The sequence below is a fragment of the Pinus tabuliformis genome, chromosome 8 (genome assembly GCF_031772625.1).
Source record: "Pinus tabuliformis cultivar Carrire ecotype Pingquan chromosome 8, CPIR1, whole genome shotgun sequence".
Classification (NCBI taxonomy): Eukaryota; Viridiplantae; Streptophyta; class Pinopsida; order Pinales; family Pinaceae; genus Pinus; species Pinus tabuliformis.
The window spans coordinates 1,350,736,965-1,350,809,053 of record NC_142294.1 but is presented as its reverse complement, the minus strand read 5'-3'; the positions used below and the strand labels follow the sequence as shown (position 1 = coordinate 1,350,809,053).

The 72,089-nt window shown below is 39.0% G+C and overlaps 3 pseudogenes; all 3 read right to left on the bottom strand.

The window, feature by feature from the left end:
• LOC149240505 (FACT complex subunit SPT16-like) overlaps nt 1–3,561 on the bottom strand; it is a 15,438-nt pseudogene extending 11,877 nt beyond the window's left edge.
• Nucleotides 3,562–44,638: 41,077 nt separating this feature from the next.
• Nucleotides 44,639–45,724, bottom strand: LOC149240504 (FACT complex subunit SPT16-like; annotated as a pseudogene).
• Nucleotides 45,725–45,732: 8 nt separating this feature from the next.
• Nucleotides 45,733–46,315, bottom strand: LOC149240503 (FACT complex subunit SPT16-like; annotated as a pseudogene).
• Nucleotides 46,316–72,089: the final 25,774 nt, after the last annotated feature.

Below are 72,089 nucleotides of genomic sequence, written 5' to 3'. Positions count from 1 at the left end.
GGGGCGGATGGCTTTCGCTCCCCCCAGGGATCGATTACTGCGGCAGTGGTTGAGGCCCTGAGCTATGGTGTATTCGTGACGGCTATTGCCGTATTTTGCTCATCTGCTGGCTTCGGCCAAAAATTCTGCTCATATGTAAATTGTATCTGCAGGCTTCGGCCATATGTTGATTTTCCCTCTGAAAAAAATTACTTTAGATTTATCTTGACTTAGGATCTATAAGTGTGGATGAGGATTAAATATTTTATCGAACTTTGCACTAAAAAAATCAAGTCATCTTTAATTTTATTTATCAAATTGATGTACATAACATAACAGAATATAATAAAACATTACAACATATTTTCCATACTAGACTGAAAATAACCTCTCAATACAACAACTTAAAAGCTGAGAGAGACATTAATCTGTTCAAGATATCTTCCATACTAGACTAAAAGTAGTATTTCAACGCATCAACTTAAAAACTGAGAGAGGCATTGATAGCTTCAAGAACAGTGACAATGTGCAAGTGAGGAGCAACTTGTAGAATGTTATTACAACCATATATTTATCCAGGAATTTTAGAATCACTCTCAATTACGTGTGGGTTTTTGGTTACAATATATTGGGCATCCCCATTGTCGCAGGAGTGTTTTTTCCACAGGATTTCGGTTCCCTCCCTGGGTTGTTGGGATTGCCATGGTCACTTCTTTTTTCCAGTTTCGTCTGTTCTTCTCTTCTGTTGAGGTATCATGGGCTTAAATTTGCATGTTATAATTAACGTAAAAATTGCAAGAGAATAAGAGAACGAGTTGGTAATCTGGCACTTGCTCTTTATTTTGAAAGAATATTGTGACTTCCATTTGACTGGACGATGACGTTAGTGTTCCTTATTCTCCTTTATGCTTTGGAAAATCTTCGTACTTGTGCATGTAAAATCATAATCAAAAGTGTATGAATCTTTCGTACTCGTGCATGTAAAATCATACCAGAAGGGAATGAATCTGTCTAAATTAATAAATAATTATTTGAAAGCACTCAAATCCTAGGGAGAAATGCATTTCGTTAAACATGCATTTTAAAGGTCGTATAAGCCTGCCCAAATTTGAAGTCAAATCAAATAAAGTTGGGAATATATACAATACATAAAAGATAATGTTTTTAATATCGAAATTTTTAGGGATTTGAACTTCGATAAGAGTTTTTACGGGGTGGATTCAACGTAAATGGAAGCCAAAGGCCACATCAAACCAGAATTAGATGTTAAGAGTTTCTCACAAACATTTTTGCAAGTTTGGAAGACAAATTGTGCATCTTTGAAAACAATCCTTATTTTTTCAGTTCACTTGTATTGAAATTTTGGAGTGATGAAATTATCATAGATAAGGAAGACTTTAAAGCTACTCCAATCTAGATGCAGATGTACTTGTTGCCAAGGGATTTGTAGGAGGAAGAGACCCTAGAGGCCATTGGTAATGTTTTAGGCAATTTTGTCAAAATATCTAAAGCCACCAACTAAGTGAGGTACATCTATTATGCTAGAATATGTGCTTATATGAGTATAGTTGAACCTTTACCAGAATCAATTAACATATATTATCATGACACCCTTTAGAAGTAATCTTAGATTATGTGCACATTCCTTTTCAATGTGGAAGATGCCATCGGTATAGGCACTTGCACATAAGTTTCCCTCCTTTAGCCAAGATGACCACCCAAATCCAGTAGGAGAACAAAGACCTAGAGGTTTGTAACACTCCCTCTCACCTACTTGTTCTATGTCAAGTTGGAGGAGGTGTTACTTGTTTGCTTTAACCTGACCTCCAAGGTCTGTTATGGAGATGGGGTTACAAAAACCCATTTTTCTCAAAGTCTTCAAATCTCAAAATAGATACCACCATCGTGTTCAATTCATCGAGAGATTTCTGGTGATATAATTTTTACCTCAATCCAACTCTTGAATTGAAAGCTACACCCATTAGAAGTTTAACCAACTACATCAAGCCATGTCAACATTAAACTACCATGTGACATCCACATTCTCCCTGCCTAGCCCACATGGAACTGCCATGATAACGTAGTAGAGGGTCATGTCATCAATGGATTTCCACGTGGTCCTTATTAGGCCTCTATGGAACTGCCATGCCAAATTAGCATGGGGCCATTAAGTCTTGCCACCATGGCGAAGTTCATTCCCTCATTGTTACAACCAACCAATGCTCATCTAGCCTTTCAACCTTGTGTTACTACTCCACACCCTCGGATGGCTAGATCATTAGATCGCAACGAGCTACGAAGTTAATCTGGCCAACGCCCATATGGGCCTTTCAATGTATTGTTGACCCTCTCCACCATCAAATCCCTAAATCCACATGAGTGTAAGGCTAAACCGACATATGGTCCACCATCTACGATATAACATCTATGTGTTGGGTCTTTTGGCATTTCCATGTCAACATAAAGTGGGGTCCACTAACCCTTCCCCACTCTATGGATTTCGATATTTGCTATTATATATGATCTGCAACTTAACTGACCTATCAGTATTGTATCACCTCATCAGCCCCGTATAGCTAGATCTAATCCTTGTTGAGGGAAAATCCAACCCAGATCTATTCAGGCCATCACACATGTTCATGACCTCGTCCCACCTGAATTCCCTAGATCCCGGATGTGGAAGTCATAGGAAAAAAGGCATCCAATCTCGAATGAAACCCGGGCCACTACAAAGGGAATGACTCCTAGCCAACCTCAGACTTCTGGAATACGAGATGCATGTGGCATTTAAGAATGGAAATCTAGCCTATGGAATATCCAACTTCCAATTTGTGTGCACCCCTTTGCCACCTCTAGATGCATGGATCATCATATTTCTACATATGTGTTAAAAAGAAGGGACATAAGGAAAACAATAGAGATTTGAAGACTTTCTTAAGGCAAGTGGCAACAAATCGAACACTATTTTTCTGAAGATGAAGGCCAAAGCCTAAACAAGGGCTATTAGTGGCACTGTGTGATTCAAAAAGAAGATAAAGGGGGCACCAGTAAGGCTTAAAATCACTCCAGATTCATAATAAGATAAAAGACATGACTATAATGGCCAATTACCCAAGATTCATGTTGGCTTGATGGGGCCTGACCCAGTTTCGGAGTTAATTAGCCAAACAAATCCCTATGCTACTGGCCCTTTCGGAAACAGCCCATGGAGCACAGACTGAGGTCTTACTCGAAGGGTGAGAACCTCAAACGATTCTTCCAACATTTTGGTGTAGTTCTTCACTGCACTGCTGATCTCTTCGATGCTCGTTGTGATGGTGCTGATGCATTGTTTCCTTACCTTTGGAGGAGTTGAAGGTTGCACCTTCAACCGCAGCTCTGCTATCTGGAGGTTCAGCTCCAGCTGAACCTTGGCCATTTCTTCTTACACACCCCTGCTGCTAACCTCTGGATGTGCGTCTCTGCTAGTGCTTCTGCTCGGATGGACAGCTCAGGGACCATCTGGCAGGATTCTTCAATTACCTGTACCATCTGCCTATTCTGAGACATGACCTTGTCATGCTGCAAGCTCAACTGCTCCATGTTGATCCTTTGTTCACTCAACACCTACAGCGCCCGGCTCTCCCTAGCCTGCAGTTCTGTAGTGATCCCATCCTGCAGAACATAGAGTGTCTCTTGAGGGAGCGCATCCATGTTGATCCCTATTCCTTTCAATGCACTGATCGTAGGCTTTTCGACCTCATTTTCTATAACCAGTGCCCACTCTGGTAGCACTATTGTGTTGGTCGTACGAGTGCGCAGCATTTCCTCAGCTGCGGTTGTTCCTACTGCAAGGTTGGTCGAGAGAGTACCAGCCTGAGGAGTGCGCACCTGCAACTCTTGAATCTGTGCTCGAAGGGCCCCCAACACAATCTGATTCTCCTCCGCAAAGTTCTAGAGGGCCTCTATGGTGACGTTGCGCACCGTCTCTCCTATATCGTGCAAATCCCCCTCGGTAAGGGTGATCAGGTCGATAGACATCTTAGACGCTTTTACCTTCTTGCGTGACCCCACCTGCTCTCTCGGGCGCTGGTGCTTCAATTGTGTCGACGTTGTCTGTGGGTCCACGTCGCCCTCCTCTATCTTTGTTTCCATCTCTTGCTCCTGCTCAAGGGAAGGCGACTTCAGGCCCTTGTGCTCCTTTTCTACTGCCTTCTATGCTTTTTCTATGGCCTTTTGTTGTATGTTGTTGTCTACATAGCGTCCCGTGCCTCCTGCGCCTTTGTTGATGCTGCCTCTTTTCTTCTCTTTTCCGCCAACTGTGCCATGCGCAGTTTTTCCTCCTCCTTCTTTTTCTGCGCAACGGACTTCTCTGCTTCTATCGCAGAGATGTCTGGAGCGCGCCATTCTGGCAGCCACGTCTCAAGTACGTCGAAAATCACATCATTTGTGGCCATATATGGTAGTTCGTTCCACTTCTTTGTGTAGAAATTCTCATTGTAGATTAAACTCATTATTTAATGTACTAAAGCAAAATACTTAATCTACTTCTACAATAAAACTTAAGGAAGTTTAATCGATTTGGCAAGATCAAACAGAACACATATAATAGAGAAGAAGAATCAATCACACATGAAACATAGAATAATACTCTGGGAAAGCCTCAGTTAAAAACCCTGCTATCTATATTATCATACAAGTGGAAATATCTCAAGATTACACAAAGCTTTAGCTCTCAAGCTATCCATCTCTCAGTACAATCCCTCACTGCTACTCATAGACATAATAGACAACACATATGCCTTTTCCTCTTTCCTCCAAGCCTCCTACTTCCTTGCGTAGTTTTCCTGGGTGCTCCAGCTATTACCTAGTGTGGCACTGATCACACACACTGCTCTCACCTGTTGTAGAAACTGTGCAATCCTCATGCATGAGTTATTGATGAGAGAATATTCAGTTATCTGGAGAACACTAGTTGCATGCATGCATGCATTAACTGATTGAACTCACAATCATTTCCACAAACTGTTTGGAACTAATCTAATTGGACTTAACTAAGTTAACAGAGCTAACTAATTACAACTCAAATACAACTCATCCTATCTCCTTAATTAAGGGATAACTTCCTCAATCAAAGGGATAACTATTGCATGACTTTACAAAGACTTCATGTTTGAATTTCTCCAACTAATTAACTCAAGATGAATTAATTAATTATTTTTCAAACAGCTAGTGAGACTAAATTCGAATTTTAATTCTCAATTTTAATTCAAGAACAAATTAAAATTGGAATATCTTGAAATGCTATCTTTAGTAATGTTATTTTTAGCATTTCTTGTTTCTATTTTCAACACTCCCTCTCAACAAGAAAGGGATTATCTGCCACCCTGATCCTGTCTCTATGGAACTCGAATTTACAATTTGACAATGCCTTAGTCAAAATGTCAGCATCTTGCTCCTCGGTCGAAATATACTGCAACAACATGATCTTCCTCGCCACAAAGTATTTGAGATGATGATACCGAATGTCGATGTGCTTGGACTTGTAATGAAATACTGGATTCTCAAAGATTTTCATACAACTCTAATTATCACAATAGATCACATTGGATCCATCCTCTGATCAAACAAACCAACTAGAATTTTCCACATCAAAATGACCTCACATGCTGCTGACTTGTAGCCATGTATTCAGCCTCTGCTGAGCTGAGTGCAACTGACCTCTGTTTCCTACTGTACCAAGAAACTGCAGCTGAACCAAGGTTGAAAATTCCTCCTGATGTGCTCTTCCTATCTGATGGACTCCTTGCCCAATCTGCATATGTGAAGCCCTGTAGCTTCACTCCCCCTAATTTTCTATACCATAATCCATATTGAGATGTGCCTCTGAGGTATCTCAAAACATGCTTAGTTGCCTTCCAAAACAACGTGGTAGGCTGAACCATAGCATGACTTAGCTAGTTCACCGTATAGCACAAATCTAGATGTGTGTTCACTAAGTACATTAGTGAACCCACAAGTTGTCGATACACAGTAGCTTCTACTACTTCTCTTGAAGTAACATCTTCCTTCCTCCAGTTACCTGCTAGAGGAGTCTGCATGGGCTTGGACTTCTCCATGTGGAATCTCCTGAGTATCTCATTGGCATACTTTCCTTGGGACACAAACACTTCCCCATCCTTCTGCCAGACTTCCATGACTAGAAAGTAGTGCATGAGACCCATGTCTTTCATCTCAAACTCTCTTGCAAGGTCCTCCTTGCAAGACATGATCAACTAATCATCACCTGTCAATATTAGATCATCAACATAAAGAACAATGATCAACTGCTTACCTTCCACCATGATGTGGTAAAAGTTTGCATCCGCTTCACTCTTTGTGAAGCCCAACCCAGTGAAGTAGTTGTCGATCCTGGTGTACCAAGCATGAGGTGCTTGCTTCAGCCTGTACAAATCTCTCTTGAGTTGGCACACATGCAACTCACGATCGAAGGTCTCAAATCCTTCCGACTTCTCTATCTACACCTCTTCGTCAATCTTGCCATTGAGGAATGAAATCTTCACATCCATCTGATGGATCTTCCAACCCATCTGTGCTGATAGTGCCAACATTGATCTGATAGATGAGTACCTTGCTACAGGAGAAAAAGCTTCATCATAGTTGATCCCCTTGACCTATGAGAAACCACGGGAAACAAACCTTACCTTATGTTTCTCCACACTACCATCAGCAGCTTGTTTTACCTTGTAAAGCCAACAGGAACTCACAATTGACTTGTTCTCCAGTCTTGGAACCACATCCATACTCCTCCACCATAGCATCAACCCATATTAGTTGTTGCACTGCTTCCTCAAAGGAAGATGGTTCAGTCTCAACACATTCCCTAACAAGGGCCATGTATCCAGTGTACCTATTAGGTAACCTCCTCTGTCTGCGCTGAGAAGATGGTTCTCCCACATTCTCTCTCGCATCCGATAATAGTCTGTCAACTTCTCTCGTGCGCTTTCGCCCATCTCTGGAAGACTCTGCTTGAGTGGATGTCTCCACTCCTGGAACCTCTGCATGCGGTTGCTCCGCATCAGTCTGAGGCTCCTCCTCCTTAGGAACCAAAAGTTCCTCCACAACTTGTAGTTGGAGCTCCCTCTCAAGGGAAACTCACATGGCCTTCTGCTCATCAAACTTAAGATCTCTACAAACCATTGTCCTCCGACTGGTAGGAAAATATACCCAATAGTTGTGGGGTGTATCAGTGTATCCCACAAGTATCCCCAACTCTGTTGTCGGCTCAAGTTTCTTCTGGGCATCCTTGGTCACATGGCAATATATCGATGAGCCAAAGATCCTGAAGTGACCCACATCTAGTCTCTTCCCGGGGAAAGCTTCCTCTAGTGTCTTCATCCCAAGTATGCGATGCAGGCTTCTATTATGCAAATAGACTGTTGTGTTGCATGCCTCAGCCCAAAAATGAAGTGGTAGACCTTGGTCATGCAGCATCGCCCGAGCTGCTCCCACAATCGTTCTATTCTTCCTCTCAGCCACCCCATTCTGCTATGGGTTATGAGGTGTCGTCAAATCCTGTTTAATTCCTTCTACAACACAGAAGTCCTTAAACTCTTGAGAGGCATACTCTCCGCCATTGTCGCTTATTAAGGCCCTGATCTTCTTTCATGATTCTTTCTCAACCAAAACTTTGAACTCACAAAACTTTGAGAATGTTTGATCCTTCTTTTGCATGAAATAGATCTAGAATTTATGAGAAAAATCATCAATGAAAATCACATAATACCTTTGTTTCGTGGTAGAGGATGTCAAGAATGGTCCACACACATCTGTATGAACTCGCTCCAAGATTGCTTCAGCTCGACTGTCTCGATCATGAAAGGAAGACTTGGCATACTTCCCCAAGGTACAACTTTTGCATGTGTCTACTTGCTTAAGTTTACCTCTGGGAAGTCCAGTAGAAATCTGCTGCATTATCTTCAAGACCCCATGATGCAAGTGGCCCAACCGCCTATGCCATAACTTGCCAATGTCTTGGCTTTGCACAAATTCTGCTTTGGAACTCAATGCATCATAGTCATCTACCTCCAGCTTGTAGAGATTCTTCACTTGAATCCCAATCCTCTTGGTCTGACCCATGGCTACGTGTCTCAGGAATGCCTTTCCTTTACCGAAGACTACATCATAGCCTTTGTCTTCCAACGTTGCAACCAATACCAAGTTCTTCTTCAGTCTAGGCACATACTTTACATCAGTCAGGGTGAGAGGAGCTCCATGCTCCCTCTAAAACACAACTGTACCTTCACCTGAAACATGGTACTTTCCATCATTGCCCATCTCTATGTGCATCTTGAGGTCTTTCTCCTCCAAGGTACTGAATAAACTCTTATCGCCGGTCATGTGGAATGAGGCTCCACTGTCCAGGTACCAAACACAACCCACCATCGATGAAACCATGCATGCGATGAGGATAAAATCCAATTCGAACTAAGAGGCCAGTACCTCACCTTCTGATCCTTTGGAGGATCCCTTCTTGGATTTATTCAATGGAAAATTAGTTTCATAATAGCCCACCTCATGACAATTAAAGCATCTTACTTTAGATTTGTCAATCTTATTCCCTCCATGGGAAGAACTCAATTTGGAATGGGAAGCCTTCCCTTTCCCTTTCCTTGCCTTACTGGCTAAGGCTAGATTTTCTTCATCATAATGCTTAGATGAAGAACCATCTCTGGTGCTTCTCTTGATTTCCTCCTGCATCAGATCCGACCACAGTCGTTCCCAATCTAACAGTTTCTCTCTTCCATTCATTGAGTCCTGGTAGCTATTCTAGCTCTTTGGAAGACCGAGGAGAGAAAGGATCACCATATCCTTATCGGTTGTCGTTATTCCTACACTACCAAGCTCATCTCTGCAGGTGGTGAGCTTGTTCAGATATGTAGAAATTGTGTCACCCTTTTCACACTTGATTTTCTGAAGTTTGTCCTTGAGCGCCAACTTCCTTTGGTCATTGTTGTTCTGATATAGGTCCTTCAATGTCTTCCACATTGAAAACGAAGTCTCCTTCCCATGGAGACTCAAGACAATATGGTCTCGAACTCCCTTTAGAAGAATCCTCCTTGCTTTCGCCACACACTTCTTCCATTCAGCCAATTCTTGGGCATTACCTGCTGTTGGCTTGGGGATTTCTTGATCAATGAAATCCTTCAAACCATTGTCTTCCAATACTGCTTCCATGTTATCCTTCCATGCTATGTAATTCGAGCTGCCATATAGGGCATACTCAAGTCTCAAGCCATTGAACACCATTGATGAATTTTGAGGTGTGAGAAGAAATCGATTTTGCACCTACAATCAAGAACTTCAAACTTCAAACTTTTCCCTTCTTAGTATGCTGTTCACAACTCTGATCACCTATGCTCCGATACCATGTAGAAATTCTCATTGTAGATTAAACTGATTATGTGATGTACTAAAGCAAAATACTTAATCTACTTCTACAATCAAACTTGCGGAAGCTTAATTGATATGAGCAAGATCAAATAGAACACATATAACAGAGAAGAAGAATCAATCACACATGAAGCATAGAAGAATACTCTGGGGAAAGCCTTAGCTAAAAACTCTACTATCTATATTATCATACAAATGGAAATATCTCAAGATTACACAAACCTTTAGCTCTCAAGCTATCCAGCTCTCAGTACAATCCCTCACTGTTGCTCATAGACAGAATAGACAACATATATGCCTTTCCCTCTGTCCTCCAAGCCTCCTATTTCCTTGCGTAGTTTTCCTGGGTGCTCTAGCTGTTACCTAGTGTGACACTGATCACACACACTACTCTCACCTACTGTAGAAACTCCAGAATCCTCAAGGAATGAATTCCTTCTGCATGCAAGAGATTTTCTCATAGGAAAATCCTAGAAACTGGTAGTACATTGTCCTTACCTTTAATCTCAATTGGATCTTTGTCTGAACTGACATGCATGAGTTATTTATGAGAGAATATTCAGTTATCTGGAGAACACTAGTTGCATGCATGCATGTATTAACTGACTGAACTCACAATCAGTTCCACAAATTGTTTGGAACTAATCTAACTGGACTTAACTCAGTTAACTAAGCTAACTAATTACAACTCAAATACAACTCATCCTTATCTCCTTAATTAAGGGATAACTTCATCAATCAAAGGGATAACTGTTGCATGACTTCACAAAGACTTCATGTTTGAATTTCTCCAACTAATTAATTCAAGATGAATTAATTAATTATTTTTCAAACAGCCGGTGAGACTAAATTCGAATTTTAATTTTCAATTTTAATTCAAGGACAAATTAAAATTGGAATATCCTAAAATGTTATCTTTAGAAATGTTATTTTTAGAATTTCTTGTTGCTATTTTCAACACTTTGCAGGGTCCTTGCGTGCCCTGAGGTAGATGTGATGAAAGTTCGCTTTAAACTCTACGGAACTTTGTAGGCTATTGTAGATAGTGGGTGATAACTATGGCTTGCGGTTAATCCCCATCCTGATGTTCATCTCCATGAACACCCAGAATATTTTACTGTCGTGGATGTGGTGCGCGTCTTTAGTAGCCCAAAACGAAGCGTACTTTGCGGCCTCCGAAAGATCCCTCACAATTGTGGGGAATTGGCTGTCCTCAGGCAATTCTCCAGCTACCAGCACTATGGACAGCATGAGCCATGCATAGTGGAAGGTTTTCCCTATTCTTGTGCCTCGCAAAAATTCTCCAAGAACTCCTCGCACAGATATTCGGACCAATTAAATTGAACCCCCTTAGCGCACTACCTGGCAAGTGCAACTACCAGTGTGAGCACCTCATCCGCGTGACACTTCCGCATGACCTTACCCACCAGTATCTGAGTCGCAACTCTGACTGCCTTGTTGTTGATACTGGATATCGCGTAACCCCTCTTTTTCTTCTCCAGCTTATATTTCTTTTTCATGGCCTCCGCGATGGAAAAATCGCTGCTTTTACCCTCTGAAATGTTTGCGGGGTCTTCTTCTTTACATGGGAGTTGGGTAATTCGATGGATCAGGTGGTCCGTGATGGGGACGGGCTCCTCCAGCCACAAACACCCATCATGCACCAGGCAGAGCAACTGCCTGATGATGAAGATAGTCACTGGGGTGCGATGGTAATGCGGCACCCAGAGCAGGTCCAACAACCCTGCCTTTTTGACCCCACGCAACCATTTACACAGCTCCAACTCTATGACTCCCATCATGGTGTGTTTCTTTGGCTTCATGAGTTGCGCAGTCGCCAAGTGAGGGAATTTCTCGTGGTCAGTGAGATCCCAGTCTTCAAACTTTAAGCTCGAGACCCTTCCCAAGTGCGCTCCTTCGAAAATGATATCATCAAGTAACAACAGATTCTGTAGAGGGCTTTTATTATCGTCCAGGTCCTTGGGCGCCTTTGCCTTCCCCTTCTGCAGAGGGACATATGTGGGCAGCTTGGTTAGAAGGACCGCGCCCTCGATTTCTACCTCCACACACTCGTGCTCATCCTCTTCTATTATGATATCCTCAAGGTTTCATTCCTCCTCATCGGTTTCCAGGTTAACCTCTTTCCCTTTTTCCTCCATTGTTAATTTAGTTCGTAGTGGGTTTCGAGGGAACACACGCACCAGAATCATGGGTTGTTTATCTTTCTTCGGTTTTGGCGTGCGCAATGATTTATGGATTTCCGCAACAATTACAGTGCTCTCAGGGGCATCTTCTATGGTCATGGCTTGCGTGGCTTCTTCGGTGGTCATTTATTCAATTTCCCTAGCTTTTTCAAACGCTGCCATCTTGTTCGTCTAGAAATCTCTCAACTGTTCAATTGGGTGCTCAAATAATGCTCTCCATAAGGCAAATAGGTCTCGGTTCAGAATACTCGGGGCGTGCAATAGCTCAGTTCTCAAATGACCAAGTGTTGTGTGTTGGGCAGTCCTTTGTAATTTATAACACCTTTTGAATTCGAATTCTACCACTTCCCCCAAATCTGGTCCATTAATGCTCCCTTGGCGGCAGATTTTCCCAAATCTTTCCCATAAAACTCGCCTTAAATGCCTACCGGCCGCTCCATTTGGTCTCAAACCAAGTATCACATCATGAATAGTGACTATAATGGTCACTTTCCTGCTGACCCACGTGGCAGCGCAACCCTTGCGCTGTCGCAGACCCTGTGACACTTCGCTCCCGCACACAGCCCTTACAACACGTAGATTTCGGGCAAAGTAGTTTATAGTCCCACGCCTCCTTCCAACTATGTGGAGAGCCAAGACTATGCTTCCTCCAACTATTCAGGTGGCCACGCCACCTGTATAGGGTTTTGCGTGATCATCAACTACTTTTTCTGGGCAAAGTTCGCCTTTTGACTCTACTACCTGCATTGCACACTTTACCATTTGCATCATGTCACCATCTGTGATCTTCTTAGTAACATACGGCCAAATCCATGGTACCAAACTGATCAGTTCGCGGCGGTAGTCTCCAAATTTGTCACCGTAGTTGTGCATATCCCGTTTTATCCCCACCATCCTTTTATCAAGAAAATCCCTTTTCATTCCTTCCTCCAGCTTCTTGACTTCCTCTTCTACCCTGGTGCTTTTCTCTCTCAACCGGACTCTTTCATTCATGAGATCTCAAAGCCTAAGATCACCTTGCTGAATCTCTTCATCAGGTCCCAAGCACTCTTCTGCAATCTCTTCTAACTGCATGATCCCTTCTTCCAAGGCTCCGTGATCCTTTACGTCTGTAGGTGCAACTATGCATGGACTAGGCCTTCGATACTCCATCGAAAGTACAACGTTTATTCCACAAACCAGCCTAGAAGGCGTCTGTTCCGTCAGTTTCTTGCACGTCGTCCTATAGGCCCATAGGACTGCGGGTACGCGCAGGTCCCAATCATTTCGCGACGTACCACATACCTTATTCAGTGCCATGCATACTTCATTATAGGATTTCGCATGGATACCCTTTTGCACGGTCGTTCTTTTCATACGCTATCATTCCATCTGGAGGAGCCTTTTGCATCCCCCCCAACACATGCTTATAGACCGTATCTCCCGTCGCAAACCTCATGTGTATCCGCACAGGTTGTTTACCATACGCATGTACCCATCTGCATAGGTGCGTACACGGACCATCTTGTCCATCGTATTTATCTGTGAATTGTACTTGAGGCTTTCCAAACCGTGTGCACATCATCCTTCTACATGTGCACCAATCATCAAAGTTTCCTTTGTGTGTATCCCACTGTCTCACGGGCGTAGCACGTAGTACCCAATTCAAGGCTTCGAAACATTGTTTCTCTAGCACCTCTCTCTCAAATCTGTCCAAGAAAGCATCTACCTCACCTAATCCATCATAAGTAGGTAAATCTCTCATTTCTGTTGAAATGCAGCATAGCAACCTTGTCATTATGTTACAGTTCAGCATGGTTACCTCATGTAACCTATTCTGCCATTGCTCTATCTCCTCATCTGAGTCTGAAGTACAGGAGCTTTCGTGCTCCCATGAAATTTGCCCATCTGCAGTGGGATTTACCTAGTCTTGCTCTCACGTAGTTATCTTGTAGATGCAGTCTAAGTCGTCGTCGCTTTCATAGTCGCACACTAGCTCAGTGTAGCGTGATCCCTCAGCAGGGTCCAAAGGTATCACTACACGTAGAGACTTCTTCTCAAAAATCATCTTGCACTTTTTTAGGTTAATCACCCCATTCATGTCAGTGGCCCAATCAATTCCTAAGAGCGCGGGGTAGGGATTGTTGTCATTGAAAATCTCTATCACCTCAAAGTCGGCTAGAGCACTCTCTCCTTCAATGTCCATTATGATACCCTATAATCGCCCCAAGGGTATTATATTTTGTTGGTTCGCCATGCATAGCTGAATAGGAGACCACTGTAGTGTAGGCCTCCCCATGTGCTACCATGTCTGCTTTGGCAGAACGTTCGCGTCCGATTCTAGATCTAGAATTACTTGGTCCATCTCATATTCACCAATCTGCACAGTTAGCCTCATTTTTCTTCCAGTCCTTGCCTTGTGTTTTCCAATATTCTAGACCACGTGCAGTTCTCCTGGCGTGGTCCCAACACATCTGTTAATGAGTTCCTATAATCCCTTTACTACCTTACTATTACACAGTAACTTCATACACGTTTCCAGGAACATCGTGATCATCGATGGGTCCATTTCTGGCTCTGATCTGTCTTTGCTTCCTGAAGTGGAGGCATCAATGAAGCTCTTCTTAGCTTCCATAAAAGTTTCTCGGGTGCACTCCAAATCAAATTCTGCTTCCTTCGCTAAAGCTTTGCGAACCCAAGTGCTTTCTTCGGGCTGTTTGCCTTTATCATCTCCCATCGTAATTCCACTTCTGAGCACAATATTTACATTAGGTTCTTCCTTACGTGGCTCAAACCTCATCATTTGCAAGTTCTGAGTTGGGGGAGGTTGTAACCCTCCGTCTCATGATCAAATAAGGTACAATACAAACACGATGGACGCGTCAGATTCATACAATCACAGACATAATGCCCTGGCCCTCTGCAATTGTGGCATATTAGCTGTCCGCGACCTCTCCCAGGTCCTCCTCCACCTCGGCCTCGTCTACGCCCCTGGAATCCAGCCCGCGCCATCCCTGCACCTTGGTCTAGGGGTTGCGTTTCGGCTTGAACCCTGTAGGTAGGAGTTCTATCCATCATTAGCTCATAACTTCTATAGGTGCACTCATCATGTCCCACTGATCTACAAAAATTACAGAACAATTGTTGTGAATTCTGCGTGTACTTCTGCAACAGATGACAGTTGTTCGTAACATGCTTTCCTCCTATTTGACAAATCACGCACCAAAAAGTAGGCGCTACGCTCAATCCTGCTTGCGCTTCTAGCCTTACTGACATTGGTCCTCCTCCTGCGAGATAATTCGTGAATATTGGGCAGTGGTCCTTGTCATGTCCCTGAGCCTTACATTTTATGCACCACACTTCTTCACGCACTTCTAGTCGAACTGTCCTGTCCTGTTTCAGACTCTGCATCTCAAGGCATAAGTTCTTCAAATGCACATGGATCTATTGAACTCCTAGGTTAGGATCCTATATGGGGGTCTCATGTAGCCTCATCGCAGTCTCTAAGGCTTTGGCCTGAGTTGTCAACCTTTGCTGCGACAACACGTTCCTCAAATGCGGCGATAGTGATGCTACAAACCATTCGTGGTGTTGTCCATCTGTTAGGGTCATATTAGCTTCGTGAATCATGCACTTTAGCCTTTGATCCAACTCCTAAGGAGTCTCACCTGGTAGCATTGTAATTTCTTTGAACCCAATGATTGGCTGCGATTCTGACTTCGGTCTATTAAACTCCCTTATTAGCTCAACTTGGATAGCCGCGATTCCCGCATTCGGGTTATCACTAGAGTGCTTAATGTGCCAGGTTAGCATGCAATCCTATAGAGTTCTAACCAACGTTGCTTTCTTGATATTATCATCCGTCACTCCCTGTGCTTCTCATAAAACTTTTACCATGAACCAAAACTAGTCCGGATCTTCATTTCCCACTCCTTTGAATGCAAGCAACTCTATTGAGCTCACCATATTAAAATGTGGGGGTGGCAGAGGTGGTACGGGTGAAGATGGAGGTGATGTTGGTGAAATGGGCGGTGGCGTGGGTGGAGGTGGTATGTGTGGAATCCTTTGTCTTATCAAATGGATTGCACTTCGTGAGCTCTTCCTCGTCCCCTCGCGGAGGTGAAATCAAGGGGGCTAGTTTCTAGTTCTGCACTACCTTCATTTCCATAAATTTTCCCAGTTTGCGTAGCCCCGAACATCAATGTATTTGCATAATCTTCTTTTCACCCAATAGCATTTTAATCTGAGTGTTCAAAGACTTAACGTACTTAACTCGTGGTCCTTTGAGAAAGTGTCACTCGGCCTCACTGTAGCTTACTATAGTGTCTACCGCGAACTCAGTAATGAATCCTCCTATAATCTGATCGAGCTAGTGATCAACAAAGCGCGCGATCTTACCCCCCGAAGCTTCCAATCTGCGCACTAATTCGGGGGTCCACTGAGCCAGGTGGATATTGGTGGCCACCTGCCAAGTCCACTTGGACCCCCACCATTGTTTCTTTCATCTTTTTAGTTTCCTTAATTGTAGCACAATTTACTATTTTTAGCAATTTTTCGGGTCCTGAACTTCCGGAGCCGTTTTGAGGCCCTAAACGACTTTTTTTGGGAAAAATGGGAGCAACATGGGTCCATGGATTGATGGTTCTCTTCTCAAAGTTGTATTTCTCGGATAGATCTTTCTAATGAGATATTGTGTGCATCAAACTGAGATCGTATGCCAAAGTTACGGCCTTGGGAAGTTCATGTAACAATTTACCTAAAAGGGCCCACAGTTTGGCGTTTCATCTTCTAGGGTTAGGTTTTCGAATGTTTAGGGTTTTCCATTGTTTATCAACAATAAATAAGCCTTTGAGCCTCATTGTAACACAATTCAGAGGCATGTAGCCGCCACATCTCGTCTCAGAGATAAGCTATCATCGCCTTAGCTAATTTATTTCCATTTCTGTTTGTAAGCACATTTCATTATTTTACAGTAATGAAATGAAGTATTATTTTTGCTGCATCTCTATATGTATGGTTATATCTATATTTTGTTGCGTTCTTGTTTAAATCCGAATTAGTGGTAGCAGAGTGGTCTGCTATTTCTCTATATTTCTTTACATGTCCCCAACGAGGTCGGGATATAAGGAGTTAGGGTTTCAACTGGTCGAACCTTTGCAAGACCAGCCTCGCAAATCCCGACAGCCTCCCATGGTAGATGACAAGAAAGACAAGGGGATAGGAGATCTTATCACAATCTTGCTCGAAGAGGCCCTTGAGTGACAAAGGAACACAATGATTGACAACTTTGTCCAGATCCTTCAGCGGCTACCCAGGGGCGACACATCTACTTCCAGTAGCTACTCTAGAAGCGCCACACCCTTTAAGGTACAAGTTAACTTTTACATTCCCATATTTGAGGGTTAGATAGATGCAGACATCGTAGATAAATGGTTAAATCTGCAAGAAGGGTATTTTTCTGTTCATGATTTTTCTAGCTGGGAAAAGATTACTTTCGCTCTTCTTAAAGCCGCCCCCCACGTCAAGGACTGGTGGGAAACCTACTGCAAGAAGAAGGATGAAAGTATGGACTCACGATTTTTAGCCATCAAGGAGCAGTACTACCTTGTCGAAAGCTATGAGGATCAATACATAAAGTGGACCATGCTGCGGCAGGGAAGGGACTAGGATGTGCCGGAGTTTACTGATATTTTCCATACCCTTCACACAAAGTTGGGTATCAAGGATTTAGAGCAACATTTGGTACTCAAATACTGCAGCTGCCTACACAAGTACATCCAGGAAGAAATAGAATTCTTGAACATCTCCTCGCTCGGCATGACATACTGATATGCCGTCAAGATCGAGCAAAAGTTTAAACAGAAGAAGCGAGACTTTGGATCTGTGAATCTGAAGCAAGGGAAAGGTTCCCCCAAACCACAGAACAAAAGACAAAGCCAAGATGGGGCGGCCCAAGGCAACCCGCCAAAGCTGAAAGCAAAGAAAAACGCCGTGAAGCCGAAAAAGGACACAAGAAAGTGGTGTAAGTTCCATAAGAGCTCCACTCACAACACAAGTGAGTGTCAAGCCAAGCAGTCGCTGTTGACCGAGCTAAAGGTTTCAGAATCAGATGCATGTTCTAACTCTGAGTCAGAACCCGACAAGAGGAATGAAAAATGGAAGCAGATTATCGATGCAGAGCCCAACACCACTTTTGCCACCACAAAGATCTAGAAGGAAGAACCCCAAGATCCAAAGGAGGAGGAGCATCTCTTCCACTCCCAGATGTGGGTAAAGGGCTCCCCGCTATAGTTCATTGTTGACAACAGGAGCCAAAAAAACCTCATTTCAATAGAGGTCGTGAAGCGGCTGGGCTTATCGACCACAACACATCCACAACTGTACACCATCGGGTGGCTTCACCAAGGACGAGATCTTCGCATGAGCCAGTAGTGTCGCCTTCCATACAACATCAAGCCCTTCACGGATGAGGTATTGTGCGATGTTGCTCCCCTTGATGTTTGTGATGTATTATTAGGACAACCATACTTGTGGAAGCGACATGCTGTGTATGAATCAAGGCCACGTGCTGTTATTGTTACTTTGGGAAATAGGTTGTACAGGATAGCGGAGGTAACACCACCTACCGCCTTCTCTTTGGTTACTGCAAAACAATGCAGTAAGCTCATTTCCAAAACTGGGAAATTTGCTTTCCTGATGATACGCCCTCAAGGAAAGATGAATACAATGGCCACGACCTCCAGACAGGGCCCCTCTACATGACAACTATAGATGGACAAGGCCGTGGAGGAGTACGAGGACATCTTCACCTCCCCCACAGGGGTTTCTATGCACTGTCAAGTCAAGCACTCCATCGATCTGACCCTAGGTGCGCCACTGCCCAATGGACCAATCTATCTACGCTCCATTCTGGAGAACGATGAAATCAAGAGGAAAATTCAGGAGCTGCTGTAGAAATGTCACATATTTCCAAGTTCATCGCCCTGTGGGAGCCCGATTGTGTTGATACAGAAGAAGGATGGGACTTGGAGACTCTGTATTGACTAACGGGCGCTGAACAAGATCATTGTCAGTAATAGGTACCCAATCCCATGGATTGATGACCTCTTGGACCAACTGAAGGGGGAAAAATATTTCAGCAAGATCGATTTGAAGTCAGGATATCACCAAGTACCAATCGAACCCTTCGATGTGTGGAACACTGCCTTCAAAGCCAAGGAGGGCCTTTTCAAATGTATGGTTATGCCTTTCGGATTGACGAATGCTCATACAACCTTCATGAGGCTAATGGATGACATCTTGTGGCCATTCACCAACTCATTTGTAGTGGTATACTTGGATGACATCCTGATCTTCATCCAGAGTTGGGAAGAGCACCTCCACCACATCTGACAGGTTCTCCAAACACTGCGGCAACACAAGTTATGTGCCAATTTGGAGAAATGCACTTTTGGCATGACCCAGGTTCAGTATCTGGGATACATTATTGATGAACAGGGGTGCATGTGGATCTTGCCAAGATCCAAGTCATTCAGGATTAGCCATCTACAACCACTCTGATAGAGCTCTGCAACTTTCTAGGTCTTGCCAACTTCTACCGCAGGTTCGTGTTGGGATTTTCTCATATCACTTGGCCCTTGAGTCAAGTCACCAAGGGAGGAGCGAAAACAAATTTTTTTTGGTCTGAATCTCAATAGAAGGCATTCACAGAGTTGAAAGGTCGCCTCTGCTCGGCACTAGTGCTCGCATTACCAGACTTGCAACAACCATTTGAGGTCGAGACAGATGCCTCTGACCATGCTATTGGGGCAGTCCTTACTCAACACAGACATCCAATGGCATATCATAGTGAGACACTTTTAGACACAGTCCAGAAGTATCCCACTTATGACAAAGAGATGTATTCCATTGTGCAGGCCTGCCGACAATGGAAGCATTACCTTTTGGGGAAGGAAGCGGTCATCCACAGAGACCATCGACCCCTACAGTTCATACAGACCCAAGGGAAATTTCAGAATGATCGCCATCAGAAGTGGTCCATATACCTGCAACAATTCCATTTGAATATCAAGTATAAGAAGGGCAGCACCAATAATGTTGCGGATTGTCTCAGTCGACCACCAATCATGGCGTTAACCACTATGTTCAACTCTTATAGGCACGAGACTTCTAATCGGCCACTTCTCTACAAAAGCAACCCAGAATTCAGCCACACATACCAAAAACTCTTGGAGGGTCAGCATGTTCCAGATTTTCACCTCTAGGATGCCCTGTTATGCCACTTGGGTCACCTTTGTGTTCCTTCCAGTGAGTGTACCAAGATGATTTCGGAAGCACACTACAGTCGAGCTGTTGGGTATTTCGGGGTCGAGAAAATGGTGGCAGTACTGCAGAAGTATTTCTATTGGCCGAATCTTCGACCATACGTCGGGAAGTACATCAGATCATGCACTGCCTGTGCCATTGCCAAACCGACCATTTAGAAGCAAGGTCTCTATACCCCACTGCCTACCCCTAGTCGACCTTGGGAATCCTTCTCCATGGATTACATGTTGGGCCTTCCTTCTACTAAGCATGGAAATGACTGTGTTTTTGTGGTCGTCGACAGGTTCTCGAAGATGGGCATTATGGTGGCCTGCAAGAAGAATATCACAGCAGAAGCCACTACTAAACTCTTCTTTGAATGAGTGTGGGTACACTTTTGGATCCCACAGTCTATCATCTCAGATCGGAACAACAAGTTCCTCAATACATTTTGGTCTAGTTTCTGGTCGATGCTGGACACCAAACTCACTAAGTCCACAACCTTCCATCCTCAAACTGATGGCTAGACAGAGGTTGTCAACAGGATGATCATACACATTCTGTGCATGTACAACTCAAAGCATCCATGCACATGGGATGAGAGCCTCCCCTATGTTCAGCACAGCTACAACCAGGCTCTCCACAGCTCGACTGGCCACAACCCTTTTCAGGTGGGCTTGGGATTCCAGCCAGTATGTCCCATTGATGTGGCCATGCCACTTACAGCTACTCGCGTAGACTCGGCTCATGTCCAGTCCGAAACAAATAAGGCAAAAAAATTCATTGAGCACATCTATTCTCCAGTAGGTCCACGACTTTCTGGAGAAATCAAATGCCAAATACAAGCAACGACATGATCAACATTGGGTGCCACACAAGTTTTAGGTGGGCAACAAAGTCTGGTTGCATTTGCAAAATGAACGCCTTACCGAAGCCTATCAGAAACTCAAACCACTCCGATATGGCCTTACATCATTACCAAGGCCGTGGGAGACGATGCATTTGAGCTCAGCATTCCCCCATTCCTTGGCCTGCACCCAATGTTCAATGTGGACCGCTTGTGGCCATACATTGCATTATTACTAGACACATCCGACATTGCAGAACAACTAACACCCACAGAGTTAAACCCATATTGCATGGAACAAAATGCAACCGATCGGATCATGGACACACCGATCAAGAACACTCACCAAAAAAATAACCAACTATATCGAGTTGTCAAAGCATGCCAACTCCTTCACCAGGGCAGGTGGCTCACCAGGGACCAAGTTCAGTAGAAGTTTCCTCATGTCATGAAGGAACTCAATGCAATGGGGACCATTGCTTCCTAAGGGGGGAGGAATGATCTAGGTGGATATTGGTGGCCACCCACCAAGAACACTTGGACCCCCACCATTGTTTCTTTTAGCTTTTCAGTTTCCTTAATTGTAGCACAATTTACTATTTTTAGCAGTTTTTCGGGTCCTGAACTTCCGGAGCTGTTTTGAGGCCCTAAACGACATTTTTTGGGAAAACTGGGAGCAATATGAGTCCATGGACAAATGTTGCTCTTCCCAAAGTTGTAGTTTTTGGATAGAGCTTTCTAACGAGATATTGTGCACATCAAATGGAGATGGTATGCAAAAGTTATGACTCCGTGAAGTTGATGTACCAATTTACCCAAACAGGGCCCACAATTTGGCGTTTCATTTTCTAGGGTTATGTTTTTGGATGTTTAGGGTTTTCCATTGTTTCTCAACAATAAATAGGCCTTCGAACCTCATTGTAACACAGTTCAGAGGCATGTAACTGCCACATCTCTTCTCAGAGATAAGCTACCATTGCCCTAGCTAGTTTATTTCCATTTCTGTTTATAAGCACATTTCAGTGTTTTACAGTAATGAAATGAAGTATTATTTCTGTTGCATCTCTATATGTATGGTTATATCTGTAATTTGTTGTGTTCTTGTTTAAATCTGAATCATCCACACAATAAGACTGTCGAGCTTGCACCTTCCTTGGCTATCTGCTAGCTTCACGATCCACTTGCACAACTCAGTAGGCAAGGATGTGAAGAAAATTTCATGGGTCTCTGCGTACAGGTAGCAATCTAACCACTCTTCTTTTGTTAGTCATGAATTCTTGTTCTCCTGCGCCGCGAATTCGTGAATTCTCCTATCAATCCAGCCTTCGATTTCCCTTTTAGTTGGATTCTAGTGATGGGACATTAAACATCTCTATGCAGATTCCGGTCCTGACAACGAAACCATTTGTTGGCTTGATGGGACCTAACCTAAGTTTAGAGTTAATTAGCCAAACAAATCCCTGTACTATTGGCCCTTTCGGCAACAGCCCGCAGAGCACGGACTGAGGTCTCACCCGAAGCAGTATGGGGGGATGCTAGAACCAAGTTTCCACACCCTTGAGATGTCTGAGGTGTTACTTTAGTCCAACTGTGTACCAGCTTCACGCAAGTCACTTCGCACACTCTTCTGACCTGTGATGCTTTCGTGATTTGTTATAATTATCTTCGCGCAACCCTACTCAGGGACTGCGGTGCTTTCATGCTGCTAAGGCAACGATCTGTGCTAATTTCCCAAGTTACACCGCAGATCTTACTTGTCTTCCTTATAAGAGTTAGTTAACTTCGCATAAACAGATACTTATCTTATGTTCACTTATTCAACACATTCATATAAGTTCGCGCAACATATAAACAATGAACTTGCAATTCATACCCAATATACAAATAGGAAAAATATACACAGAATGATAAGAAACTTCTCTTTATTAACTTTCCAATGGTTACAGACTCGATTCGCCCTGTGCACTCTGCTACAGGGGTCCACGCAATCAGCTGCGAACTACTAGGCCTCTGCGCACTCAGCTGCAGAGCCTTCTCCTACTCTATGACCCAACGACTCACCCTATACTTAGATCACACTCAATTCATTGTTATTCATTCCATTCCATTGATCTCCCTTTACAACTTAGAGCCTCGCTCTATTTATATAATCCCATGGTCCGTGGACCAGGGGTAGATCTCTCAAGCTGACATTACATTACAAAAATGAGGGTGGACAACCCTCTAACTCATTTACAATCTTTGCGCTCCGTACCCACACATCACAGAGTCTTTACATTAGACTTAGTCAAAACTTGGGCTCTATTCCCCAAAACTTGCCTTGGGGAATCCTGTGCCCAACAATTCAACACTGTACCGAGTGATCTATGCACAAAAATCCAACTCTATTGTCTATTGTAGATTAGTTAACTCTTCAATGGGAGAGAATTTCTTCATTCACCTTCAAGGAGACATATATATTTGTGTGACAATTCAAAAGGGCCACATACCATGTATTAAATAGTGAATCTCAAGATGTTAAAATTGTTTACAGATCTTAGTCACATTAGAAATATGAGCATGCAAAATCCCATGACTTTATCACATCTTTCTTACATTAATTAATCATCAGTAGCTACCAAATATTCATTTAACACACATCCAACATTTAATATAACTAAAAACCTACAGGCTAACTGATTAATATTGAGTGAACTTTAGTTAGTCAGTCATAACATATATGATAATCTACACTTCATGAAATGGAAGTAACCACATAGTTGAAATAATTTGATATCATCATATATATACAAGGTAGTTGGTCAACCATGAATAGATAGTGAACCAAAAATTCATTCATTAATGACACAAGACCATACATCAGTCAATAACTTAATCAACACTGTCATATTCCATAATCCAACTATGCATAAACCATTATACTTATCTTAGTGTGTTAGAATAGCTAGAAACTAAAGAAGGAACTTCCACTCTCTACCGAGCCATGGGCCAATTACATTGTAATCTCATTTGCAGTTGACCATCCCCAATTCGGATTGAAATTCTAAGGAATGTTTGCACATGGGAAATTGACACCAAATGTTGGGTAAACCCTCAAGAGATGGATTCCATTGTCCAGGTGGTCTCAAAACATAGTTCACAGAGGGATATCACGTAAAATTTATCAAGGATGTAACTCAATGTCAAGTCCGTAGGGTATTGGTATGTAGCTTTTGATTTCACAAGATTTGTGTGCAACTCATATATCACCTCAAATTTTGTTGTCAATGTTGCACAATTCCAAGTGCTCCATAATTAGTCTTGATTGTCTTACGTTCTCCAGAGGATGATAATGCTCAAGCACTAGAACCAACAGGAAAGAGCACGACTAGTGGTCAATCAATGAGAGACAAACAATGAGTTGTTAATCAAACAAAGCCTACCCAAGAAAAATATGAAACCTTGAGTGAGCCTACCCTTCATCTTCATCCATTGTGCATATCTCTTTCACATTTCTTTGTCCCCTGTGTGTTCTAGAGGGCACAATATTGGCTCTCCTAAATCCATGAGGGGAAAGGGGAATGGGCATCACCTGTACTCTCACCACCCTTATATAATCTCTTAATGATCAGTAGCAAACTTAGTTCTTCCCTAATTGCATCATAATAAAATATGTCAAGAAATGGGTTTTTCCAATTTGCAAGTGGCTTGTAACACCTTCATCCCACATCTACCCAAGTAACCGACCAACAGGGGTAAATATGCGACGAGAGGCTACTATAATGGGATTCAACCTCTTAGATGACCTAAGAAAGTGGAATCGTCGGAAACATATCGCGCAGACCTTCCACATTAACAACAAAACTCCCAGGAGATAAGCTAACCCCTCAGGTAACCAGCACCTGAGACCAACTGAAATTTTAAACCATTAAACCCCTGGATGCTCCATTGATATGGACATGCATGCGTCCAAGAGGTTTTGGACGCTCCCACAACTCTCACAACATGGGTATGCATGCATCCATGGACTTTTCTACCCAATGTTGTGCCTGAATCTCTGGGATTTGAGCCACTTTTTTAGGCCTAGAGCACAGGGTACAACCCAAAACTCAATGACACTTCCAAAAATGAATTTACACAACATAACAATGTTGCATTTGCAAAAACAAGGATAAGGTCCATACTGGATCCCTACTAGCCATGACAAACATTTTGTCAAACATGTCACATATATGAAAGCTACAGGTGCAAACAACAAATTTGAACATAGGAGTCTCATACTTATCTGAGAATTACTAAGAAGCATTGTTCCCTTATATCATTAGTTGCATTATCATCTATTAGGCTATAGATACATTGTTAATTCATTTACAAATCAAAACATGAGGAGAGCCATACATCATCAATGTCATAAAACATGCTTATAACCAACATAATAACAACATAAATATGAAGGATATATCAGCCTTATAATACACATATAAACCAGTACATTTACACATAGGATGTTAAGGAGAGGACCTCTTATTAATAAATGCAAAATCCAACCCGAGATGGGACTACCATGTTCCACCCAACCATAGAATAGTTGAGCCAATTCTCTCTTCAACCATTCACCCCCGTGCCATATTCCAAGCATGAATGTGAGAGTCAAACCAATAGAAACAACCAGGGCACCTCGAGACTAAACCACCTCACACTCATCAATAGAAACCCGGATTTACCATAATCCATCCTGGATCACTAGGCCAACTTCACCCATCACCTTATAAAATGGTCGGTGAAAGTGAATGCTACCAAGTAGCACAACTCCATCAGAGGTGGGTAAAGTTGTCCACTTTCACCCCACCACCACCATTGTACATCACTGATCTTATTGGATTATTTTGATGGGCAATTTTAAGAATATTTTGGAATAAATGGACAGGAGTTAGGTCATATCTGTCTTATTCTCAAATATTCCCTCAATAAATTAGATAAAAAATGACTACAATAATATTGTAACACCATCATCAATGCCAATTTCCATTATATCAACATTATAGTAATGCTTTTGATTAGATCTTTTACCAATATTCCTAGAATCAACCATTGAGTTAAAAATGAGTATAAAATTATCGTCAATGCCAATTTCCATTATATCAGCATTATGTAATGATTTTGATCAGATTTTTTAAATGAAATCATATATTCTCTAATGTTTAGTGCTGATAACTGTGCATAACATATATGCAGAAGGAAGGGCTTGCAGTTGGGATGGTTGGGGATGGGATAAACGACTCCCAGCTCTGGTGGCTGCAGATGTTGGAATGGCAATTGGTGCAGGAACAGACATCGCTATAGAAGTTGTTGACATTGTGCTGGTGAGGAACAACTTGCAAGATGTTATTACGGCCATATATTTATCCAGGAAAACATTCTTCACAATAAAGCTCAATTACGTGTGGGCTTTCGGTTACAATATACTGGGCATCCCCATTGCCGCAGGAGTTTTGTTCCCGTTCACAGGATTTTGGCTCCCTCCCTGGGTTGCCGGGGCTGCCATGGCCACTTCTTCAGTCAGTGTCGTCTGTTCTTCTCTTCTGTTGAGGCATTACGTGCCACCAAAGCAGTTGCAGTACATAAACTTGTCTATCTATAAGAAGACCAACAAATCGAAACCTGAAGAACAATGGAAGTCAGATGGCATGGTCTAAGAGCGAAAAGATGAGAGCTCTAAATTCTAATGGGCATAAATACTATATAATCTGCCATGCTAGATACTAAGTTAAATTTGCATGGCATAATTAACGAGAAATTCTCTAGATGATAAGACAGCGAGCAGTAATGAGGCATTTGCTTTCTGTTCTGGAAAAAAAAAAAAAAAAATTCCATTTTAGACGATGATGTGGCATAGTTATTTATTCTCGTTTATGTTTTTCGATATCCCTCCATGACACACAGACAGAATATGCACATGAGAGGCCTCAAAATTCAACGTCGAGAAAATCTGCAAATTCATGATACTCTTAAGAAATTAAAATTTGGAAGATATGTTTAAAAATATGAAAAATAAATAGTCAATAACATATCGGAAAAAAATCAAATATTAATAAAATAAAACTGATATATTTGGATATTTATCTTAATGGTAAGTTAGGTTAGACACATGTTTATTGGAACAAAATTTACAACTTAATTTTTAAATACATGTAATTTCAAATCTTATTTTAATAAATGATGTTGAATGGAATGCTAGTTCTTAATATTACAATTTTACACTTATATTATAATATATATAATGTGTTATTATAAGTATACATAATAATGGCAAGCAAATTAATTAAATTAATGATTAATTAATTTATATTAATAATTAATAGCCACAAAGGTATTAATTAAAGTAATGATTAATTAATTTTTTATGGTTCTTTAATTATTAAGGTATAAAAAAATTGTCAATTCCAAGGAAAAGAAACATGAGGTTAAATAAACTCATTTATTGAAAAACCAAGTTGAGAGGGGTATAGATAAAAAGTTGAGCATACAATTGGAAAAATGAATAGGATTACATTGACTAGACCATGAAAAAGACCTATAATGATTAGACATCAACTAAGGTAGGAAGATAAAGACTCATTATTATTGTGGGAGATCATGTCATATGGAGAGGGTTTGTTGGCATAAGACTAGAGAACTAAAAGAGAAAGTCAAGAAGCTTGAAAGAAACATGCCTATTGGACATTCTACTTAACTACAACGTTGGAATTCAAAAGGAAAATAAAATAATTGTAAATTTTTTCTTAGTGCTTCTCATGCCTTTCATGCTCATGTTTCTAAAAGTGAGTGAATATTTGACATTGGTTGTACCTATCACAGTTAAAAATGCTTCTCCCTTCTCCTCATTGAGTTAAGATAATAAGATAAATATTAGTTGTTGATGGTTATATTTTTACTTTTATTGTTCATGGTAAAATTGAATGTCAAAATGATGTGACCATCAATGTGTATAATGTGCCTAGTTCTGAGTGCCAATATTTTGTTCGCACCTCATTTAACTCACTCTAGAAAGATGGTAGAATGTTGGCTATATCAATTTGTTGTGAAAGATATGCAAAATAACTTTATTGTTGTTGGTGGTGGTATTCTTTGATCTAAAGAACAATTTATGATTTTCTTAAGAGAGATTTGGAAGTCATTAAACTCATAGTAATCATAGATGACCAAAATAGGGTTTGGCATGAAATAATCAAATATTTAAATACTTGAAATAATAATGACATTGATGTTGAAGCATGACATGCTTGTTTCCAGATTCCCTAGGGCTTTTCCTATAATGGTGTACGCCAAGGTGTGCGATCGGAAAGTGTCACTTGGCTACATTGGAAATAAGGACAACTTGGAGAGAAACAACTCAATTGACTTTTGTCCATAGTGACTTGTACTCTTTGAAAACCGTTATAGGTTTTTTTTACTTTCATTAATGACTTTTCCAAGTATACAAGTTTGGATATATTTCTTGAAGAAAATGATCATACATTTGAAAAATTCAAGGATCTTAAGGTATAACTGAATGAAAATATGGTTAACCTCTAAAATGCATAATATCAGACAATGGAGGCGAATACATGGGCATGGATTTTGAAATATATTTGTCACAACATGGTATCTCTTGGTAGAGATTCATACCATACACACCTTAATAGAATGGTGTCACTAAAAGGAGGAAGTAAACATTAGTTAAAATGACATGGTGTTTGCTTTAGGCCAAAGGTTCGCTAACTAGATTTTATGTAGAAGATGTCTACTACTCAACCCATTTGTTGAATATCATTTTGATCAAAGAAACATGGGACATAAATCGTATTGAGAAATGGAGTAGGAGAACAATCTTAATTGGACATCTTAGAATGTTTAGATACATAGTGTAGTTCATAGTCTAGATGTTAAAAGATAAAGAAGTTGGATGCATATCTGATTATTTTTGTGTTATGATGGGTTGCTCTGAATAGTTGAAGGCTTTCCAACTATTTGAGTCAATTAAATAAGAGATCATTTATAAGAGAGATGTTGTCTTTAATGAGAATATCTTTGGCATCACTTTGTTGATTTCCATTTCTATATCATTAATTAGTGATTCTTTGAATATTTTGCATATCTATGGATTGACTAATTGCCACATAGGATTGCTAATTGAATAGATTACTCCTTTAGTGAGACCATCTTATAGTGAACCTTCTACAACAAAATTGCCACAAATTTTGGAACCCCTATTCAATGCACTAATGGAGAGTGGCACAAGAACTTCTTCAACAATTTGTCTTGCTAAATCAGAAAATAAGACAATTGAAACTACTAGTGTTGATACAAGTAATGTAAACGAATTAAGAAATACTAGAAGCTAGAAATAACAAATTCTTGTTACTAGACTTATGATGCATGTTTTGAAACCATGTGAATCCTCATACATATGTAGATACACATGGTTGACCATTTATGTGAAGAAAGAATGTTTGAATTGGGTATTAATAAAACTTAATAAATGATGGATTAAGGCAAATTGAATTGTACAATCATAAAACCTATAATAAACATTTATGATTTTCTAGCATTTAACATTTCATTTTCCCCATTTTACCTTTCCTCTACAAAATCTTCACTTCATATATATATATATGGAATAACATCCAAAATGTGAGGCACATTAATATCTGTTGTTACTTTAGGTAAATATTCACTATTATATACCAACAATTGATATCTATATAGTCCTCAACCGTAAAGGCCTCATGATGTGCCATTTTTTTAACCATCCATATAGAGCCTCTCCACCATCTACATTGATTGTATGTGTACACGCCTAAATATTTCAATGTCCTTGACATGGTGTATCAAATGGTATAGTAGTGTTCTTATGCATTTAAATTGGTCAAAAGTAGATACTTTTACATTCTGCACATTAGCTGACGAATTTCTATGTTCTAATACATTATATATTTTTATGAATTTTTTTAGATGTCAACCACTGATAAGTGATACAATAAAATCATATGTATCAACAAAATATTTATTATACAATGTGATCAAATCACATGTCTACAAGCTCTACAACTAGCATTTCAATTATAAATTGTTACTTACACTTGCTAATATAATAAATAACAAGCTTTTAATTTTTATCAAAATTCTATAAGAGAAATAGAAATAGAACATAATATAACACAAAAGAATCATTTTATTTTTCGTACATTACTTTTTTATTATTAAAAAAATATATGCAAATACAATAATATCAAATCAATTTAATAAAAACAGGATAATTGTAAATTTTTACCCCACCAAATTCACATTAATTCATTAATTTATTATATATACACTTCAAAAAAAACTAGTCAGAAATTTAGTAATCAGAACAATATCTTTTACCATAATTCTTTATTTATGTAGAATTAATCAAGGAACAATGTTTGGTTGTCCATCACCAGAAGAATGAATTAAGTTTCACATTACTTGATGGTCTTCCAAAATTCCACTATAGGCTTTAGTAATTTTATCTGTCTTAGAATCCTCTCATCTAAGATTTCCCATAAACATTACGGAACATTTTTCTCAAATGTGTTTAGGAAACAAATGAGCTATTAGTAGGTGTTGATAATACGACACTATGGAGAATCCCATTAATGAGTGGACATATTTTATGAAATGTAAATGTAATAAAATGAGCTATTATACGACAATATGGAGAATCCCATTAATGAGCGGATATATTTTATGAAACATAAATGTAACCATATTAATTAAAATGAGCTATGAGGTGTTGATAATAAGCCAACATGGAGTGTATTTTTATTCCTCACATAATCCCATTAATGAGTGGACATATTTTATGAAATATAAATGTAACACTTAGATATTATAAAAATAAATGAATATAAATACAAACGGTAATGTTATTTATAATATGGAAATCAATCGATTATATTATTGATTATATTATATTTTATTTTGCATAGTCATTATGTGAGGTTGTTTTTTTCATGGTTTTATTTTAGTTTTTTTTCCATTAAAAATATATGGTTTTAGTAATTCAATAACAATGGTTTTGAAAGTGGTTTTAGTAATTCAATAACAATGGTTTTGAAGGAGGAAGTGTTTGTACTCATCAAATATTTATTTCCTTAACTTTTTAATGTGAAAATATATATATTTTTAGATTGTATTGGATATCCAATTTTACTTTTCGTTTAAAGATTTTATAAGAAATATATTAATATTAATACTAGTATACCAATCAATTATTTTTAAAAATGCATGCATAACTAAAAATATATATTGTTAAAATTGTGTTAATTACAGGGCATTAAGAATGGTTTGTGTATGAAGTAATTATGTTCCATAAATAATTATTCATAAAAAATAAATTCAATATATATATTTATATCTTTAGCTTGGTATTAGGTTAATTATTTGAAGTTATACATATTTATTAGCAATTGCACTAGATGTTGCAAAGGAAACGCCATAAGTCAGTAGCATATGAAAGAAGAGGATAGGTGAAACGAGACATGATATGTTATGTGATCTAGATGTTGCTTAGCTTGGAACTGTTTCCTTTGCAACAAAAATTACTGCCTATAACAACAAGTCATAAATTAACTTAACTTTACAACGGGTTTACCAAGGCCTACATGAATTGAGACCCATAGTTTCATCAGGTATGTGTTGTATGAGCATGTTATATGATAGGTCTAGTTGTAGTAACTTCATAGATTTCTCGAGAGTTCTAGGTATACTACCCGACAACTGGTTTAGAGCAAGATTTAATTTTTCTAACTGATGGAGGTGGCCAATGGATTTGGGGATTCTTCCAGAGAGATTATAATTATTCTATTTAAATATTTTATTCTTTTTATGATGATGTTGATATTGAGATGATCTCTTTAAAAAGGATCCTAGAATTGGGAATTTATAAATTGGAGAAATATTTTCCCTTCTCAATAGAAAGACATGCTACAAGATGTTCTGTGACCTGCTAAAAGACAAACCTAGATGGGCCATGGTTGAAGCAACATTTCATGTTCAACCCCAAAACAGTTAAGCAATCTTCATTGTCTAGAAAAAGAAAATTTGAAGGCATTTGACTAATCACCATCTTCTACTTGAAACAAAATTTGACCCTACAAACAATATGACATATGAAAAATCTTCCAATCCACCACCAACGCTGCAAACAATTCCCATGTGTCATTTGACATGCATCTGAAACAGAAAAACACAAGGAATCTCACAGGTGTTTCCATTCACTTAACTTGAAGCATTGTTGTCCAATATTGACTGTTAGATGTCTACATTTTCAACGGTCATGAAATACCTATACTGAAGAACATATCTTGTAGCGGAGAACAACACTTCCTCGAATTTGATTGTAGATTGTTATGTGCAATTTTCCACAGTATCCCATAATCATTCTGGATGACTCCTCCATTTAAAATTTTCCCCGCTCCCCAAAGATAAAATTTTATTTTTGGTATTTTGGACAGGTTGATCTTGTTGCAAAAGGATTTTTTCAAGGTATGTTTCACACACCTTACCCACTCTTGAAATTGCACCCTCCTCCAAATAAATAACATGAAAGAGGAAACAGTCTTTTGCAAATGAAATCTCAACACTCACCATTTAAAAATAATTCATCGTTCCTTTAAAAAGCATGATGCACATTTAAATTTCATTTTGGAGATTCATAAGGTGGAAAGTAACAGTAAAAACTCCCTCAAATCCACAACCTTGCTAATTTCTCATAACATATAATATCATTAAAAATAGAAGAGTCATCTACATAATTTTTGTACATGTTTTCCTATATTTCATCATTTTCAATTGCTTATTTTCCTATATTTCATCCATTTTCAACTGCTCTTTCTCATAAAATAAAAAACATAAATGAGAAAAGCATCCACCTTCAATATTTGATATATATTTAAACAAAAAAAATAACTTTCTGAAAATAACTATACATAAAAATGGAAATGTCCAAGAAAAGTTGAAAAAATCATTCTCGTATAGAATGTAATGTCCCTGCATAGTAAGGGAAGGGAATATCCAATTTCCTCTTGTGTGGATCATCTTATGTGTTTGGTCTAAACTCAGTCTTTGCATTAGGATCTATTGTCACATTTACAACGCAATACAAGCAGCAATTGGTATTCACACCAAGAAAAAATAAGATTCAAGCTTCCATAAATGAGAATTGTAGATTTTCCCTTAGCCAACACACCAATTATGTAGGGAAAATTGTCTATAATTGAATTTCCTATATCGACTTGTAACTGGAAAGTGACAAGAAAACTAAAGGCCTGTCAGACCACAACACTAAATCCATTGCATGCTCAAGTATATCATGCTCCTTGAATAATAACTAGGCATGCCATGCACAAATCTTAGATTTGATTCATAATTGAAGGGACCTGTATGTGCACAATGTTACTATTGCAAGTGGGACATTCTCACTTTGAACATGAGCCACATTCTTATGTTTAAGAGTGTATGGATTTTATGAATCAATGGGTTGCTGCAATGAAATGAGGCAGTTTATCTTGAATAATTAAACATAAAGGTTGCATTTTCACTGATCACATGCTGCCAAATTTATAAGGGCATTATTCTCGTAGTCAATTTTAGGAAACTTAAATAATGATATGCTTCAAATTGATAAATTAAAAGTTCTATTTGGAAAATTTGTCATGAAGTTCACAATTATGCAAACAAAGCATATTGAACTCATTAGTTTACAAGTTTACAATTATAACCAAATTCGTGAATATAGAAAGCAACTATCCAAAATCCTAACCATGTTCATATATAAAGCCATCAAAACTTGACAAGCCCGGACCACCATTTACCCAGAGGATAGCATGATCTTTAGTCACATTACCTTATGACATTACAAAATAGTGGTAAAGGAGCAAGAATATGACAAAGCAAAGCAAACAAGATGGAAGAAGAAAGACGACAAGCTATTGAGCACATAAAAGAGGCTAACACATGTTAGTTAGATGACGAACATTGCAGTAAAGTTGACTTTGATGAAGATAGTGCAACAAAAACACAAGAAGGAAAGAATCATAAAGAACAAAGCAATAAATCTAAAGCAAGTAATTTGGTTGAAGAAATTATATAAATAATTATGCAAGAAAAAAGAGAACAAGAAGATGAAAGAGGAAGACTACTAGAAGAAGAAAGATGACAAGTTATTCGACATATAAAAGATATTGAGACATGTCAGTTAGATTATGAACATTGCACTAAAGTGGACTTTGATGGATATGGTGCAACAAAAGCAAGGAAATATAAAAAAAAATCATAAGAAGGACAGAACACAAGAATACAACCCATACTTGAAATAATGGATTGTGTTTATCCTTCTCATAAAAATTTGTTGACCAACAATCTTGTCAACAAGCTTAATAGCAGGATTGCAGTCATCAAGCACATAGTAAATTTCAATGACATGAATGTGTTTCTCTTGAGGAATGTTTAAAGTTACGACCAATTTTCACTTTTTTAGCTAAGACATTATTTATGATCATAATCCACATTTGAAAAACAAAATTGGTTTCAACCACATACATAGCTTCCTTCTTTTTCTCATTGAATTCCTCTAGCTTTGAGTATATATCTTTTATTTGTGGATGTCACCTATCTTCTACAACAAGAACATACACCTAACCCTTGAATATCCCCTAGTGGTTGATACATATCCCCTTCTTGAAGATTCTTATTGACTTCTCTTTCTCATCCCAATCACAACTTGGGCACATAACACTTTCTCAAAAAAACTTGGACTATGAGACTTCTTTGAAGAACAAGTGAATCACCACAACCTTGGGCACATAATTATTCCTTACAAAGAACTTGGATTGTCACAGTAGGTTGGAGAACTAGTGATGAACCATCAACTTTAATAATTGTTATAAAATCTCTCTTGGAAAGAGCTTCATATATTTTAGTTCCAAATTGTGATACATTTTTTGGGTGTATTCATTGATTAATCATATTAAAATTTGAATCATGGAAATGTCCATCATTATCTTGATAGTTTATACCTTATGGTTATTAACGTTAAAACAGTTCTAAATTTCTAGCATGCATACCTACAATATGAAACTTGGATGTCTTGTTACTTTTGATGATTTATGTTGTCCAATATGTTTGAAGCTATTGTTAGATATTGTTATTTGGATACAAAAAAGGTCTCAAATATTTTACCTTACCACCCCTAACACTCAATGATAGCTTCCTTCTCTAAGCATATGAAAACTCAAAGAAAATACATATTTGTACTTTCTATGTGGTATTTATATTTTTTCTTCCATTGTCTGGATTTATGGTTGGTTACCATTGGCTTCATGAAGACATATGATCAGGCTTGCATACAAAATTGGATAGAGTTCAGACATAGAACTTTCCCAAAAACGTAACAGATGTTGCTACACACAAAGTTGATACCTAACTGTGTAGTATGAAGCCTGATTGAAGAGTAGTATGGATCTAATGGCGTGGATCTAAAAAAGATATCAAGAAATGAATTTGGATCTACATTTGATACCTTGAGTGATCAAATGACTGTGAATGTGTTGCTACAGAATTTGTTAAATGGATATCCCATGGACTAAAAGGAGACAATTGTTGAACTGTCTTCTAGCCAAGACAAATGCAGATAACATGATTTTTATTGCAAATGGTGGGGCCATTCCTTTACTAATTAATCTTTTGTCCATATCAGGTGCTACAACATAAGAAAATACTATGCCAACTCTTCTTAACCTTTCCATATTTGAAAGAAACAAGGGTGAAATAGTCATGGCTAAGGGAATTGGTCCAATTGTTGAGGTTCTAAAAAATGGTGGCATGGAAGGAAGAGAAATTGTTGTAGCAATTCTATCCAGTTTGCCAACCTTTGATGAGAACAAGATTACTATTAGTGAATCTAGTGCAATAAATTATTTGTTCGAGTTTGCTTTGTGAGGGTAGTCAAAGAGGTAAAAGGGTTTCATTATTCCCAGGTCTATCATTTATAAAAAAGATGGGTTCTCACTAAAAAAATGTAAAACCAACTGACGACAAATAATTTTGATTTTGAGCTTGCAAAGCTTAAGACTCATGCATACGTTTGTTCTTTTTTTGTGCCAACATTATCACTAGGGCTTGAAAGGCCAACATCACATTTTTTATCATCAAGGTTCAACCACTTACAATTTTTCTCATAGTTGGGTTCAAGGGATCTAGGGTAATTCCCAAATATTTTCTCTTACAAGTTAAGAGATACATGCAAGTTTCGAACATACAACAAAAACTGAAAGGGAACATTTGCCAGTGTTTCCTCAAGAACAAGATGATGCGCAAACTTGGATGCTAACACTGGTGCATAAGCCATGATTCGAAAAAAATGAACAAAAATAGTTGGATTAGTGTCTCTTTGGAATTCAAGGCTATAAATGTGATTAATGATTTTGACTAATTGATGGATATTTCAACCACACTAGTTACAAACGAATCAGTCAGTAGTCACTCTAATCGGATGGCTAGCAGTAGCAGCAATATAACAAGCCAATGACTAAGTAAAATATGCGATTTATAATAGACATGAGGTCATTAAAACAATTAGTCAATTATGGGTTCAAGATGAGAAACAAACCATTCCCCATGGATTAGGCAATCACATTGGAAGTTGCAAGCATATTAAATTGTCGTGGGATTACTCCATATTGAGGAACACTATTAATCAATATAACCTAAGATATCAAGATGTGTAGACAATTTAATATCAAAGCATCCATGAGTCAAACAAAGATATCCAAAGGAGAGAATATTAGACATCATATACTACCAATATACTCTACATATACAAGTGCAACACTCAGATCACCTCCAATTCCTTATAAAAGAAAGAAAAATGGGACTACCACCCAAAGTCAAAATATTTGAAGTGCTCTTAGAATACATTCCCATATGTAGTATTCCTAATGTATGATTATCACATAATACAACTTAAATTAGCTACGTAAGAACATTGAATAAGTTAAAATGCATGCCTTGGTTGCATATACAATTAAGAACATTAAAGGACCCGATTAAAACAAAAGTGCTTGAGGTAAATGGGAACTCAGTTTCATCAGACTATTGGCATCTCGTCAAGTCCTCTTGTGTTGAAAAGTGTAACTAGGTTCGATCTTCATATTGACATGTAATTATGATTTTATGTAATGTGATGTAAAGAAGAAAAATAAATTTATTATATTGGCTTGCTTCATGGATTTCATGAGCAAGGGATTTTGTTTTTAAGTCAAGGCTCCCATTGAGATTCTTTAGGAATTATTTGTCATCTAGTCATAAAATTATAGAGTCACTGTCATGTAATGAAGTCATGATACACTTTGTAAAAGGTCAATATTGTCTATGTAAAGTATCCTCCAAGACCTTGTCACTTATCCTCCTCAAGTCAGCCTACAACGATGGAAGAACATGCTAGAAGAATTCGGCCTAGATCTTGAGATCATGTTGGCCTAAAGGACATGACAAGAAGTGTATATATAGCCTAACTCAACCTCACTTGAAGACAAGAAATTTGATGAGCAACTAGACTAGAAATTCGATGAAGAAGAGTGAAGAAGAAGGGCTACAAAGAGAAGTGCGGAGAAGAGCGAAGGAGGTTTCTTCTGGGGTCAATGAAGGAGATTTCTTTTGGGTAGTGCAAAGGAGAGATTCTTCTGGGTAGAACGAAGGAAGGTTTCTTCTAGGGCCGCAAAGAAGAGATTCTTTTGGGGCAACAAAGAAGGAGTTTTCTTCTAGGCAATGAAGAAGGAGTTTTCTTTTGGGGCATTGAAGAGAAGTTTCTTCTAGGACAGCAAAGAATGTTTCTTATGGGAAGAAAGAGAAGGACTCTTATAGGTGACTAAGATCTAGATACCAAGCTTCTCTAGAGGATACCAGCAAAAGCCTGGAGACTAAGTTTCTCTAGAAGGAGCCGAGGAAAACAATTTTAGATCAAGAAAGGAAGTCAAAGGGAAGAGGCAGAGCATCAAGGATAGTGACAAGGTTCCTGGGAGGATACTAAAGTCAAGGGTCTATGTCATGGTCTTGGTGCTCATCAATTAAAGATCTAGAAGAAAAATTTTGATCATGTTTTCCTCTTAAGAGGTGAGATGTTTTGGTCCTAGTTGACAAGCCTATATACTGTGTCACTTGTATTTTATTATTGGTAATTGTCTTGATGAAAAGAAAACAATAATAAAATAACAAATAAAATATCATAAGCTAAGAAGTAAAAGTATATCACAAGCAACAAGCAGAGAAATATTTTAACTATCCTTGCCCTAGATTTCTCAATATGGGATCAAAGCTTAGGTGCTGAAGTCAAGAAGGGGCATTCAAGAAAGTAGACACGTGAGAATCAAGCTTCAAAGAGGGATCATAGCAAATCCAAGGGCTACCAAGGGCAAGATATTCTAAACCCTAGATCGAATAAATCTTCACCAACAAGAAATCATATACAAGAAGGAAGTCGACATAAAGATTTAAACCCTAGAAGCACTCTAGAGATCATACATCACCAAATAAGTAGAAGCTCTTCAAATCTAAGGAAGCTTATATCGCTAAGAAATTTTATCTTTATTGAAGCAAGGATCTCACTTGAAAGGGATCATCTCAAGTAGCAATTTCATCATCAAATTAAATATTCTATCTTCACAAGTACCTTTTATTATAACCTAATCTAGTAAAACTAAATTGATGTTTCAAGGAGAACCAAAAGTTGGTTGGTATATCAAACTTCCTTGTATGGAAAAGAAGGATAGGTATAGTCCTCAAAGTAAATGAATTCATTGATCATGTCCATGCAAAGGTCTCCAATCCATCCGAAGAACAAGCATTTTCTGAATACGTGGAAAAGTATCTCAAGGCTCAAAAGATTCTTAAGGAGTCTATAAAAAGAAGCCTCTCATTTCCTATGTAGTCGAGCTGGAGACATCTAAAAGAACATATGATAGGATGATAGAACTTTTCTCTAAGAGCACGATAGAGAATATCATATCACTTAGATTGGATCTATATAAATTAAAGGTATCAAAGGATGAAGGGATATCATCGTGTCTTTCAAAAGCATCTCAAATAAAAGGGAAATTGCAAGATATGGTAGAGATGGTATGTTAGGTCCATATACTACTAGTGTAACCCCTTATTTATTAGTACAACCCCCTTATTATATTGTTGTACCCATGTAGTCCCCATATTTTTATTATTATGCCCCACAGAAGCCCACTATTGTTATTATTGTGCCCTTACATTATTATTGTTATATCAACTCTGATTATATTATGACCCCTTAGACTCCTATATATAGAAAGGAGGTCTTGTCATTTGTATCATCCAAGAATTGTTCATTTGTGTACTGTAAATGAGGTTGCCCCCTTGAAGAGGCTTATTTCTAAGGCGTTGATCTATCTTTTCTATCTTTTTGTGAGCTGGTTTCATAACATTTGGTATCAGAGCTTTGGATTCTAGGGTTTCGCTGTGCCAAACAGGTCATCGTGGTATTTTCGCTATAACGTTTTTCCTGCGATGTTTCAGAAGTGAAAAAAAACCATTTGAGAAGCAATCGCACTAGACCTCGGGTCCAAATTTAAGATCTTTTCGCGCTATATTTTCGGAGATATGATTTGAGGAAGTTATGGTTTTTTCAAGCTCCAGAATTTCATCTAAAACGAGTCATCGTGGAATTTTCACTATAACGTTTTGGTTGCAAAGTTTCAGAAGCTAAAAAAAAAACTCATTTGAGAGGAAATCGGTCTGAACCTCGGGTCTGAATTTCAGATCTTGTATCACTATATTTTAGGATATATGATCTGTGGAAGTTAGGGTTTTTTAAGACTCCTGAATTACATCCTAAATAGGTGACCTTGGGAAAATTGTCATAACTTTCTCTCTGAGCATCAGATTGAAATTTCGTAAGAAGTCACAGAAAGAGGACAGACTGTATTTTGTTTGGGTATAATTTTCAGAACTTAAGGTTGAAACAATGACATGTGGCACATCATACAAGTTCACTCTATTGAACTAGTCTATAATTAGGTCATCATGGGAGATTGGGAATAAATCTTCCTTCGGGAATCCAACTGCAATTAGAATTGCGGAGTTAGAAATAAGACTCAGAGGGATATTACAGGCCAAAATTTCAGAACTTAAATATTCGAAGTTAAAGAGTTACAGTAATTTCAAGATCGAGCTCCTAAAATCAAGAAAAAGCGAGATGAGGAAGTTTGATGTCATGAATCCGGTAAATTGGATACTACAGATGGAGAAATATTTTGATCTACATGGTGTACCATTGTTACAAAAGGTACATATTGCATCTAATTATTTAGAACCAAATCAATTTTTATGGTATAAAGGGCTTTGTTCTCGTAAACCACTTGTCACGTGGTAAATTTTCATTGAGGAAACGATAACACATTATGAGGATACCAAGAGCAACACCTTCTTTAGCCAATTGATAAATCTAAAAGAAAATGGTTCAATGGAAAATCACATTGAGGACTTTCAAAATTTGAATATAATGGTAAATGGTATTCTAGAGAAGCAAAAGATAAATAGTTTTATCTATGCCATGGAAGTTGATATCAATAGTATGAAAGCATATTGGAAGAAAGGCATGGAAGATTTGAAGAAAGACATCGAAGGTTTGAAGGAAGGTGGGACAAAGCTACTGCAAGAAAGGCATCCTAATGACGGAAAGGATCAAGAAACATCAAAAGAAGAGGATATACACTAGGAACCAACCCTAGAGAAAGAACAAATGAATTCGAACATATCTTGTATTGCAATAACAAGAATTACCACTCCTCAAACTCTTAAGATAGAAGGACATATCAAGAAGAAGAAGGTTCAAGTAGTGAAATATCAGGAATAAAAGTATCAAGAAACATCAAAAGAAAAGGATACTCACTAGGAACCAACCCTAGAGAAAGAAGAAATGAATTTGACCATATCTTGTAATGCATTGGTCGAAATTACCACTCCTCAAACTATAAAGATTGAAGGACATATCAAGAAGAAAAAGGTAATAGTGTTGATTGATTCAAGTAGTACCCATAATTTTGTTCATTGTAAGATAGCCAAGGAATTGAATTGCTTCCTATATCCAGCACCAGAGTGTCAAGTGACGGTTGTAAGTGGAGGAACCATAAATTGCTCTGGAAAGTGCCATATTATCAAGCTATCCATGGGAGAATATGTATTGAATAGCCCAATTCTTTCCATTCCAATGGGTGGTACTGATGTTGTACTAGGAGTCTAATGGCTACAATCCTTGGGTACAATAGCTTTTAATTTTTGAGAACTTTTAATGAAATTCTCTTTGGAATGAAAGGAAGTTGAATTAAGGGGTATCACAAGGAAACTAGGAAACATAACCAACTCTAATGGAATGACAAAGCTTGTGAAGAAAGAACAATGAGGCGTAATTGCACAACTATGTTTGCTAATGGTTCCCACATCGAAATCATCTATTTCTCCAGATCTCTAGAAAGCCTTGGACTATCATTCCATGGTATTTGAGACTCCAAAAGGTCTCCCATGTATTCGTCATCATGATCATGCTATTCATTTGATTCCAGGAAGTGTTCCTCCAAACATCAGGCCTTATAGATATCCATATGCCCAAAAGAGTGAAATTGAACATATGGTTGCAGAAATGGTAGAGGTTGGTATAGTTATCCAACCAAATTTGATAAAAAAATCAAGGGATGAATGGAAGAATGGCGAAGTAGGGTTGGAACTCATTCAAAAGTTGTCATAGATCCCAGTTCCAACAATATTGCCAGAACTTGATAAGGAAGGAAAAATCATATTAGAACCTGAAGCATTCATAGAACCAAGAAGTCAATAGCTACGAAATCGATCAATTTCAGAGTATCTCATCAAGTGGAAGAACTTACCTGCTGAAGATTCCACATGGAAGGATGAGAATTTTATATAGAAGCATCAAGAACTACTCAAGCATTGAGGACAACACTTTTTGAAGGAGAGGGGCATGTTAGGTCCCTATACTACTAGTGTAACCCCTTATTGTTATTAGTACAACCCCATTATTATATTGTTGTGCCCATGTAGTCCCCATGTTATTATTGTGCCCCATAGAAGCCCACTATTTTTATTATTGTGCCCTTACATTATTATTGTTACTTCGGCTCTAATTATATTATGACCCCTTAGACTCCTATATATTAGAAAGGAGGTATTGTCATTTGTTTCATCCAAGAATTGTTCATTTGTGTAATGTAAAGGAGGTTTCCCCATCGAAGAGGCTTATTTCTAAGGCGTTGATCTATCTTTTCTATCTTTTTGTGAGCTGGTTTCATAACATGGTATCTGATAATGAAATAATCTATATTATTCTAAATGCATTGATTGATGAGAAAGGTAACCTCATATCTACTAGTGAAGAGCAAGCTATCCCATTCATCAAATTATGGTCTCTCTACAAGGAAGAAGAAGATAGGTTGAAGAAAGGAAGTAACAAAATCTCAGATAAAAGGAATCAATCAGTGACAAGAAGAAAAGGAAAATTTGGAAAGTTTGATCTTCCAAAGAAAAAGAAGAAGAACATGGCTAAGGAAATATGCTATGGTTTTCCGAAACTTGGGAATTCTAGAAGATATTTTCCTAAATGCAGGATGTTGATGCCTACAAGAAGATGTCATGATGAAAGACCATCATAAAGGTAATTTTGATTTAAGTGTTTGTCTCTGATTTTTGCACTAATATTTGGATGGGCTTATGTAGGACTGCCAAAGGGAAGATTTTTGGATGACTTCCAAGAGGACCATATTGAAGGATGTAAGATCCTTCCCAAAAATATGGCATGAAGGCAGAATGACTAAAAGGCCAAATGGAAAATCTGATGAATCACTTTCTGATGAAATGAGGCCATGACTAACTCATGGATGAAAGTAATGGATTGTTTATGCCCTATGAAGAAGTTCCCAAAATATGAAGACTACATGACAAAAGAAATTGATGACATCGAAGAAAAGAGGAGTTCTTCAGGAAACTATTGTTCCACATGAGGAGTTGTTGTAGGTCCCTAGTTAAAAGGGAGCTTGAAAAGAAGTTTCTTACTTGGAAGAAAATTGGAAATTCCTAGGCCAAGAGGGAGCTTCAATACATTACTTTTCAATAGGAATGATTACATTCCTTTATTGGAATATGGCCTCTCTATTTGAGAGGGAGAGGTAGACATGTCATTCTAGTCTTCACCTGGGAAGACAAAATGGAGGATTAGGTAATCATTTCACATCTGATACTCTTCGGGGATGAGATAGGGAATCCAATGGAAGAGTATTCATGGAGGACTAACATTATTTGAGGGATGGGGAGTCCAAGGTAAGAATAGTCCTCATGGAACATACTCTAAGAGAACTCGGATGGGGTATGTTCCAAGAGAGACAATGACGAGGGTGTCTATTAATCATTGGTCTTGCCAGCATTGAGCTCAGATCTTGTGGAGATAAGGAGATATTAGTCAAGGCCTTACTATGTAACAATGTTGGTTGATATGATGTTATACAAATGAGTTACCAATATGAATTCTTCATATGAGAAATTCTTTAGATTGAGAAAGTCCAGGTACCATTATGAATACCTCCCTAGTTAAGAGGGAGTGTTGAAAAGTGTAACTAGGTTCGATCTTCATAATGACATGTAATTGTGATTTTATGTAATGTGATGTAAAGAAGAAAAATAAATTTATTATATTGACTTGCTTCATGGGATCCATGAGCAAGGGATTTTGTTTTTAAGTCAAGGCTCCCATTGAGATTCCTTAGGAATTATTTTTCATCTAGTCATAAAATGATAGAGTCATTGTCATGTAATGAAGTCATGATACACTTTGTAAAAGGTCAATATTGTCTATGTAAAGTATCCTCTAAGACCTTGTCACTTATCCTCCTTAAGTCCGCTTACAACGATGGAAGAACATGCTAGAAGAAGTCCGCCTAACTCTTGAGATCATGTCCGCCTAAAGGACATGATAAGAAGTGTATATATAGCCTAACTCGGCCTCACTTGAAGATGAGAAACTCAACTAGAAATTCGGTGAAGAAGAGTGAAGAAGAAGGGCTACAAAGAGAAGTGCGAAGAAGAGTGAAAGAGGTTTCTTTTGAGGTCAACGAATGGGATTTCTTCTAGGTAGTGTGAAGGAGAGATTCTTCTGGGTAGAATGAAGGAAGATTTATTCTAGGGAAGTAAAGAAGAGATTCTTCTGGGTATAATGAAGGAAGTTTTATTCTAGGGCAGTAAAGAAGAGATTCTTCAGGGGCAATGAAGAAGGAGTTTTCTTCTGGGCAATGAAGATGGAGGTTTCTTATGGGGCACCAAAGAGAAGTTTCTTCTAGGGCAACAAAGGAGGGTTCCTTTGGGAAGAAGAGAAGGACTCTTTTGGGTGACTGAGATCTAGAGACCAAGTTTCTCTAGAGGAGACCAGCGAAAGCCTAGAGACTAAGTTTCTTTAGAAGGAGCAAAGGAGAATAGTTTCAGATCAAGAAAGGAAGTAGAAGGGAAGAGGCAGAGTATCAAGGATAGCGATAAGGTTCTCAGGAGGATACTAAATTCAAGGGTCTGTGTCATGGTCTTGGTACTCTTCAACTAAAGATCCAGAAGAATAATTTTGATCAGGTTTTCCTCCCAAGAGGTGAGAGGCTTTGGCCCTGGCTGACAAGCCTATATACTGTGCCACTCGTCTTTTATTATTGGTAATTGTCTTGATGAAAAGAACACAATAATAACATAACAAATAAAAGATCATAATCTAAGAAGTAAAAGTATATTGCAAGCAATTATCAAGGAGAGAAATCGTTTAACTATACTTGCCCTAGATTTCTCAACACCTTGAAGCTCTAATATTAGGTACTTGAGACTTCCCTATAAATTTTTCCTTCCATTGTGGCGTTTCCTCCTTAGTATTTGATTCATTACCTTTTTCCTTGTATGCATTTATAGATTCTTCTTCCAATTCATCCTAGGTTTTTCCTTCCTCCTCTTCAGAATCTTCTTCTTATTCTTCAGACTCCACAAGGGACTCATTTCATGAATCCTCCTTACCTGATTTTGATTCCTCTTCCACATCCAAGGGCTTGCATCCTTGACCATATTCCTCCAAACCCTTTAAATCATAATCAATAGCTTCCATATTTAAGAATTCATAGCCACTGTCTTCAATAAATTTATCTAGGTCATCTGTAATAGTCTTCAATATTGGTCACTAGTTCAAATTCATCCTGCTATCATAAAATTTTATGTCCATAGAATTGATTCATTCCCTTATACCATCAAGTGAAGTTGAAGGAATAACATCAATGTGAAGGACTTCCTACTTGAAGTCATTGAAAACAATAACCATATCAAAGGCCTTTTCCCCAAGCCCTACTCTCTCTAAATTAACAATCTCAATCTCACTTATGGTGATCACTAGAAAGGGAGTTTCTATTAGCTCCACCAAATAATTAACTATAGGAACAACAAAAGCAGAGGCTTTATGAGGAACTCTATGGAAACTTGTCTTTGTAAATGGTATATTGAACTCTAATTCAAGATCTTTGAGATGAGGTTGCTCCCACGACTTTAACACTCTCTTCACAAAAGCTTGAAACTCTGCATTGATTTTTTTTCTTTGTATCCCTCTCTTGTTGTTCTTCCTCATTTTCATTTGGATCATAAATTAATCTCCTTTAACCTCCTAAAGTTTGAACCACATCCATCACCTCAACAAAGAAAATGACATCCTTGGTTTTTGTGTGCCTACCATAATATGATTGTGTAGGTGAAAATGTAGAAAAGTAATCATATCTTTTTTTATTGGCTGAAAGAATGCATGCTTGATGTTTTGATACATTATAACAACTCTCTCCTCCACTCTCATCGTTGAATAGTGAAATCCATTGTAATGATTCTATAGGGTCCCAGTCATCTTTCTACCTCTCCCCCACGAATGTAGGTCGAATCCATAGATCTGATAATCATCTCACTAGATGGCTTAGAAGAACTATGTCCATCCCCTGAACCAATACCCCCTATATCCAATCTCCTTACAATGTCCTCATTCTTTTGTCATGCAATTTCTGTTTGGTTTTGTCATCATTGCTCCTTTTTCTTCATTTCTTGGTTATCAAACCTCCATGTAGTTCTCAAGATGACCAAATCTACTCCATTGGCCTCATCCTTGGGTTGTGGTTTATCTTCCTCTTCCTCGTCATTAAATGAATACACAACATGTATAAATCGTAGAGCTAGTAATAGTCACAATTTTAGGACCTTTATCCCTAACTATAACAAAAGAATCAATTGACAAAGAATAATTCTGACTTTTAGGATTACCATTCTACAATTGCACATTATGAAGCCAAAGTGAAACATTGAACACCAATCCAACTCTAAGGACTTTGTCATTCCTCACATTTAAGCTCAATATGGACTCTTGGAACTCGATTATGGTCCATGTTCCTGCATACTTTGTCAAATGGGGAAGAAACTCAGGTCCATCTCTCTGAACAACTTCCATTGTGGCCTTATAACCAACGCTCGAAGGATTTTCCAGTCTGAGTGCATTAATCATGTTGAAAGTTAACTCAGTTCTTGAACCCGTAGTTAAACCAACTTAATATGAAATAGACATACATGGAAATTATCCCTATCTTGTGTAATGATCTGAAGAAAGACACATACAGAAAGATGGAGAAAGGCAGAAACTTTGAAAGGACTAAAATTTGACAGAAAACAAATTAAAATAGAGCAAAGGATGTTGTAATAGGTAATACTTCAAACCATAAATCCTTTTAATTTTTCGAGTTTCCATTTCTAACTGAGTGCCACGAGTTTTATCTAGTTCTAATCGCATAAATGTGAGAAACAACTGCTAAAATCTCAAATGATTTCACTTAATGCACTAGTAGTATCTCTGAAAGCGTCAAACCATTTAAGAAGTTGCCCAAATTGCCTCCACCCAACACCTGTAACCATGATCCAAAGATGAACAATAATTCCATCGTCTAAGACATGATCCGTTGAACCAAAGTGGAGCCAAAAGGAAGTTCCTCCAAGAGAAGATGCCTTACAGCCTAATCATTATGATGACAAATGATAGTTCTATCATATAACAACAAATCAATGGCTCTGGACGGTACAAAGTGGCAAGAGAGGGGAGTTCTTCCCAAAGGAAAGCCTTACAGTTTAATTACCTTATACATATAATAAATTATGTAACACACAAGACAAATGAAATTGAGTATGTTGAAAATAGTATGGTAAACAAATGCCTAGAAAAACCATTTCCAACAATGTGTCCTCTCTCTTTATTAACATCTAGCAAGAACGAGTATTATTGTTTATAGAAAAATAGGCCACACTAATTAATAACCATGAGCTCTCTAAATGAATTGACACCAATAGATGCTAATAAAAGCTTAACATTATGATGTTCTTTAAAACTTAACTTTTTTTCTTGATGACCCTAAACATATGACCATCTATAGAAAAACGCATAACACCATTTTCACTTCTTTTCTATACATGGTAATCCATAACTATGCTATTTCAAAACAAGGAATTATGGAAATGTGGTGAAGAACCGTAAGAGACACCTTATTTATTACATGGTGAGTTCAATATCTACTAACTCCACATTCAAAGCATTCCAACTTTGTTGCATGTTGTCCATAATATATGCTATAATTATTGAGACATGCATCAATTATTTGATCATTCTTACAATTTTCACAATTTCAAGATTTATTATAATGCCAGTACTTCTTAGTATGTATAAGGTGAAGTAATTCATAATGGTACTTAAATTTATATATGAATAATGATTTTACATAATTTTAGGATTACCATAAGATGTATGCTTGATAAACCACACCTTCAAATTAACCAAGAATAAAATATCATAGAGAATATGTCTTTGAGCCTTATAAATAAGAAATACATCATGATTAGCAAAGTTATCATTGATCAATCTATAATATTGTCATTCTTAATTATATTAGTATATTTTTCTTCCATAAATCCAATTTTATCTCCATCCACTCCATTTTCATTACCCTGATCACTAATATTTCTATTACAATTTGCATCTTTAAACAATTTAAATCTAAGATGCTTTACCATTCTAATACAAGCAATCAAATATTTATAATATATCAAATATTACAATGGTAACAAGTTTTGTAATGTGAATAAAACCATGTAATAAATAACTTACCAACATTAATATTAATTTGAGTTCTAAATTGACCAAACTCTAAAAAAATACTTTATATCTTGATTTTTCTTAATTCTTCTCAATTATAAACCATTCTAATTTTAACTAAAACTATAATAATCATCATTACCATATTACACTTTTTAATTGAGCAACAATGCTCAAATTACTCTAATCTGACATTGTTATTTATTACAACAAAAATCCACTCTAAATAATATTAACACACATAAAAATAATATTAAAAAAATTTAAATAAATCAAATTAAAAAATTGTTTGCTTGCATTTAAAGAAAAAGAAGTTGTTATTGTGAAAAGTTTTTTTATTTTTAATTAAAAAGATTTATTATAAACATGCTAACCGTAACATAATTTTCATTATATTATCCAAAAAAAAAAAATTACTTCGTTGATCTCCTCTAACATAACGAGTTTATATAATGAGAATTAACTTAATCAGATTCAATTATATCATATTAATTTTACAAAATATTATTTTAACATTAAAACTTAATCAGATCCAAAAATAATGTTGATTGTGTTTATATATATATTTTGGTGGAAAACTTTATCATAACTTAGTTATCAAAATAGCAGCGAGGACAACCATTTTTAGCAGCTAATCACTGAAGCAGATTGACTCATCACCCTTATTCAAGAAAAACGAGGGCTCATCACCTTTATTCAAGGAAAACCACGCCACCTGGAATAATTCGCTGGTGGTCCGTTAAGGGGCAGGGTTTCACTCCTATCAGATGCTTCTAAGGCTTGAAGCAGATTGACTCATCACCCTTATTCAAGGAAAACGAGGGCTCATCACCTTTATTCAAGGAAAACCACGCCACCTGGAATAATTCGCTGGTGGTCCATTAAGGGGCAGGGTTTCACTCCTATCAGATGCTTCTAAGCCTTGGACCGTTAACGTAACTATTTCTTTACATGACGAAAACAAACTCTTAACCAAACAAAAACAATTTTAAAACATACTCCAAGCCCAACTACTATTACTTATTATACTTCTATATAAAATTAAAATATAAACATTAAACTAATAATTTATTTATTTTAAAGATAATAAAATAGTTCCATAATCCAACATCATATGGACAAGAGACTTCCATGAAGCAAACTGAAAAGAGGAGGCATCTAACGTAAACCCGGAACTTCTATAACAAGTGTGAGGAAGATGGGTGGTCGATTTAAACATCTGTTTCTTTCCTTCATGTTTTTAGCCAAATATGATTGATTGGGTTGTTTCCATGATTTGAAACAAACAAAGGCTAATCTAATTGATTGCACACCAGTAGTGAACATACAGAGGATGAAGGCTAATCTAATTGATTGCACACCAGTAGTGAACATACATCCTCTGGCCAAGGCAGTAATTGAGCATGCTAGAAAATTAAGACACTAATCAAAGTCAAAGAAATCCAACTTTTTATAAAGCACAAGATTTTCAAAGTGCAACAGGCAACAAGCATAGTGCTGGGAAACAACCAGATGGTAGGGTCAGCGATTTGTCTTCCAGGGGACGTGACAAATAAGTTATAGAACAAGAAGGCAGAGCAGGACTACTATTGTCATATCAGATGCAGTGCTGCCAAAAGCAAAAGCAAAGGATGTTGTGAGTATTTTGGGTTCCATGGAATTGAAAATCATTATGGTAACGTGTGATAATGGAAGCATAGTACCAAAAAAAAATAAAAATAAATCAATCATCTTTTTAACTCTTTGATTTTTTGACTTAACACAACACCGAACACGCGCATGCGCATGCACCTTTTGAGAGAATAAAGTCAAAAATGTAAACGTCAGGTAACTACCCTTCCCTGTAATTGGAAGTGGAAGTGGAAGTGGAGCGCTGAAAAGTAGGAGAACTCCAAGGACCACCATCCTGATGGAGGAAAGTGGTGGGTCAAGTTGCGTACGTCACCCCACAACGGCAATCATACGGCATTATTTAAAATATCACTTTTAATGAAGTGGAGTTTAGATTAGTTCGGAAAGTAATAGAAATTTTGGTGAGATTATAATAAAGTTTGATCGAAATTTTTGAAAATCTGGGTTATAGTTGTTCAATTTCAAGATTTTGGTTGTCTTAGAAGTTTTTGATGGTGCTGAATCCATTTTCACCATCAAAAAACATATTCAAATACTCTAATATTATGATTTTTTTAATTTGTGCTCCGTTCCAATTCGTTGTTTATGTAGACAATGCTCTTTCAATAATAATTTCTAATATATCAGAGGTTTATGTAGACAATGCCCTTTCAATGATAATTTCCATTATATCAGCATCTGGGTTGTCTAACGAGACGGCAATTTCGCTAGCATGGAGAATCTATAAATCCAATCTTGGGGGTGTTTAACTCATTATTTTGATGGTGCAAATGGATTTAGTACCATCAAGAACTTCTAGGCACCCAAAATCATAAAGCTTGACAACTATAGCCTAGATTTACAAAAATTTCCATTGGATTTTCTCTTTGGAATTTTCATTGTTTTCCAGTGAAAATTGTGACCCCATTATAACATCAAGGTAATGAGTTTCCCAAAATCTATAATCCTCTCCACATAAAATCAAATATTCTCTAATGTTAGTATTGATCAGCGATCAGAGTGTAAAACATAAAACATGCATGAAGAGGGCCCACATGATGGTTGGGTAAGATAAATTATTTTAGATTTATTTTGGCTTAGGTTGGGTGGGATAAATTATTTTATCAAGTGCTTATGGGGATTAAATTTCTGGAAGTACAAATTTTTTAATCAAATTTTACACTAAAAAAATCAACCCTTATTAGTTTTAATTATCAAATAAATATACATAACAAAACACTACAACATTTCTTCCATACACAACTTGGAAATAGCCGCTAAATACAACTAACTTAGCTAAGAGACGCAGTGATTCGTTCAAAAACATTGACAATGTGCAGGTGAGGAGCAACTTCTAGAATATTATTACAACCATATATTTATCCCGGAAGATTAGAATGACGCTCAATTACGTGTGGGTTTTTGGTTACAATATATTGGCCATCCCCATTGTCGCAGGAGCGTTTTTTTTCCCGTTCACAGAATTTCAGTTGCCTCCCTGGTTGTTGTTGTTATTATTGCCATGGCCACTTTTCTTTCAGTGTCGTCTGTTCTTCTCTTCTGTTGAGGTATCATGGGCTTAAATTTGCATGTTATAATTAACAATAGGATTGCAAGAAAATAAGAGAACGAGTTAGTAATCTGGTATTTGCTTTCTATTTTGAAAGAATATTTCGTACTCGTGAAGGGCATGAATCTGTTTGAATTAATAAATAATTATTTGAAAGTACTCAAATCCTAGGGATGAAATGCATTAGGTTAAGCATGCATTTTAAGGCTCGTAAAAACCTGCTCAAATTTGAAGTCAAATCAAATAAAGTTGGAGAAATATATACCATACATAAAAGATAATGTCTTAAGAGGTAAAGTTTTAGATAATGTCTTCAGAGGTAAAGTTTTAGGTATTTGATCCTTGATAAAAGCCTTCATTTCGTGGATTCAATATAAATGGAAGCCAAAGGGCTACATCAAACTAGAATTAGATGTTGAGGGTTTTTTCACAACTACTTTTGCAAGTCAGAAGATAATTGTGCATTTTTTAAAACAATCTCTATTTTTTCAATACACTTGTATTGTATTTGAGATTTTGGACCAATGAATTTATTATAGACAATGAAGACTTTAAAGCTACTCCAATCTAGATGTGGATGTACTTGTTGCCAAGTGATTTTTAGGAGGAAAATACCCTAGAGGCCATTGGTAGTGCTTTAGGCAATTTTGTCAAAATATCTAAAGCCACCAACTAAGTGAGGTACATCTTTTATGCTAGAATATGTGCCTATATGAGTATAGTGGAACCTTTACCAGAATTAATTGACAAATACTATTATGACACCCTTCGGAAGAAAGCTTAGACTATGTGCACATTCCTTTTCAATGTAGAAGATGCCATGGGTATAGACTCCTCCACATAAGTTTGCCTCCTTTAGCCAAGATGACTACCCAAATCCAGTAGGAGAACAAAGACCTAGAGGGTTGTAACACTCCCTCTCACCCCCTTGTTCTATCTCAGGTTAGAGGAGGTGTTACTTGTTTCCTTTAACCTAACCTCCAAGGTCTATTATGGAGATGGAGTTACAAAAGCCCATTTTTCTCAAAGTCTTCAAATCTCAAATTAAATGCCACCATTTTGTTCAACTCACCGAGAGCTGTCTGGTGATATAAGTTTTACCTCAATCCAACTCCTGAATTGAAATCTATGCCCATTAGAAGTTTAACCAATTACATTAATCCATGTCAACAGTAAACTACCATGTGACATGCACATTGTCCTCGCCTAGCCCACATGGAACTGCCATGATAACATAGTAGAGGGTCATGTCATCAATGGATTTCCACGTGGCATCCATGTGGTCCTTATTAGACCTCTATGGCATTGCCATGTCAACTTAGCATGGGGCCCATTACGTCCTGCCACCATGGTGAAGTTCATTCCCTAGTTGTTGCAACTGGTCAATGCTCATTTAGCCTCTCAACGTTGTGAATCTGGGCCTTTCAACGTATTTTCGACCCTCTCCACCATCAAATCCATGAATACACATGAGTGTAAGGCTAAACCATGATAGGGCTCACCACGTACCAAATAAAATCCATGTGTTGGGTCGTGTGGCATTGTCATGTCAACGTAAAGTGGGGTCCACTGACCCTTCCCCACTCTATGGATTTCGATACTCGCTATTATATCTGATTTGCAGTTTAACTGACCTATCATCGTTGTATCACCTCATTAGCCCCAGATAGTTGGATCTAATGCTTGTTGAGGGGAAATCCGACCCAGGTCCATTCATGGCATCACACATGTTTGTGACCTCGTCCCACCTCAAATACCTAGATCCCAGATGTGGAAGTCACATGAAAAAATGCATCCAACCTCGAATGAGATCCATGCCACTACGAAGGGAACGACTCCTAGCTAGCCTCAGACTTCTGGATTACCAGATGCATGCTACATATAAGAAGGGAAATCTAGTCTATGGAATATCTTGCTTCCACTTATGTGTGCACCCGTTTGCCACCTCTGGATGCCTGGATCATCATATTTCTACAGATATGTTAAAAATAAGGGACACAAGGAAAACAATAGATATTTGAGGACTTTCTTAAGGCAAGACACAACAACTTGCACACCAAATTTCTGAATCTGAAGGCCAAGGCCTAAACAAGGGCTATCAGTGGGACTATGTCATTCAAAAAGAAGATAAAGGGGGCACCAGTAAGGCTTAAAATCACACCATATTCATAATAAGCCTTAAAAGGCATGACTATAACGACCAATTCTCCAAGGTTCAACACTGTACCTGGCAAGTGATCTATGCACAAAAATCCAACTCGGTTGTCTATTGTAGATATGTTAACTCTTCAATGGGATAGGATTTCTTCATTCACCTTCAAGGAAACATATATATTTGTGTGACAATTCAAAATGGGCCACATACCATGTATTAAATAGTGTCAAGATGTTAAAACTATTTACAATCCTTACACATCAGAAATATGAGCATGCACAAACCCATAGCTTTATCACATACTTTCTGCATTAATTAATCATCAGTACTTACCATATATTCATTTAACACACATCATATAAAATAAAATCACACCATGTACGACAACCGACAATCATGAGCATGGGAGTGAACAACCCAATTCCAACATTTAATATAACTGAAAACCTACAAGATAAATGTTTAATCTTGAGTAAACTTTAGTCAATCAGTCATAACAATCAATCATGAAATGTAAGTAACCACATAGTTCAAGTAATTTGTTATCACCATATATATATAAGATAGTTGGCCAACCATGAATAGATAGTGAACCAAAAATTCATTCATTAATGACACAAGACCATAAATCAGTCAATAACATAACCAACACTGTCATAATCCATATTCCAACTATGCATAAACCATTATACTTATTTAAGTGTGTTAGAATATTAAATAATGAATCCATACAGGTGAGGATAGTTTTTAAATAGAGGAGGAATGACCTGTTATAGAGTTTTATGAACCCAACATTTCGAACTACCAAGTGAGTCCATCATCAGGGGATGCGAAAATAGATATTCTAGAGATATTCATGATGTATCCAAGAACTATATTTTAAGTTATATATATAGGTTATGAAGGAGTTAATCTAAGAAATTGGGTCGGCCAATCTCCACTAAGTTTATTAATATAATTTTTTTTTAATTAATCAATTAGTTTGTTTAATTAATTAATTAATTGGTAAATTAATTAATTAGTTGTTTAATTAATTAATTAATTTGTAAAAATTAATTAATTAATTTGTTTTAATCAATTCCTTAATTAATTCCCTAATTAATTAATTAATTAATTTGTTTGAGTAATTAATTAGTTAAACAAATTAACTAATTAATTAATTTGTTTAATTAATTAACTAACTTGTTTAATTAATTCCCTACAATTTTATATATGATTCCTATTGTTTACCTTCTAACTGTTTAATATGAGTTATAAGGACTATATGTTCATTTTAATACGCGTGTTACCATGCTATTATAATTAATAAGTTATGATTTTAATTTATTTTAATATTATCAAATGATTAGTTATGAAATAACCAATTATTTGATTTATATGTTTAATTAATTAATTTGTTTAAATCAATGCCCTAATTAATAGCTAGAAACTAAAGAAAGAACTTCCACTCTCCATTGAGCCATAGGCCAGTTACACTATAATCTCATTTGCAGTTAACCATCTCCAAGCCGGATCCAAAGTCTAAGGAATGCCTGCACATGGGAAAATGACACCAAAGGTTGGGTAAACTCTCAAGAGATGGAGTCCACTATCTAGGTGGTATCAAAACATAGTTCACATAGGGATATCACCCAAAGTTTATCAAGGATGTAACTCAAGCTCAAGTCTCCAGGGTATTGGTCTGTAGCTTTTGATTTCGGAAACTTTACATGCAACTCGGATAGCACCTCAACTTTTTTTTGGTCAATGTTGCATAGTTCCAAGCACTCCATAATCAGTCTTGAATGCCTTATTTCCTCCAAGAGGATGATAGTGCTCAAGCACTAGAACCACCAGGAAAGAGCACGATTATTGGTCAACCAATAAGACACAAACAATGAGTTGTTCATCAGACAAAGCCTATCCAACACAAATATGAAGCCTTGAGTGAGCTTGCCATTCAACTTCCTCCATTGTGCATAACTCTTTCACATTTCTATGTCCCCTATGTGTTCTAGAGGGCACAATCTTGGCTCTCCTCAATCTATGAGGGGAAAGGGGAATGGGCACTGCCTGTACCCTCACCACCCTAATATAATCTCTTAATAACTGGTAGCAAACTCAGTTCTTCCCCAATTGCATCATAATAAAATATGCCAGGCAATGGATTTTTCCAATTTGCAAGTGGCTTCAACAATTAAATCTAGTTGGGTCCTAGATTTTCAAAATGTTCAAGAAAGAAGACAACTTCCCTTAGACCAAGGATTCATAAGATTGTCCTTCCTTTAGTTTTTTATTAATTTTAAATAATAATTATTAAATGTTTAATGAGAGTTTCAACTAGTTGTGGCTTCTCCACAATGGTTTTCTAGACACACTAACATTGCAAATAGCATGGGTAAAATAGGGGATGTTAACCTAGTGCATATGGGGCAAAAAAATTCAATGTCGTACTCTGACAGTTCGGCCGTACTGTCATATTTTACTTGCATTTTTTGTATTTTTTTTAAATCCTCGATTTTCATCAACTATCGGATAAACAATTGAATGTTTGTTGGATATCTAATAAATATTTACTTTTCGTTGGATGTTTGACAAAAAATGTGTTCGTCAGATATTTGAAGACAGTTTAATTTTCATCAGATATCCGACGAACTAAGAAGTTGATACCTTCAATAATGAAAAAAAACATCACTTCACTAAAGTATAATGTTTATTAGTTTTTTTGTCCCAAAAGAAAATGACTACAAAAACAAAAATTAAAAAGATTGGCCTCATTGTTCATAATGACTTTTAATTCGTGGTGGTCTCGAGTTCAACACCGCAGCCCGCCACTAAGAATGTCGTCCCATAAAAAAATGTCTTTAAATTCATAGCGACGACAGGGCCTTTGACAAACTTGATACAGTCAAAAACATATCCCCTATTTCGTTAATATATAGTTATAGGTATGTACTTAAAGCTAGGGTAATTACTGTCTTCTTCTCCTATGAGGTCACCTAAGTTGAGAGTTAATACATGAATAATAATAATATCACTAGGTCATGGCGGAATACACAAAAAGGGCTAAGGGTGAAAAAAATTGAAAATACCAAATTGGAAAACATTATTCTTTCCCCATGCTTGTAGACTCTTCTTCTTAATAGGATGGAGGGAAAAGTTTAGACGAATGCAATTGATTAGGGCATTTGATGAAGATGACAATGATGTTCTAGTAGGAAAATCCATGGTATTACACGATTTTACATTAAGATATGAGGAGTTTCTATCGAGTGCTCACTAATCCTTAGTATAGAGAATTTCCTGATTGATCTTTGGATTGCGTTAGTTGAGTGAAGATGGATCTATCTGAGATAAGAGGGTTTTCAGTATTTAGCGGCTACAACCACCCTCCAAAATTTTACCTTAGCTTCGTTTTGGAGCCTCCCTACCAACCTTTCACAACAGCATGTCTTGTCTTGTCAAGTACACAAGTTGCAGAATGAGAGTCGTTCCATCAAAGCTTGTTGCATCCCCCTCACAGGATGTTTCACCGGACTTGGTCCAGCTGCACGATGAGTAGCTCCCTCAAGAAATTACACAATTTTGGAGGGCAACCATCCTTCCCTCCAGAATTGCGCAATTTTGTCTGGCAGCCTGCTGGGCTCTAGAATTGTGCAAATCTTCCTGTCATTATTCACTAGAAAAATTACGTAATTCCTCCCAGCAGGGCTACTCAACCTAGAAATTGCGCAATTCTGGGCAGCAGTTAGTTGCACTGCCAAAAAATTATGCAATCCTTCTGGGCAACCAGCCCAACTCCCTCCCAGAAATGCACATTTTTCCTCCCAGCTGAGCAGACTGTTGCATGTGCAGTTGAGTTGATCGGTTCCCTTCGGGACCGAGAAAAAATGAATTTTATGCATGGGCTACTTCTCCCAAGGCAGCATGCAAAGGCATCCCTTGATTTAGGGATCTACTTTTAGCAGTTGAAGGTTGCATGCAAGGATCACTTCATAAACCTCCCACCAAGTGTTGCTCTTCCTAGATTTGTGGCATGTGCGTCACATCTTCGATTTTATCAAAACTCATCAACTAGACGCTGCAGAGCTCATTCCTCACGTCGACCTTGCATCTATGGCATCCCACATTGCATCTAGGAGTTGTTGGCACATTCAAATCAATTGGTTTGAGCTAAGCCTGCTACTCATGACTTGCATTGCATTTCTAGCGCTTTTTGTGTTTCGCTTCGTATGAATGTTGTATGCTTGATTTCAGTGAGCGCTTGTTATCATTTGTATGCATACTAGCTTGTACTAGCACCATTTCAATTTTTGTTAACATCTCACTATTGTCGCATGCATGAAACTGTTTTGGTCCAGACGGTCGTCGTTGCGGAGACTCACTTCACACACATGCATGCCTTCCTGTTTCTTGAATCATGCACTCGTTGTTTTAATGAATGATCATTCATTCTTGTTTGCAATCATCTCATCATGCATTCACACTTCTCATGTTTTCAATCACTTGTCGGCCAGACTGGGCTGGCTTGGTCCGGACCGTGCCTTGCCCAGCTAGCATTGCACATTTCCAGAAGCGAAGACTCTGCCTTCCCTCCAAAAATTGCACAAGTCTAGCCAGGCACTGAACTCTAGGCTTGCATTATGCAATTCTTGGAGGCAGTGTCCTGTTGGCCCCAGAAACTGCATAATTCCGTTTGTTGGTTGCATGTCACCGCTGACTGAAATTGCGCATTGCGTAGTTTCACTCCTTAGCAGGCCAGGCTGGACTATGCATTACGCAGTTCCAGCATACAGATAGCCTCCTGGCAGCCCGGACTATGCCTTGCACATTTTTGGCAGTCAGTCTCCCGACCTCCTAGCGGATTTTGCGCAACCTTCATGATTTGTCACACATGTATGTTGCAAGTTAGTTCTCAAGTTCATTTTGGTTTTTTACTGACAAATTTCTTGCCATGAGTGTTGCCATGTCTCCAAGTATTGCAGGTGTTCATCTGCCTCTTAGCAGTACAGGTACAATGGTTTCCAAGAGAGCAGAGTCGAAGACGTCATTCAGAGAACACTTGGGGATGCAGTTGATCAAGTGTCTATGAACTTGCCTACCCATGAAGACATCAAGTTGTTCATAGACAAGTACATCAAGGTATGACGACAACAACATCACAACAAGCAACACCATGAACATCAGCTAAAGGTAACATACTAGATGCAACGAACACAAGAGGAAGGTTGTTGACAACACAAAGGCAGAACAAAGTTTCAAGCTTAAGCAGATCCACTTGTGATGAAATAAACTTAGGAGACTCAGGCTATGAGGTGACAACGTGACATGAAGATCACACAAAGGCAGAGAACGGAATAGAGAAGGAGTTTCATGTGTTGAAGCAGCAACTTAAGGAAGAACAGGAGTTACATAGATGAGAGAATGAGTTGTAGCAGGAACAGGTACAACCGAGGGCACAACATGCACTCACGGATGAAACTGTGCTTGTACAAGTTATAGATCCATCCGAGCAGCTAGCATGGAGAAGACATGGTGAGCAGTGTTGTCGATCGCATGCAAGGGAATTCAGCAGCATGCATGTCATTGTGCGCACTCATGCGATCCCACCCATTCAACACACTCACCAAGGAAAAGACAAGAAGAAAGTCCGGCTGGAGCTGAACATGCAGTTGATAGTTGATGCGCATGACCACCAACACACAATGGAAGACCAACACGGACGCTATGCATTAGTGTGTTGCCAGTTCGACTGCACCTAGGAAGACCATGCACATGCTAGCAGACGAGTTGGATGGAGTAGCCATACCAATGCATCTGGATGCAACAAAGGCAAGAGTTCACTTCAACAAGATGTCACCATGGAGCGCATGCACACCATGATGGATGACGAAGCTTGGCATCAGCTCACCACCTTCACCATCACAAGCATGTCAAAGAGTTAGTCTCACCACAACGGACCGAGTGTCAGTGATGTATTGCATGGCTTGCCCAAGCCGTATTGTCTCACATGGGCACATGTGCATTCTAATGTAACGTCTTATCAAGTGGAAGTTCAAGTGTCAATAGTTGGACGTAACAGTCATAGAGTATATGAAGAGTCATGAGGGTAGACGAACTGTCACAAAGGGGAATGTCAAGGGTCACCCCACCCTTTGCTATAAATAGAACCTCATAATTCATTATAAAGGATTTTGGTCAACCAAGCTTCTGATAGGACTATCTTAGAGAAAGCTTGGACAGTATTGTAATGAGCCTTGGCTTCTCCACTGCGCAGAGCTAGTACATCTCTTTGGAGGAGCAGGTAGTTGTGGCTGCAACATTCCACTGTCGGAACTAGTGGTGGGACATAGATGTATTGTATGACTGAAACTTACACTTCTTAATATAACATAGTCAACATGTTTCATGCATATGTTGTATTGTATTCTATGTTATTTGGTTTACTCTAAATGATATATGTATTTGTTTTCTTATGCATGCATGTATCAACTATTCTATATAAGTATGTATGAATCTTTCTAAAATGTGTTGTTGGTTTAACCATCACTTTGGATTGGTCACTAACTTGCTTTCCAGGTTGTGATGCATCTTTGCTCGTGTGTTCCCTTCCAAGGCCACGTACTATTATAGGTTTCCAAGGGGCACACTCACCTCACCCTCAGTGTGTTAGAACCTCTCATGCACCTTCCTTGACTTACTGTAGCTGTCACACCCTTGCTACCAACATGGACATCTAAGATCTTAATTTCCTCTATACGAAATCACGTTCAAGGAATTACTGTACAACCCACTCCTGGGACTCCTACACCAAATGGTCTGAGGTCTATTAGTGGGTCCAACACCATCAACATTTTGGCGCTAGAAGGAGGGCCATATGACAAGCTGAGTCCTCACATCTGTTTTGAATATCTACATATCTATCATGACTAACTACCGAGTTCCTCTTCTAGAATGTATGTCTTATGGAAACGATTTCATTATCTCGGAAAAGCTCTCGGATAACTTGTCACATAAAACATATGATGGTGGAGGCCACGTAGCCTTGGTTAGGCACACAGTTGGTGTTGTAGGCTCATGCGAAAGACATGGAATCTTTGAAGAATACATGACCTGTGTGTTGTTCATCTACACGCTTCGAGGGCACCCAATGCATTGGTGTGCCACACTGCCCAAAAAATCTATTCATTCTCTTGCTCATCTGGTCACAGAGATAGACCATGCTTTCAATCACTTTAACCATAAAGTACTCGATCAAGAAATTTTGAAATTACGAAAAGCACCCAATGAATTTGTTGATCAGTTTTACACATGCTTTTATAATCTTGCATACTGATTTCCTGAAGATGAAATTGATTGGGAATTTCTTTATGGAATATTTGAGTATCTTCTTCGCATATCCAAACCCTGCTCAACACACTTCAGTGATGGAGCTGCACAATCACAAGCAAGCACAGTTGTTGTCCCAAGTGATTTTCCACCTTCACCTCATCAAACAACTCCACCACCATGGAGTGATGTGGGAGATCATGCACACACATCTGTTGAACTCTCACACCCTCCCACCCCACCTTCTCTTGATATCTATGCAAATTTGGCTTGCCAACCTGTTGGTTGTCATGTGGATTCGTTCCCTCAACCTCCATCCCCGTTTTCTATTGATCCTCCAGATTGTACTGTCTTGTGTTTTCCCATTGCGGACTCCTCACCTGTTGTGAACGAGGATCAACTTATCGATGAAGTTGGTGTTATGCAGCCAACCTGTGCCATCATTCATGATGAATGTGTGCGGGAATCTAAAGAAGAACTCGCGGTGAAGGATGAATCCCTTCCAACTGTGCCTCATCTGCTTTATCTTGACATCCCTTGTGATTCTGCCACTGTTGATTTCCCCTGTGAAAACTCATTTCCGGATGTTTCTACTTTCGATCATTCACATGACATGTCAGATGTCAGTCTGTCATTACATTGTGGAGAGGAAACATCTTCCTTCGAAAATAATTCTAATCTGTCATCTGTCGTTTATGAAAACATAGAGGATGAACATCTTTTCTTCTCATCTACCCCTCTACACGATTCATCAAATCATGAGGATGCTGACAAACATCCTGAATTTTTTTATCTTGGTTTTCATGATCTCTCCACTTCTTCATCCGATCACGATGTTGATTCAATCGTTGTTAATATTTCTAAGACACTGGTCTACAATGATCTATCCATCGACGAAGTCGAAAACCCCCATACTGTTGAGACACGTCAGCCCGAGAAGATGGTTTTGTCAGGCCGTCGTTGTCCTGAAGTTGGTTTCACTTCCAGTCAAGAAATTGTTGAAACACTCAAGGCTCCTCATCACTCTCTACTTTGCATTGAAGATCAACCAAACACCTAGATTTTGCTTCCTCCAATCGAACTACACAATCCCATTGCTCATGCATTGGAGGAATCTTACACATCAAGCACACATGCACAACATAAGTGGTCTACCTTTCTCATGTTTGCTTGCATGTCATAGTCAAGAGAATGCATACACTCAACATCTGCACGTAGTGTAGCACAACACCATGGTAGCTCCACAGAGTGCATGTCATGTGCTTTCACTCATCTTTGTTATGTGGTCGCTTGTAAGCTCGGAGTGTGTCCGTCTTCATCGTTATATCTTTCATGCTTGCTAGTTTGTGCAACTGCGATGTTCACAAATCGTGCCTTCACAAACATGGGTCAACCAATGCACCAATGGCTGCATTGGAAGTATTACTTCATGTGAGATGAGCCATGCACTGTTAGCTTAGGAGTAGGAGTAGTGTTTTATTTTGAGTTGTTTGTTTCTTTCTTTGTGTGTTTGTTTGCTTACTCGCTTTTCTTCTGCATTTGCTTCTGCTTCTTTCTTTTCTTTTTGGTTTGTTTGCTTGTTATTTTTTGTAGGTTAGTTTCGCATGGACTGTGTGCGACTCTTGAAACAAGATGGGTAAAGTACAAGAGGACTTGTACAACTATCAACATTTGGTTATATGTTGTCTGCTCTCTTATGTAAGAACTTGTTGTCTTCAGTCCATGATACATCAATGGAAAATACATATTGTTCGAAGTGAACCTTGGTGAAAACACAACGCTTGCATGCTAACTAGTATCACCTACTCTAGTCGGTTGTTTTTGGGTTAATCCTTGTCAGCTCAGTCAAGTAGAGTAAGGTGAGGGGGAAAACCTTAACAAGCACGTCATAGGTATACATAAACTACTTCTCTGAAGGAACAACCTCTTCTGCTCTCAATAATTCAGGATCCCTCTTTCGCCTCTGAAATGAATAAGTGTTATGCACAATTATGAAGATGAAAAATGAAAAAATGAAAAAGTGAAAAAAGTTTGAAAAAAAAGTAAATGAAAATGAATCAGGAAAAAGAAGAGAAAGGCTTCCTGCAAAAAGAGGTGATGCAAGTAACTCCGCCATGGTACTGAATAGACTCGCTGGCAGCGGAGTGATGCTTGTGTTCCTACGTGACTCTGCTGGGGTACTGTCTAGGCCCGCTTTCAGTGGAGCAACACCAAAGATGAAACTAAGGCTCTGACGACTATACTGCTTGTGCACCAATATACCCCTTAACCCCAATCGAAACAAATATGTTGACTTGGCTTGGAATGTGTGTCAATCAACCAAGATCTTGGTAGATGCTACATCTTACAATCAAGCAAGTGTGGAAACCAAGACGAACTGAGAACTGAACAATAATTCTGGAGGTGTTAGACTTGCTTTTCATGAACAAGGTCCATTCAGAGAGCTGGAGTTCTACCAGTGTGTCGCCAAGTGTTGTAGCGGCTACAACCACCCTCCAAAATTTTGCCTTAGGTTCATTTTGGAGCCTCCCTACCAAACTTTCACAGTAGCATGTCTTGTCATGTCAAGTACACAAGCTTCAGTGATTTTCTTGCAGAATGATAGCCTGTCTATCGAAGCTTGTTGCATCCTCCTCACAGGTTGTTTCACTGGACTTGGTCTAGCTGTAGGCTGAGTAGCTCCCTCAAGAAATTTCACAACTCTAGAGGGAAACCAACCTTCCCTCCAGAAATTGCGTAATTATGTCTGGCAACCTGTTGGGCTTCAGAATTGCGCGAATCTACCTGTCACTGTTCACTGGAAAAATTATGTAATTCCTCCCAACAAGACTACTCAGACCAAAAATTATGCAATTCTGGGCATCAGTCAGCTTCTCTACCCAGAAACTTCATAATCCCTCTGGGCAACTAGGGCAGCTCCCTCCTAGAACGCATTTTTTCCTCCTAGCTGAGCAGACTGTTGCATGTGCAGTTGAGTTGACCGATTCTCTTCGGGACCAAGCAAAACTGATTTGCATGCATGGGCTGCTTCTCCCAAGGCAACATGCAAGGGCATCCCTTGATTCAGTGATCTACTTTTAGCAGCTAGAGGTTGCATGCAACAATCATTTCAGAAACCTCCCACCAAGTGTCGCTCTTCCTACATTTGTGGAATGCATGTCACATCTTCAATTTTATCAAAACTCATCAACTGGACGTTGCAAAGATCATTCCTCTCATCGACCTTTCAACTATGGCATCCTACATTGCATCTAGGATTCGTTAGCACATTCAACTTAGCTCTCTTGGGGTAAGCCCGTTACTCATGACTTGCGCACGTTTTTGGCGCTTTTTGTGTTTCGCTTCTTATGAATGATGTCTGGTTGATTTCAGCGAGTGCTTGTTGTCATTTGCATGCATACTAGCTTTTACTAGCACCATTTCAGTTTTTGTTAACATCTCACTTTGTCGCATGCATGAAATTGTTTTTGCCTAGACGGTCGCCATTGTGGCGACTCACTTCACACACATGCATGCCTTCCCGTTTCCTGAATCTTGCACTTGTTTCTTGCATGAATGATCATTCACTCTTGTTTCCACTCATCTCATCATGCATTCACACTTTCTCATGTTTTCAGTCACCTGTCGGTTGGACTGGGTTGCCTTGGCCCGGATCGTGCCTTTCCAGGCTAGCACTGCGCATTTCCGGGAGCGAAGACTCTGCCTGCCCTCCAGAAATTGTGCAAGTCTAGCTAGGAAATGACCTCCAGGCTTGCATTGTGCAATTCTTGGAGGCAATGTCCTATTGGCCCTAGAAGCTGCGTAATGCAATTTGTTGGTTGCATGTCACTGCTGACTGAAATTGCACATTGCACAGTTTTAGTCCTCAGCTGGCTAGGCTGGACTATGCATTGCATAGTTCCAGCAGAAAGTCAGCCTCCTAGCAGCCTAGAATATGCCTTGCGCAGTTTTGGCAGTCAGTCTCCTGACCTCCCCGCGGAAATTGCGCGACCTTCATGATCAGTCACACAGGTATGTTGCAAGTCAGTTCTCAAGTTTGTTTTGGTTTTCAACTGATAGATTGGTTGCCATGAGAGTTTCCATGTCTCTAGGTATCACATGTGTTCATCTGCCTCTCAGCAGTACAGGTATAATGGTTTCCAGGAGAGCAGATGTTATAGACATTTTTGTGCCTCGCAGCATGGAGCATGAAATGTCAATAATTACAGGGATCCTCAGTCCCTAAACATGTTGTTCTTACCCCTAGAGGAACAAGGTCAGCAAACCACAGCACTTCCTATCAGTTCTCCACCTGAAAACACTCAAAAACAGGCTATTTTTGGATCATGTCAGCTGCTCCACTGAGCATCTGCGCTGAATGTCAACTGCTCCTCCTTGTACCTGCGCTGAAAGTCAAAACCAATGAAGGCTACCTGCGCTGGGCGAGATTGGCCAAGTGGCACAGTCATTCTGCAAGGTGTCAATTGCCCAGGAAGCTTCCAAACTGACACTTGGTTCGAGGAATTCGCCCTGTGATGAGTAAGAGGTACTTGATCTCCATGTGGAAGCAAGGATCTCCAAGTGGACTCAAGAACTGAAGTTTAACTGAAGAGAGAGAGGACACTAGTCAGCTTTATGCCAGCCTCAAGCTGACTCATCCTTTCTCCAAATCTCCTATATATAGAGCTCTCTCATGAGGTCTAAGGAGGTTGGAATTTTGTGCAAAGCAAGGAAGTGCTGTTGGTTTACAGTTAGAGCTATTGGGTGATTGCTTTTATAGAGGAGAAGAGGAGATTTCTTGCTGCTGGGGAGGTGCTGCTGGATTGGAGCCATTTATGGTTGTAACCTTCTCAGAACCTTTTTCTTCTATCAATAAAGCTTTTGATGTTCTCCTATATACTTGTATTGCAATGATGTATTGTTTTCATTTGTATATTTGATTCATCCTAATCCATGCATCAGTTATGAGTACATGTTTCTTGTAGTTTCCCTCTCTTGTTTTTGCAGGATCTTTGTGTAGCTGGGCCAGCAAAAGGAGCAAGGAGCTGGGAACAAGAGGCAAAGAGAGAAGACAAGATCGACAAAAGCGAAAGACATCGGTTGGTCAATCTTTTCTTCCTTCTCTGTACTTTCATAAAGGAAAAATATCAAAGCTTTACTTTCAGTTGTTGCTAAGGAACTATCACCCTTAGAGTCGGGATAGGGTCATTCCGAGTCGGATACTTTTCCCCACAACAAACTGGCGACTCCGCTGGGGAGCTAGTATCTTGTTGGTTTATTGTGTTTCTTACTATTCATCTCATAAACAAGGAGAGCACCAAATCGAACTGCAATTGAGTCCTTCAATTGCAAAGTAGAGGGCAGCTGCTCTGGCTCAGTTTCTGAGCAAGTTTATGATTTGAAGAGCTGATCCACAAGGACTCTTGTGCTCTTTGTGATAGCTTTTCATCCTCTTGATCATCCCTTAGCTTGTACTTGACCTATAGCTTTTTATTTCAGCAAAAACAGTGAATTTTTGAGCTTTTTATGACCCGGAAACCCTTGTAAACGCAACTCTCGTGTCTCAGTGCAGGCTGTCCAAAGGCAGTCTGCATTTCAGCGCAGGTACTCCCTTCAGGAACTGCGCTGAGAGTCAGTTTGACAGACCAGAGCCTGCGCTGAACCAGTTAGGCTATGTCTTCCTGAGGTTTCCCACTCAGTCTTGGCCCTGTTTTCACTGTTATTTTGCTGCTGATTGCTTGTCATTTGTACTTGCTGCAAATCAACTTTCCTTGACATTATTCCGCCTCAGTTGTGTGATGAAACTATGATTGTTCTTTCAGTATTTCTTGTTTCAGTTACAGTTTCCCATTGTGAAAAGCAAACCAGTATAGCTGTGGCCTCTTAGATCCTGAACTGTAAAAGTGTCGTCGTGATCTTAAGAGCTAGTTTTATTACTGTTCATGGCTGTTTGAGTTTGTTTGTTTTTCATTTTATGGTTTGAATCTATACATTTCCAGTGTCTAAACAAGTCGATCTTAAGGTGTCTTTTGATTTTGGACAAGCTTGTTTACTTTCGCTTGAAATTAGATTCAAAGTTATACAACAGTTTCCTTTTTGTCTTACATCAACATTAAGGAAAAAGAAAAGAAATATCTGCATTGTGCATGTGCATTATTGACAGTTTGCATGTTGATTTAGGAAAAAGTGCATTTAGTGTGTGTTCTATGATCTGTGTGAAAAGTTGATGTCTTTCTTTTCCCTCAGTAGATTAAGGTTTTCAAAGTTGAAAGATTGAAAAGTTTTGCTTCTCATCTTAGATTGCATTTAGGAAGTTGTATATATACATCTCGTGGTGATCCTTAAAGGCAAACTACTAAGCAAGATCAACATTAAAATGAATTGAATTTACATAAAAACGCATTGAAACATAACGCAAACACATAGAGGTCTAAGCTAGAGATGTGTTCCGGCGTCGTTAAACGTGATATCTTAGCGTTGAGTGGTTGGGTGATTCCTCCACGGTGAAGCGATAAGTATCAATACGGACTTGTGCTCCCGCGTACCGTCGAGTATATTGGGAGACCCCTATAGGAATAAAGCCTTTATCCTTAGGAAGCCGTGTCGGCCGCCCTACTGATCGCGATGCAGTGAACACAGCATTCACGAAGATTGACCACCCGTACCGTAAAACGTATTCTGTGGTTTCGCGAAAAGTTTGGCACACCCTCTGCCTAGATCTCCAGAGCAGTTTCTTTTGGCCTTTTTCAAACTCTATAACTGAAAAAGTCCGACCGAGCATTTGTCACTTCGGGCTCGTTAATACATCGAAGGCGACTAGAGTCATCTTTAGCTTTTTCTCGACTCTTAAAACATGAAAAAGCAAAGTTGTGTCTAATAAAGCGTCGTTATAAAATTCATTTTAAACGGAACATAATCACCTCTTATTCCCGCGTTGATCTGTAAGTTGAGAACATGGAACGCCCCGACCAAGGAAGTCCACAAGATGGAAGTCCTAGTCCTTTCTCCTCTTGGGGAGAAGTTGGTGCGCCCCATATGGCCACATTGTCGCTTCCAGGACTGACAATAAGCCTGCCAGTTTGGCTGTTCTCGACCAATGTAGTTCAGGCCACCATGGTTCCTGATCAATCGAGTCAACTGTTAGATCAGTCTAGAGCTGCCCACCAGCCTTCTACTTCTGACAACTCTTCCTCCAATCCTTCATCTTCGCAAGGTAGAGCCGGCAAAAGTCAGCCTCCCAAGGAGAAGAAGGAAAAGAAGAAGAAAGAAAAGAAGAAGAAGGAGCCTAAGGCGACTGGGGGCAAGCAAAAGACATCTGACAAAAACCCACACACTGCACAGACCGGGCCTAAATCGCCATGTGTCATATGTAGAGGAGACCATTTCCACAGAGATTGTCCCTGTATTCCCCGGATACTAAGGGACTGGTCCCTTCGTCTACACAATTCGGGGGCATCAACCTCTGACAATCAGGTTGATTGTTTTCCGTCAACCAGTGAAAGTGAAGGATCAAGACAAAAAGAGGGAGTAAGATTCCCCTGTAAGTTGTGTGAAGGCAGTCATGCCATCCACCGTTGTCCCTTCTTAGACGAAGCGAAGAGAGTTTTGGAAGATCGTCCGGTTTCACCGGTAAAACTTCCTCCTGGATACAAAAAACTCGTGTCAAGTCCTTCGTTGGTTGAAAATACAGCTGGCCCGCTCAAGTAGTCGGCTGAAGCGTCAGTCACTGAAAATGAACCTACTGAATCCAGACCGGACGAAAGTCCAAAGGTCGATACGGCAGTTGACCCGGTTCTACCTTCAGAAGTTTCATCTTCAAATGACACCGTCGCCGAAGAGTCATCTTCATGCGACACCCTCACTGAAGAGAATAAGGATGACACCATCCAGGTTCTTTTCATTAGCACCGACTCTGATGAGCGTCAGGGCAATGCGCCCATTCCTTTATCGCAGGAAGGAACATCATCAGGGTCATACCCGGCCGTATATTCGGTCCCACCACCAAGCAACTTGGTTGTATCCTTTGATTGGAATCAACTAGGCAGACCCCGGTTACCAGCCAGTATACCATTCAGAATCATTGTCCAGATCTATAGAATGATTATGGCTGGTACTATCATTGATGAAGGGGCGTCTGCGAGTATCCTTTCCTCTGTTGCTTGGAAAGCACTGGGTTCCCCGGCGCTTTTACCTGAGTTAAGAAATCTCTCAGGTTTTGATAAAGGAACCAGTCGACCATTAGGAATCCTCCCCAATGTGCCTGTTACATTGAAAGGGAAGACCGTTAATTTGAACGTGATGGTCGTCCAAGGACCCTTGGATTATAACCTACTCCTTGGACGTGACTATATTTATTGCACGGGAGCGATAGTCTCCTCACTCTTTAGAGTAATGTGTTTTCCACACGAAGGGAGGGTGGTCAAGCTCGTAGACCAACTTTCATTTCCGGGATCTCGCATCGCAAATAGTCAAATACCAATCCTAAATGGTCTGTTCACTCAAGATATGCCTCCATCCCCAGTCCTCCTTCCCGATGAGTGCGAGTGATTCGGAAAGAAAGACTGGAACCCAGGGGGCATGCACCCTGGTCTGCTTCGGGCAGAAGAAACCCTGGGTATAAGGTAGAATTTCCGCAGAAGAATATGACTAGTCCGTACCCCGTCCGTGGATGGAAGAGGGGTTGTTCTGGAATAGTATTCTTTTGTTAAAGTTATGTGTTTGGCAAAAGAGTCATTCACCTTTGTCTAAAGAGGTGGGCAATGCCCAAATAGGAATTCCCTTATTGCGACAAGCAGTAACCATCTTTGGGGAAAAGCAAGCCTCACCCATTAAAACAAATGTTTTGAAGGATAAGTAGGGGCAGCCTCCAAAGAAAGAGATTCTATTGTTGTGACAGAGGGTAACCATCTTTGGGTAACCTAATGATAGACATCGCCGAAGAAAGAGATTGATTTGCGGCAGCAAGTAGAACCGTCTTTGGATAACCAGAAAGAGGTAACCTTGAAGTAGAGGTGACCTTGAAATTCTGTTTTATACCTGGGGGCATGCAAACTTTTGGAGTGTGAGCGAGGGACGACTATTGATTTTTTAAATTTTTAGGTCCTCCCTTTAAACCTGTAGGTCTAACCCTTTAAACTCGTAGGATTAGCCGATTCCGACCTTGCATGAAGAAAGTCTGTGAGGCAAAAGTCAAAAACTTGCCAAATTTGGAGCATAGCTTCGTGAGATAAAGCTCCATAAAAAATAGCTATCTCACAGGAGACAATTCTGATTTTATGACTGGTATATCGAGCAGTTTTAGCACATAGTTCATGCTCGTTAAAAAATAAACGCAAGATCCGAGCAGTTTTAGCGCATAGTTCATGCTCGTTAAAAAATAAACATAAGTTTATGAGCAGGCTTTCCTTTAGAGTTCAAGCTCATTCAGAAAAAATGAACCGGTAAATACCCTTTTGAGATCATAAATTCATCAGCCATAAAAGCCTTGGTCGTGTTTGTGCACCGTCACCTCCACTGTCATTTGGCCGATCATTCACTTCCATTTGTGTGTTTACCCATTTTGAGGAACATCTGCGAAGAGTGATTTCACCTAGCCATCCTTGTGACACTGCCGTGATTGGAATATTCCAACCTGTACCTGGAATCTGCTGCTGCCCTGTTAATCACTCGTTCCTCGAAAGACGAGTCGTCTTTAAGCTCTTTTCACTGACTCGTAAAATATGAAAAGATTGCCGAGTTTTGGCCTTCCAGCTCGTTAAAGCGACCGGAAAGCTATCCCTCCTCTAGATTTTAATCTTTTTGGACCTGAGGGATTATTGCACAAAAAGATCGAGCGCTTGTTTTGTTCGGCTCGTTAAAGCAATCGAAAATTCATCCCTTTTGTATTGTTTTATACTTTTTCGGACTTAAGGGATTAGAAGACGAAAAAGGAATTATGGAGTTAACTTTCTGTACCTTTTCAGACTCTCTAAAAATGAAAAGGACCGAGTTTTCCTTGTCGTTAGACTCGTTAAAATGATTAAATAGTGACAAACTTGTCTTTAGACGAGAACGAGTTTCCCTATCGCTAAGCTCGTTAAATCATAGCGATGGGCTTGCCCGAAGGGCAGGTTATAGAACAAGCATATGTTATCCTCCTCAAGCTTGACAAAAATAAAGAGGTACTGGTCAGAAATGACTGGGGAAAAATTGGGAGAACATTAAAGCTTAATGGTAGCAAGTCACTCTTGAACATGACACTTTTCTTCCGTACCACATCGGGTTGGGTTGTTTCATTCACCGGTCTCATCACCATGGTCTTCGCCAAACCATCCACATTTTGGGGTAATGCTACCGATCCATCGCATCAGTGTCGTTATATGTTCAAGAGAGGTCATTCTGAAAGTGTCAACCGTGTCCCATCCACTGCCATACATTATCCTTCATCCATTCATGATCGCCACCCTGAATCATATGTCACAGTTTGTTTTCACCTCCACTAAAATCATTAGCTCCGTTCCGTGTCATTGATGTGGGATTCATTAAGACCCTCCTTTGACGGATCGCTTCTTGTCGACTTCAGCTCATTATCCAAGAAGTTGATCTAGGAACAACCCCATCAGTACTTTGAAGCTTGCATGCCTCAATGGCAAGTTTCTCACTTCCGGCGACAGGTATACATCAATGACCTTCGACCAGAAGATTTTGCGTGGCGTTCGACGCCAAGTCCTTTATTCACGCCACGTGAATTGTACTGCAGTACCTTGAGGGTCATTATCATTATCGGTGATTCCTCTCGCGCTTGTTAACGGTTTTCATCATTGACCGGTAATCAAGCGATGTCTTTCCATGTTCGACTTCAGCGAAATTCTCACATGGATCGACTTGTGCTTAGAGTGAAGATCAAACGAGTTTGAAGACCCCGGATCTAGTTTCATCCATCCGGGCTGCGATACATATTCAGGAAATATAAAAGCATTTGTCATGTACATCATTGCAGCAGATGATCATCCTACTCAGAGGATGATAATTTCAGCAGAGAATTATTAGTCTACCATCAGACGATCGTCTGTTCTATGTACCAAAATGTATTTATAAAGCTGAGCATGGGAATGCCCGCCTCAGCTAGATCATGAAAACAGAATGAAAAATAATGTATTGTATTGTATTGTATTACAGGGCACCTCTCAGCACTTGAATGAACTTCGGACCCTCTGGATAAAGCATTTCACCCGATAAACAGCCTCATACTTTAGGGGGCAACTGTTATAGACATTTTTGTGCCTCGCAGCATGGAGCATGAAATGTCAATAATTACAGGGATCCTCAGTCCCTAAACATGTTGTTCTTACCCCTAGAGGAACAAGGTCAGCAAACCACAGCACTTCCTATCAGTTCTCCACCTGAAAACACTCAAAAACAGGCTATTTTTGGATCATGTCAGCTGCTCCACTGAGCATCTGCGCTGAATGTCAACTGCTCCTCCT